This window comes from Phymastichus coffea, unplaced genomic scaffold (assembly GCF_024137745.1).
Source record: "Phymastichus coffea isolate CEN01 unplaced genomic scaffold, Cenicafe_Pcof_1.1 PCOF00102, whole genome shotgun sequence".
NCBI classification, from domain to species: domain Eukaryota; kingdom Metazoa; phylum Arthropoda; class Insecta; order Hymenoptera; family Eulophidae; genus Phymastichus; species Phymastichus coffea.
Genome location: NW_026706913.1, coordinates 507807 through 579895, shown reverse-complemented (window position 1 = coordinate 579895; position 72089 = coordinate 507807). Strand labels below are relative to the sequence as shown.

The window sequence follows — 72089 nt, the reverse complement described above, 5'->3', positions numbered from 1 at the left end:
GCCCAAATACCGCCGCTCCACAAATTATTTGAAAGGGGAAAGTCCGGAAGGCGTATTTGCTTTGTCGCGAAAGATGCCGATGGGCTTCCGTCACCTGACAATCCGAATAATCGCGATTAAGGTTAACTAGAGAGAAGAGAGGAATACGTAAAAGAATGTCCTTCCATTCTCATTTATACTTTTCTTTTATTAATCCTTACAATTTACATATACGATGCGATTTCAGCCCCCATCGAATGAAGGTCGGGCTTACCGACTTATCGGCGTCGTAGGACCTGTGAGCGTCCACTATTATCGCTCACTGTGTCGCATCTAATGATCGCTCGATGAATTTTAAAACGTATTCTTAAAGAAAAAATGTCAAGGAATTTAATAGAAAAAGAATTTTTTAAATAAAAATAACAGTTTTTGAGATATGGGCAATTGTTTAAAAGAATTGTTAACAATTTTTGGTAAAATTGATATTAAAGTATTGTTCGCTAAATATTTTCAAACTACATCCTTTTATGCGTAATTTAAAAAAAATTTGCTTCGATAACTTAAATGGTTGCGGAGATATAAACTTTTGAAAATTTTTCGTCAAAAATTTTCAATTATTTATAACTTTTGATATAACTATTACAATGATCTAATAATCCATACTTAAATACACTACCATACAAGCAATATATATACCAAGTTTCAAGAAAATCCGAAACTTACCCCTGCAAAGCTGATCGTCATAGTCTGGAATGTGCCATGTATAAAGAAAAAGAAAACTTGCGTTTGTCTCCACCAATTGCTGTTTCCCATGCAGTAGCTTTTGCTTCCTTACCGCCGACTTAATAAGTTTCGTGTAGAGAGCAAGAGGTGGGAGCGGGAGATCACACTTAACCCGACCGTATCCTATATATAGTCGGGGATGTACAAATCAAATATTGATCCCCCTAATGGCTGTTCTATAGAAGGAGGAAGCGGTGTCATCTCTTCCTGAATAGCTTTTATTATCTGGAAAGGAAAGAAAAAGGAGTTAAATTTATATTATACGTATATTTTTATATTATTCATATATTAAATATGTACTCATTTTATCTAAAATAAACTGGAATTGACAAGAGTAGCATGAATACAAGCAACAGCAACCCAGCAGCAGCAGACACAGAGGCAACAACCTAACAGCACACAGTATAGCAGCAGCTAGCAGCAGCAGAAGACACAACAAATATATAGACATACATATATAAACACAGAGGAAATAATAATAAATTAAAATATGACTTACCGTCATCACAGCAACTTACAGAATAATAGTAGCAACAAAAAACAATAAAAGCAACAAAACAGCAACAACAAGAAAACTCTAAAGAAAAAAAATCAGCCTAACAATGAACTTCGGCAACGATTTGGATCTAACTTATTTTTTTTTATAATAAATTTATAAAAAAGAAGTCATCGCACATGCACATACTACCGGCTTTAAAAAGCATACAAAAATAAACATAACTTGTGACTGAGGATGATACTAGATACGAGCCATAGCAGGTGTTGTAGACAGTCACCGTGGAACGTCGAAAGTCTATTTGAATAGAATCATCGAACATCTTCTTCAAGCTCCATCACTAGAAACGCGTAACGTAACGTATAGAGAACTAGATACTAGAAACAACCTCTCTACCTTAGTTAATAAAAATAACTCGCATGTTGATTCGCTCCTGAGAGCTTAATAGTAAGCGTAAGATAATCAAAGTTTCAAGTAAGTAGGTGTAGACGTTGGAGATGTATTTAGCAGGAGTAGCGATAGCAGAGACAATATAAAGTTAGCGAAAGGCTGGCTAACCAAAAAAATACAGGTGATCTGAGATTTTGTTAGAGAGACTAGTTAAGGAAATCTAGATCATCCGAGATTCTGATAGCTAGAGGCTGATTAAGAAAACATATAGATCATCTTAGATGCTTCTTTGAAAATTTGACCATTCCTGATTGAAGAGCATTTCTAAAATACAATTTTTTAAAACATCATTTGATTTTAGGTGCATGATTTGAAAAATTTATTTTAGAAATTATATTCGAGTTCGGGTGAGCAATTTGAAATTAGATTTTTTAAATAGAGTTTGATTATAGGCGCACGATTTGGAAATTCATTTAGACAGTGCGTTCGAATTTTTTTTATGGCAGAGCTTTAACACCGCTGCTATTTGTGAGGCACGGCCATGAATTTGTTTCTTGTTTTTTATTTATTATTATTTTTTTACAAAAATGTGTTAGTCGTCAGTTTCGTCGATTTCCGTGGAATCAATGCTAGGGGTATCGGTACAGCGTCGATCATGCAGAAGATCGTCACAGTAATAGCGCCTTTAGCTTGTTTCCTCTTCATCTTCCTTGTTTAATATCCATGCCTCGGCATTCTATTCAATAGATATAAATCGACATTGAGTTAACAACTATTATCGTTATGCGAACGATCGTAGATTAAAAGACATCAAATATCCTATACAACCTAAAGACCTTAAAGAGTTTGAGAGAACAAGCAGCATCTCCATTAATTTGTGCATACTCAAAAAATATGGTCAATAATACGAAGTTTCACCGTGTCATTTATCTTCTCCGAAAAGAAACAATCTTGTAAACTTGCTACTTGTACAAAACTTTTACATCGATGAGAGCCTTGAGAATCAACTAGACGATGACAGAGAATACGTTCTAAAGTTCTATTACGTGTGGATGAAGAATATGTCTTGATTAATCCGCAGTCAAGTTTCTACCCATAAACATATATATTCTACGTCTGCAATCGTTGTATGCATTACTTTAGAAACAATAAAAATTTTGAAGCTCATGAAAAAAATTGTTCGCAATTAAATATCTGCAAAATTGATCTTCCCACGTAGACGAACAAGATCTTACAGATTAAGAATCATGATCGCAGTGAATTGGTACCATTTGTTATTTATGCTAACTTGGAGAGTATCTTGAAACCAGTGAAAGATGATGAATGTCTCGTTGAAGAGCATGAGGCTTACAACATTGGTTCATACATGAAATGCAGCTTTGATGACAATCACTCCATTTATAAGATCTACACGAAGGTAACAGATGAGGAATTAGCTTGTGCAGAATGGCTCGTTCAGCATCTTCAGAGTCCAATGACTGATTTCGAGGTGAGATAAAAGAATGCTAAAGAGATGCGACTCTCAGATCAAGAGAAATTTTTATCGTTCGTGGTTATGACATGTCACATTTGTCACAAACCTTTCAAAGAGGATCAAAGAAAAGTCAGAGATCACTGTCACCTTACGGACCGGTAAGTAAATAAAAAAAAAACTTCTTACCTGATTGTTACTTACCTATCTCGTTTATTTCAGTTATAGGGAAGCTGGACACAATCCTTGCAATCTCAACTATCTAAACGCATCCTTTATCCTCATAGTACTCAACAATCTCACCGGATACATCTTTCACTTCATTATAAAAGAGATTGCGACTACAAATAATTTCAAGAGTCAAATTACACTTCTAGCAGAAAATAAGGAAAAGTAAATCTCATTCCCCAAATATATTGATGGTATGACGATTCACTTCCGATTCAATGATTCATGTCGATTCATGACATAATTATTAGATAAGTTATCGTCCTACTTGGATGAATTAGATATCGCTCAACGAGAGTTCGAGAATTATGGCTACTCTCTCGAGTAAATTCAACTACTGCGCAGTAAAGTTTTCCCTATGAGTTTGTGACCAGTCTCGACAAGGTGAAACAGGAACAGTTAACAGTTAAGAAAGCTTTTCACAGTCGACTCATCAACGGCGATATGAGCGATACGGACTAGACGCAGGTGCATAACGTATGGCAGTCGTTCAATATGAAGAATCTCGGACAGTATTCTGATCTACACTGCCGGTCACCTACTTTGAGCCCCCCCACCACAAAATTAGTCAAAACTTTAAAGTTCAATGTCTCTGGTAAAAATTAACGTACAGAGTCGCTCGGGGGAGCGTTTAAAAGGCCGTTCCAAGAACTTTCAAATAGTATGACTCATAGATACCATCGATTGTTTTTTAATTTTTTGCATATAATAATTTAACATTGAAAATTCGGAAAATTGTTTGCTAACTATGAAAATTTCTCAAATCTGGAAAAGAAATCTTACAATAATTTGAGTTAAAACATTTTTTATATTAGCTTTTATCAAGCTTTATCTAAATTAATGATCAAAAAATTATTTTTATCAAAACCGACGGGCGCACGGGCATTTCTTTCGGGAAGTTATAGTTTCTTAAACATTTTTTATCGCCGTAAATTCTAAAAATTCAAAAAAATGTTTTTGCAAGTGGAATACTGCATTATTTTTTATTCTTTTTTTTTGAAAAAAATTTTTTTTTTCACAGCTGGTACGTCCAAAAGATGTAAAACTACATAATATTTTTTTCACTTATTCAATATTATTTCATAATAAATATCATAAATTGTGGAAAAAAAAAGAAAAATTTTTCTAATACCAAGAAAAAAAGAAAATTCATTTTTTTGCAAAATTCATAACATTTATTATGGAATAATCTTGAATGAGTGAAAAAAAAATTTGATATAGCTTTTCATCTTTCTGGCGTACCAGCTATGAAAAAGATATTTTTTTAAATCGACAAAAATTTTATTTTGAAAAAGTTTAAAAAAAATAGTGCAATATTCTACTTGTAAAAACAAATATTTTTTCTCCTATACATTTTTTTGAATTTTTAGAATTTACGGTAATAAAAAATGTTTTAAAAAAAACTGTCACTTCCCGGAAGAAATGTCTGTGCGCGCGTCGGTTTTAACGAAAATAATTTTTTGATCAGTGATTCAGATAGAGCTTGATATGAGCTAAAAAATGTTCTAACTCAAATTTTTGTAAGATTTTTTTCCATATCTAGCAAATTTATAAAGTTAGCAAAAAATTTTCCGAATTTTCGATGTTGAATTATTGCTTGCAAAAAATTAAAAAAAACAATCGATGACATCCATCGAAAGCTCTTGGAAAGACTTTTAAAACGCGCCCCGGGCGACTCTATACGTTAATTTTTATCAGAGACATTGAACTTTAATGTTTTGTGGGGGGTCCAAAGTAGGTAACCGGTAGTGTATATCTGAAGACGGACGTGCTACTTCTCGCAGAAGTTTTTTGAGAGTTTCCACAAGATCAGTCTCGAGACTTATAACCTCCATCCTACACACCATTACACAACGTCTGAACTAATTTGAAATTGGAACTGCTAATAAATATCGATATGATGATGTTTATCGAAAAGAAAATTTGTGGATGAGTCAGACAGTGTTCCAACAAATACGCCAAAGATAATCCATATATAGGCAAAATCTACAACGAGAACGAACAGATGAAGTACCTGATGTACTACACCGTGAACAATCTCTACAGTTCGGAAATGATGCAATCTCTACTCTATACGAACTTTCAGTGGACTAAACATCCGAAGACTGTCAAGTCCAATGTGACAGACAATAGTCCCATTGATTACATCCTGGAAGTTAATTTGAAATATCCCGAAAAACTAGACGTTGCGCACAAGAATCTTTCTCACTGTCCAGAACATCGAGCTCTTCCAGGATCTATACAGAAGAAGCTTCTCACTAATCTCTATCACAAGAAGCGTTATGCCATCCACTACCAAGCGATAATATAAGCTCTTATCAATAGACTCAAGCTGCATAAAGTACATCGAGCGATCTGTCTCAAGCAAATTCGCTGGCTAAAGGGTTACGTTGATATTAATGCAAAGAAGAGAAAGCAATCTCAAAATGGATTCGAAAAATTAAAGAACGAATGTGCCATTAAGCTTATGCTCAAATTTATCGGCCTCCGCAGCAAAATGTATGCTATTAGCATACGAGTAGAAGGTCAGTATTCCATTAAGAAGGCCAATGGAGTCAAATTATGTACCGTAAAGAATAGCTATAACATCATGGATTACCGACGCTATATGGAGGAGGAAGAAATAATTAAAAGAGCAATTTACCATCCATAGTAAACTCTATCGGGTTCGGATGGAGTGGAAAGAAATGGTAGCGCTGAGTTTATATGATAACAAACGTCGCTTAATGTTCGGTTCTTCAGATACACTTCCCTGGGGATAGTACATGAGTGATGCTTTCTATTGTAAGCTGCTATGAAGTCAGGTAGTATTCCAACCACTTGTAGTTACTGCGGAGATTGAACTTTTTCGACATATTGTTCTTGAAGGAGTTGTAACGGTCCTATCTATGAGCTAGTTTATTATGTCACTGAATCACCGCAACCCGTCAAACGCATCTATCTGTTTAAACAAATTAACACCTTAAACGGCGCCACCTCACCAATTATTCGATTGTTTTAGTACGAGAGTCTAATTTCATAACCATATTAGGAGCGTGACATCACAGACTTATAGATATAGATATAATAGTTTTTGTTATTTTAATAAAATATGTTAATTAGACAATTTTGATGTAACAAAGCATTTCTTATATAGATTTTATTAGATAGATTTAGATTATAATAATATGAATTGCATTTAATTATTAAATAATAATGAAGTTTAATATGCAAAGTTAATTTGTTTATTACACTATGAATATTAATTATTAAAAAAATGTGAATACTCCATATTCAAAATGAATATCTAAGAAACATGAGTAAGAATTGATTTCATTAATAACAGTTTAATAATAACTGTTATTAATAAATAAATAATCCATAATTTATTTAAACATTAAGTTGGATATAGAACGAAAGAGTTAATTTTATACATAAAAATGATAGCTTTATAATTTAAAATCTTAAATAATTAATCTATTAATTGCGTTATAAGATTATAGAAAAAACCGTTACAAATATAAAAATTTCTTATAATTCAAATGTTATTAACTAATTTGAATATTTCTTTTTAGAAATTACTTTTAACATTAATAAACAATAACGCTATGTAAAAATTTAATAATTTTCTATTGTAAATATTGTAATATTGCATCAATCAACTTTATTACTTAATAACTTTTGACGATACTATTTGTGATAATTATAAATTACCCTACATCGACCAATAACTAATTTTGTAAAGTTTACATGTGTTGAAACTTTAATATTGATGTTTATTTATTTGTAAATTAAGAAAATTCATTTCTCAAAATTCGCGAATATTTCTCGAAGATTCGAAAAACTTCTCGAAGAGAACTCTCCTGCGAAAATAGGCGGGAAAATCTGTGTACAAATATGTCCATTATTGCACAGGCTGGTATTCACTCTTAGCCTTGCAAAGTGAGCGCAGGAGATTGAATAAACTTGGCTAATACCTAAGTTCTTTCTCTCATTGTGATTAACTGAGCAAGACCTTTCCTTTCCTATAATTTGTGCTCAACTTATAGAACGTCTCGCGCTATAAGAATCTTGGGCTGAATTATATTCTTTGTAAGGAAGACTTTAGCTCTGCTTATGAGACAATTCGCACCATGAGAAACTAGGGCAGAGTCTGACTTTCCTTGAAACTTTACTTATATTTGCATATACTTGATTAATCGATTTATTTCATATTTACAATTAGAGTAAATTTGAAAAGAAACGAATTCTTACTCATTAACGCGCCAAGACCATGAGAGTACGAACTATTAATTATATTTAAGTGATACGAACATCACAGAGCGTTTAAATCTTTCACGGATAGTTGTCTTGAGGTTGCTGAACATTGAATACAAAATAATATTTGTTGTTATTACGATATGTTTGCAAATTTTCAAAATTCGTGGTGGACCTGCAGGGATTCAAGTAAATATTCATGATAAGCAACTCAAAAAACATATGGTATACCAGTGGAAACACAAGTAAACTACGAAAAAAAATTTGTGGTCCTGTACAATTGATGTATAAAATAACTTATTTTCAAAGCAGAATCGCCAGAATACACAACCGCGTAAGCTTTTCACTTACATAATTAAACCATGTAGTTCCGCTGATTTTAACTGATTTCTTGTTTGATAATATCAAATTATTCTACGAGTTCTGTTTTTTTCTAGTTCAATTAACCAATTGGGCCATTTACCGAATTCCTTCTTATGTAATGTTTGATCCTAATCAATTTGATTATTTCATATTTCACGTACTCCTTGACATATTCTAAGATTATTTTATTCTTTACAATTTTCTTATAAAGTTAATTGTTTTCCAACAAAAAAATCTTGAATCTGTAGATAACGTATTTTTTTCCGCTTCCGCAATTTCGTCTCTTAGCGAGTTCCAAAGTTTGCAATTTTAGGATATTTTTTATTCAAAATTCTGGGACTATCGAGATTTCTACAATTGGATTGGCAATCTGTTTGTCTTATCGTGTCCGGGGACAGACACTCGACCGAGAAAATCATCGGCGCACTACTGTAAATAACACAGGCCCACAAAAAAACAAAAGTGTCTGTGCAATTGACCAGACCTATATATTCTTATGTATTTTTCAACGCTGAATCCGAATTTGCAATAAAAAAGTAGGGTCCAGCTGCTTTTTTATGGGGTTTTGCTTGAAAAACCTCATTTTTTATGGTTTTTTTTAAATAAAAAAGAAATAAAGAAAAATTTTATTTATTTGACTTGAGAATCGAATTCTACGGGAAAAAATACTTCGAAAACCATGTTTTTTGAATTTTGTTTTACAGAAATTTCAACCCACCATACTAGGATGAAAAGGCAGAAAATCACGAAAAGGGAAAATTTGCTTCAAATTTAATTAAAATGACACTAAAATCAAGTTTTACGATTGTAAACCGATATATAAACATTGAAAATACTTTACTGGGGGTTTTTGAGGTCGCTGATCAATCGTTTTTAGCTTTTGTTAGCGTGATGAACTTGAACTTTGCAATCATTAATTACTCTCTGCAATTTGGATATTTGAATGAAACTATCTAAAGTTTATAACTTATATTGCTACTCAATAGCAGTACTATCAAAAACCTGCTGCTACGAAGACGTTGGCCACGATGATAACTGCCCTAAAAATGGGATGTGTAGAATGATTCGTCGGTCCAACTCTTCGTAGTAACGAAACCAGCGAAGGCGCGCTGTCTTGCAGGGGAGCGCTAAGATGTGAGAATGATACCGTAGTATGTCTGACGACGAGTTGACATTGTCCCCGTCAAAGTCAGAATGCTCTCATACTTAGGCCTGGGGAGGTATGAGAGTTATCACCCCCAGGACGGCTGACTCACCTGCGATCTACACTAGTAATACTAGTCCTACAACTGTTGAGTTTCCAGAAATAATCCTTATTGAAGGTTTAGAAAATGAAGAATCACGAGATAGTTTTACAACAGGTTTAAATTCTCTGCATGTGGACGATCATTCGACAAATCAGATTAATGTGAAAGAAATTGAACCAAACGATAACCCATCCTCCGAAGATCTAAGCGAATCCGACGAAAGTGAAGAAAATCTCTCTTCGGATGATGATGAAGATATGTACCCAAAGGTGTGGAGAATTCTGTGAAAAAATATGATCAAAAGAGTCTGAATGATTTATTTAGAAAGGCTGGCCTATCTAAAGATCAATCTATTGTTATATTATAAATATGTTATATTATATTATTATCTATTCATAAAATATCAATTGATGGCTTCAGACTTTAAAAAGCGAAATATGCTGACAAAGGGAACTAAAGTAAGTGAATATCGTGACCGAGAGAAAACCTTTCGAAATTATTTTAAAGAAGATTCAGAGCTAGTTTACTGCATTGACGTAAAAGGACTTATTGACGAATTAAAACCAGGTATATACAAACCTGAGGATTGGCGCCTGTTCGTTGATTCGTCAAAGCGGAGCCTTAAAGCAGTCCTTCTTCATAACACAAATAAGTACGTTCCTACACCATTAGCGCATTCAACTGTGCTTAAAGAAGAGTATTCAAACATTGAATTGGTTTTGTCAAAAATAAAATACGAGGAACACAAATGGCAAATATGTGGTGACTTAAAAATTTTATCAATGATACTAGGACAACAATCTGGATTTACAAAATATCCTTGTTATTTGTGTATGTTTGATAGTAGAGATAGGGAAAACCACTACAAAAAGAAAATTTGGCTACTGAGAGAGTCATTTGAACCTGGAAAACAAAATATTGTGAAAGAGCCACTTGTGAATTCGTCCAAAATTTTGATACCATCCCTTCACATAAAGCTTGGTTTAATTAAACAATTTGTCAAGGCATTAGACCAAGATGGGAAATGCTACGAATATTTGAGCCAAGTATTTCACCGCAAAACAGATGGTAAACTAAGCGCAGGTATTTTTGATGGACCTGAAATTCGTACTCTATTTAGAGATGAAAACTTTGAAAGAACTATGAAAGATGATGAGAAAGCAGCATGGTGTAGTCTTAAAGATGTATCAACAAAATTTTTAGGTAGCACTAAAGAAGTAAATTACAAAACTATTGTAAAAAAAATGGTACGCAACTTTGAAAAACTGGGTTGCCTTATGAACTTGAAGCTTCATTTCCTCGATTCACATATTGATCAATTTCCTGAGAACAACGGGGACTTTAGTGAAGAGCCAGGAGAAAGGTTTCACCAAGACTTGAAGGAATTTGAACGCAGATTTCAAGGACGATGGGGTATAAATATGTTGGCAAATTACTGCTGAATGATGAAGAGAGAAAAATCTTCAAAAAGAGGTCAAAAGCATGTCAGAAATCCTTTACGCCGGTCATTTGACAAGAAACGTGTGCGTAAGCGTAAAACACTTTCAAACTTTATTTAAAATATTTTTTTGGAAGAGAAAAATAAAAATAGATATTGCCAATATCTAGTATCCAACATCTCACTATATAAGTTGCGAAGTATTAGCGAAAATTGTACAAACTCAATTGATTAACCCTGTGACGGTAAACGTCCAATTAGCGCTAATTACCTAACCTAGTAGCTGCCTGCGAGGGCAGCACTTACCGGGAGACAAAAAACGTAATGAGGGAATTCGGCACGCGACGAGACGGAACGCGCGCGATTGAAAACAAACCAGTGAAGAATCAGCTAACGACACGGAAGCCACGAAAGTTAAGGTTCGCGACCTAATTACCCGTATGTGTCCCAGAGTCCCGAGTAATTGTCATCGAGCTACACGGCGTGCAAACCTGAGCCAGCTGAAGAGCATCGTTACCTGCGGCATCGAGAGTGTGTGTGTATGAGGTTTCGCCATCGAGGGCGAAACCACGTCTGCGAGAATTCGCGATCCGCGACAAAAGGAACAGACAGACTTTCCCGCAGTGAGAATTGTTCTCTTCGTCTTCGTGCGTCTGCAAAATAAAGGTAAGCTGGCCAGCTTAATCTTGTGACCGCAATTGCATGCATGTTAATTAATTTTCCGTATTCGAAGCGAAGCGTGCATGTAATAGCTCTGCTAACAAAGAGCGGCGAGCGATCCGACACTGTATGTTGTCGTCGTGCGAGCGTTACCGTAAACATAAACACGCGGGCCAATGCTAGTGTAATATTCTGAGAGGACAATAAAGAGTTTCCGTTCTTGATGTTAACAAGTACTTTCGACGTGTTTATTCCGTATTGATTCCACTCCCGTAGATTCGTAGATCTGTTGGTTGACTGACATCCGTTCCCTCTTGCTCTCCGACTTTCTTATTTTATATAGATGATTACGAGCGTATTTACGCGATCGCCCGAATAAAAATAATTAAACGGTAAGCAACCCCGTTACAACCCATTAAAACTCTAAGGCACTTCTTAAAAGAAGCTAAAAATATTATAATGAAGTTCATGAATATCGCTATACATAAGTTCTAAGTCTTACTTTATGATCAAGAGTCGAAAAAAGTTCTAGTTTTGTGATTCGTGTAGTGGAAAACCTCCAGAACTGTATCCGAAACATCGATTTTTTTCAAAAATGATCAATTTATCACGTTTATTGTCCACTTACGCCGACTAGGAGTTATTTTTTTTAAAAAATGACTTGAAATTCGTGATTAGCGACCTCAAAAACCCCTAGTAAAGTATTTTCAATTTTTATAAATCGGTTTACAATCGTAAAACTTGATTTTAGTGTCATTTTAATTAAATTTGAAGCAAATTTTCACTTTTCGTGATTTTCTGCCTTTTCATCGCCGTATGGTAGGTTGAAATTTCTGTAAAAAAAAATTCAAAACATGGTTTTCGATGTATTTTCTCCCGTAGAATTCGATTCTGAAGTAAAAAAATAAAATTTTTTTTATTTCTTTTTTATTTAAACAAAACCATGAACAAACCATAAAAAATAAGGTTTTTCTAGCAAAACCCCATAAAAAAGCAGCTGGACCCTACTTTTTTATTGCCAATTCGGATTCAGCGTCGAAAAATACATAAGAATATATAGGTCTGGTCAATTGCACAGACACTTTTGTTTTTTTTGTGGGCCTGTGTTATCATCTACCGAATACAATTATAAAATATTCCAGTATCAATATCATGAAATTTATTCGTTTATACAGACAATAGTTGTAAAAATAGCAAACAATTGTCTTATTAAAGAAATCACCTCAACAAGTTTCACAAGACACGGTAAACCCGTTGCCCCAAAACTCTGTTGCGCTACTTGATTTTATATACGACGCCAGGTTATATTACAAAATAAATGCAGAGAGTCGAATTAGTCATGCGCAATTATTGATAAAAAGCAATTTGGTATTCGTAAATGTTTGACGGGTTTACATTCACGATATTAATAACAAACGAACACTAACTTTGGTTATTCTGTCTCAAAGAATAAAAAAGGTGTGTATTTCAAATTTGGATAGTAATTTATTGACGATTCAACTAAAACTCTTTTGTTTAATATATTGCTTCAATTAGTTGGTTAATAAAAAGAATTTGTAAAATTGTTACAGTATTTTTCACGTTATTTTGAGTAGAGATATATTCTGGTAAACCTGTTTTAGGCAAAAGGAAAGTGTCAATAATAAAAAAGTTAAATAACATAGATTTATGTTCCTTTAAAAATTTTTCATCAAAATAAACTTCCTTATTTTTCTTTTTACAATTAATGATTACATGATAAATATAACGAATTTTCTATCGAGTGAATTTTTTCGTTCCAAAGCTCATACTATATACATTGGAATTTCAGTGAAAAATTAATATTGCACAATTTCATAGTTTTTTTAGATCGCCTAAAATAAGGATATTGAAAATACTTCATTGGAAAAAAACATTAGTGGTTTATTGCATTAGTGCTAATTGACGATTTTGTCGTGAAAAGAAGGAAAATATCATCTAAAAGCTCGATTAATTTAGCTGTCGATAAACGACATACCAAAAGACAATTTAGTACTATTTACATAGAGTTACGTGCTTATGAGAATAATGAATTTATAATTGCTAACCTCGGACATCATTGGAATCCATGCTTCCAGTTTTCGTTTTCAAAATGTCGAAGGTGCTCTGTTTCAAACCGTATGCTCTTTTCATTCACTTCATGTAACGACTAAGTGTTGTTAATGATGGTAGTCTCTGACGTGATCTCAAGTGATTGTAAGTTTTCTTGCTTTTTATTCGAAGCATCAATCACTCATAGATCCACTGTGTCAAATATCTTATGCCTTTACTACCATTGACCTTCGATGCAGCTACGCATGCTTGTATATTTAATCGTTGATTTCCCGGAAACTTCTTGCTAATTTTTATAGCTGCCTCCTCTGAAGTCTTGGCACATTCACTTTTAATTTGCATAATTTTCCTTTTCAACTTAATAATCTAACATAATATTTATAATGATAAATTAATTTCAGTTATGTCCAAACACTATCGTATAACATCTTTCTGTTGTTACCGCATTTCACGGTCAATAAACAATAAGAACAAGACGAGAAACAAGATTGACTTTTCTATAGATACGATATATAATATACATTATCTTTTCACATTACCTGTTTCTGTTGTCTCTCATATTTGCGCCTCACATTTTTCAAAGACATGACTAATTGTTTCCTTTTTCTCTTTTCCTTAAGCTTTATTTCTTTCGCATTTACTTTCTTTCTCAACCTTAACCAAGTACTCTTTGCATTGCATTACTGGCGGACCTGGTGAACTAACCTTCTTGAGAATGAATCCATAACATTTTTCCGACCTGATTTCGAAACAACATTTGCATAAAACGTTCTTAATTCTATAAATTAAAATAATTGTATGTTAATATGATGAAGAATATGGTACTTTTTTATGCCGTCCATTTTGTGACATGGTATCACCGAATAAGTAACAAACTTTATAAGTTGTTCGATGTCCTTGCAACTATCAACTCTTTGTTTATCATCAATATTTACACGGTTTTCTTCAATGTAAATCTATAACAGAAGAGTGTTATGAATACTTCAGGCATTGCGTTACAGCGAGGGTTGTTATTGAATTCATTGCATATATTAGTAAATTTTTCCTGATTAGTCATAGTTTCAGCTGAGCGATCATTATTAGAAATAATTGTCGAGTCCAATACTTCAACTTCATTTTCAGATGAATCGAGATTTATGGCAGAATTACTTAAATTATTGAAATGCAAGCTCAAGCTTTTTTTCATTTTCGGAATCTTAGTTAATAATAGAGCATTTAACATTTCCCATTTATTTACGACTGTAACATTGGAAATAGTCTTGCTTGTAATAGCCTTATCGTCTGTAATATTTGCTGAATGTACATGTATAGTTGAGTCGACATTTTTATGAACAACAAGCAGGTCTATTGTTTCAATGTTATTTACAGAACACTGTACAGAATTAACATGATTATTTAAAATACCTGCGCTCACAATGCGCTCATGTGTAGTTGATACATTCAAATCTGTTGAGCTGCTTGCATTCGACGCTTCTAAAGCTTTTGCACAAGCATTAGTCGAAACATCTGTGAAACCGAAGACAGTATATATAGAAGCATGTAAACAGAAATTGTTATATATTATTAATTGTTAAAATCAGCTTGCTCGGCATTTCATATGTATGCGCATGCGCGCGCTTTGTGGGAACGTGTGTGTGCTGTGTCTTCAAGCTAAGGCCTGCGAGCCGCCGATTCTTTATACAAGCTAGGAGCTCACTTCTTCTGGAATCGCTTGGCAGTGCGCAGCAATAAAACACCTCTTTTCCTATTGCAACTCGTGTGTACTTTTAATATCCTCCGCCTATATTACAACAGGTTACGGGCCCCAGCACGCTTCCACTGCGCGAAGATTGACAAATAATCAAGTAAGTAGAAGTGAGTGATTTAGATGAAAAATGTAGATGAAAATTGACGAAATCGCGAGAGTTACAGAAGTGTGAGTTTTTTTTAAAAAAAAAAGGTTGCGATTTAGAAGTGTGAGTGTTATTAGAGGATTAATGAAAAATAAACTAGTTAAAAAAAGTAGCATCGCGAGCTCTCTTTTAGAGGCTGTCGTAATAAAATTTTGGAAGTTCGTTTGAAAGCAAGCGTTGCATGTCTCGACCGGCAAAGCAAAGGCGCGACGTCATGACGCCGAGCCGAGCACGTGTAGAAGGCATAAAGAACCGAGCAACAGGTCGGCGCGTGTCTGAAATTCCAGGAATAGAAAAATTAAAAGAAAGAATGTGAAACGAAAACAAAAGCATTTGGGATATAATTTCAAATCATCAAATGAAGAGATATAATAAAATAGATGTATTTCGAAAGTAAAAATTGATGTGATTATGAAATTAAATAGAATTAACTAGAAGAATAAATTAGAATAATTGTTGTTAAAAATTAGAAGTATTCGAAGAATAAACTAGACGTATTCTATTGATGAAAAATTAGAAAGTTGTTGAAATTATAAAATGTTATAATGTACTAAATTAAAGTGAAACTAATCATAACATAAAGTTAAATTGTAAAGTCGAGAAATTTCGGGCGATGTTCGAACGTTTTTCTCTCAATAGACTAGCATAAGCTTGGAACACATTCCTGGTGCTTTGCATATATGCGATCGCCCCCTGCTTAAAGGACTTTGTCGTTGTACGACCCTTTAGTGGGGTAGACGTGTTGAGTATTAGTGTGTGCTAAGAGCAAACGTCGTTTCCAACCCGAACTATCAAACGTTTTGATGGGAAGGAAAAGAAACTGCTATATATCCATGAGAAACTAATTGAAATGTTTGGTATTTATCTAGAGGTCTACTACTCATCGAAATGGGAGACATCTCAAAATATGGTGATGCCGAAAGTGGCACTCCTCCGTGAACGCCACCCACCTTAAGACAGGGTCATGTTTCTCATGGTAAGTATAAAAAAATGATAACAATCAAAATAAAATTATATGCATATAAATTACACGAGAAAAAAACTTAATTAGAAGCCATATTAGAAGTAGATGTGCGGATCCGCCACTAGAAGTTCATTATAGAAGTTATAAACAAAATCCAAACATTAATTAAATTTTCGTTTCATCTAGATGACGCAAATAGCAACAACTCTGCTGAGGAGGCTCTAAGAAGCTCCGGTTCTGTTGAGGAAAATGTTGTAGCTCAGGAAGGTGTTGATGACTTCCCAGCACAACCTTTGATGAACCCTGCTCCAGATGTTCAAACAACATCTAGAGGAAGTGTGGACTCTGCCAGAATAGCTGATGCCGTTCTCGACAGTCACTTTAGAAGTAATCAACAGACTAAATCAAAAGTTCCCTGGTTTGCTTGAACCAAGCACACCAGCTGCTTTTCTTTTGCCGTCCGACAGAGGAGCAAACAGCATGCTCAGACAGAGACTAGATCAAGTGGAAGAGATGCTGAGATCTAATGAAACAGCGATTGCAACTCTGAAGTCAGCTATGGCAGCAGCAGAGGGGGTGCTTCAAAAGAACTTAGATTTAGAAAATGCTACTATTAGACGTCTAGAGGTAACTCACTCACAGCCCAACAATTCATTAACTCCGAATAGCTCGACTCCTTTGAATAATACTAATTTAGCAACCCGAATACAAAATAATTCTGATATATTAGATGACGCAGACATTAATTTTCAAAATGTAGTACAACCAGTTTCAATTAACACTGTGAGAGAATCCGTCACTGAAAATTCTTTTGACGTTAATAAAGAATTATCTGAATCTATAGGCGCGTTAGCACACTCTATTGCGAAAAACAATAATGTAGCCAAAGATAATTTTAAACGTGAATACAAATTGACTAGAAGCATGAACCTAAACATTTGACTATTTGAATTTTGAATTAAAAGCCAGAGATCTTTTAGATGTAATAGATCCTCCAATATCTTGTACTAAGCCATATGATACATTGGAAAAGTCTAGAAGAAACAAAATAGTAAGAGACATAATAATTAATCATTTAGAAGAAGATTATCATAAGAAAATTTTAGATGTTAAAGATCCTATTACTATTTTGTTAATAATAAAAGATGCAAAGAAACTTGAGAATAACGTCTCTGAAGTAACAGTAAGAGCTAAACTCTATTCCATGAAAATAGGTAGAAGCGAAAAGGTCGATAAATTTTGTGACAGGTTTAATGCTATAATAAAAGAGTCAGAACTTTGTGGAAGGAAATTACCTCTTACCGAGGCTGAAAAGAAATGTGCATTTTATCAAGCTGTAAAAGACGAATTCCCAGAACTTAGCATTCCATATTCGATCAAAAAGGCTAATCCAGAAAACAGCAACATGACTTTAGATGAAATAAAATCTATCGTGTTGTAGTTAGAAGCAGATGCCCATAGAAGACAACTAGAAGCTAGAGGTCAGGCAAACGTAGCAGACGCAACTCAGACTGCCTTTGGTCACCGTGGTGGCACTGATGCCTGTTGGCGTTGTAATAAGCATGGGCATGCAAAAGATGACTGCCCACTCATTGCAACAAATAAGTGGTTCTGTTATGTTTGCCGCTGGATAGCTTCTCACAACGGACGAAACTGTCCTAACAATGGACGAGGCAATTATGGATCTAGAGGGTACGTAAATAATATTTATAGAGGTAATTACAAAAGGGGTCAAAGTTCAGAGGGAGTCGGCTACAACGGAGGTTTTAGAGGAAGAGGCAATAATAACACAGGCCAACAAAATTTGACAAAGGTTCAGAACCAGAGACCAGACATAATATATTCCAAGGATTTTGAGGCGCTGAATCCAAATCCGAGCTCAGAATTACGTCAGCACGTCAGGATTTTGAGATATCCTAACCTAAAAGTGCGAAAATCACGCATTTTGGCTATATTCGGTACTTTATAACATTGCGAATAAATTTTTTCATGCAAAACTGACAACGGCATCTCAAAGAGCAACTCTTGGCCTACAAAATGCACTACCGATTTTTGTTTTTATGTCTCTTGGTAATGTAGATATCGTCGTTTGAAATTTAACACCTATGAATTTGTTTATACTGCGACACACCAGAACGAGTGACCAGACATAATACACCCGAAGGATTTTGGTGCGCTGAATCTAAATCCGAGCTCAGAATTGCGCTAGTACGTCAGGATTTTGAGATATTCTAACCTAAAATGCGAAAATCAAGTTTTTTTGGCTATATACGGTACCTTATAACATTGCGAATAATTTTTTTCGTGCAAAATGGACAACGGCATCTAAAAAGCAATTCTTATCGTACAAAAGCACTAACAATCTTTAGTTTATGTCTTCTTTTATCGTCATATGAAATGTACTACTTATCAATTGGTTTATACGGCAACGCAATGAATTTCGACTATTATAACTCAAATCCCTGATCTTGGAGCTTTGTAACCTGCGGGGCAATAAACCTTGCCCACTTAACCCTAAGTCCCTTAACACCCGAGCTCTGTGAGCTTCAATGCAATAATCCCCGTCCCCTTAACCCCAAATATTTTAACCCAACGAGGTTATAACAAGCGCGGCAATAAAACCTACCAACTTAACCCCGAATTTCTTCACCTCGGAATCCTGTAACCTGCGATATAATAGCCCTAGATTCCTTGTGGCGCAAATTACTGGGCTCAGGCATTAAGGGATTTGCCTAACGGCATCGAGGGTTATAACATCACAGGTTTTAGGGATACAGGGTTAACGGATTTAAGGTTAAGGGGGCAGTTAAAGGTTAAGGGGTCTCGGGTTTTTGGGTTAACGGATTTAGGGTTATGGACACGCAGATTATAGCCTTCTAGAATATCTCGGAAAACTGACGTGCTGGCGCAATTCTAAGCTGGGATTTGGTTTTAGCGCATCGAAATTCTTCGGGTGCGTTATGTATAGTTTTTGGTTCTCAAGTTTGTCGGCCTGTGCCAGACAGAAAAATATTAGAATTAAAAATTTAAATAATTTGTTTAAATAAATTTAAATGTACAAATCTGACATCAAACTCGTAATCAGTGACCCGTAAAACCATGGGAATGAGGTGCAACTTGCAAAAATATTCAATTGTGCAAAAATTTGTTTAAACAAATTGCTTGAATAAAATAAGTATTGAAAATCTGATATCCGATACGATTAGCGGAATCAAAAACCGTGAAATCTTTCATTCGTTTTTGAAATTCTGTGGATAAATGATGTAGAATATTACGTAACTTGAAATGTATGATTGTATGCTGAAGCTGAGATAGGTGAAAGCTGAGATAACTGATTTTGTGATATGCTAATCCTTCCGTGTTAGAGATCACGTTTGAGTGGCGGGCTAACGGTTGAATTTCCTGTAAATGTTCTTATCTTATTTTCATCTACTTTATTTATTATAAGAATATTTATCATAAGAACATTTTTTATCCTCTTTGTTATTTATTATAAGAAAAATGAGTTCCAGAAGCTCTTGTGCAAGAAAACTTGATATATTTTGTTATGTTTGTGGGAAGTTTGAAACAACTTCTTATCGACGATCGATTAATGATTCAATCAAAACTCTATATATGAAATGTTATAAGGTTCCGATCGACAATTTAGATAAGACATGGGTACCATCTTCAATTTGTAATTCTTGCAGACTTGCTATGTTGAAGTGGAATGATAATAGCAGCAATATGACTGTTATTGAACCGACCATCTGGCGTGAGCCCAAGATTGTTAGCTTCTTAGTGTAAACTCTCTAACTACATTGGAGCTTAGGTTGAAATGCTATGGATTACAGTCCACTTAAATTAATTTGTCCTGTGCTTGACCCTCACTGTTCACTGCATTTAGTTTAATCTGTTGTAAGTTTAGCGCTCGCCGATCATAGCGAACGTAAATTTACCTGTAGTGGTCTAGAGCTCGAAGTTTACTGCGTATATAGGTTATACTGTCGTGGATTCTAGTTTGCAAGCTATATCGTACTCAATATACCTGTTGCGGATTATAGCGCGCTTAAATTAACCTGTAGCAGGTTATAGCGAATTTAGGTTAACTTGCCGTAATTTTGAGCTTACAGGTTATAGCGCACTTGAGTCTTGAGATTATAACGCACTTAGCTTAACCTCTCGCGAGTCATAGAGCACTTAGGTTAACTTGTCGTGATTTTAAGCTGAGTGTAGGTTATAGCGCACTTAGGCAATCCTGTCATGGTTTTGAGCTTGCAGGTTATAGCGCACTTAAGTTAATGTGTCGTTGGTTCTAGAGTTATAGGATTTTCAGTGCATTTAGGTCATAACCATCTGCCTTAGCCTGCCCTAAATTTATAGCTGCCATTTTAGAGTGCATCTAATAAATGCAGCTAGATTCGCCGTAAATTAATACAATGGTAGACCTTTATATGCCAGTGTAAGTTTTTCCTACTACTGAAGATTGCAAAAAAAATCAAGATTTTTCATTCTCCAGTATAAATCAATTAATGAATGGCACATTTCAATTGACGGTATCTCTGCTGGAAAAAGACATAAAAAAATCGGTAATGCATTTTGTCGGCCAAGAGTTTCTCTTTCAGATGTCGTTGTCAGTTTTGCATGAAAAAATTTTTTCACAATTATAAGGTGTTATAAGGTACCGAATATAGCCAAAAAAACGTGATTTTCGCACTTTTAGGTTAGGATATCTCAAAATCCTGATGTGCTGATGCAATTCTGAGCTCGGATTTGGATTCAGTGCACAAAATCCTTCAGGTGTACTATGTCTGGTCACTCGTTCTGTAGTGTCGCAGTATAAACAAATTCATAGGTGATAAATTTCAAACAATAAAATCTCCATTACCAAAAGACATAAAAACAAAAATCGGTAATGCATTTTGTAGACCAAGAGTTGCTCTTTCAGATGCCGTTGTCAGTTTTGCATGAAAAAATTTATTCACAATGTTATAAGGTACCGAATATAGCCAAAAAACGTGATTTTCGTACATTTAGGTTAGGATATCTCAAAATCCTGACGTGCTGGCGCAATTCTGAGCTCGGATTTGGATTCAGCGCACCAATATCCTTCGGGTGTACTATGTCTGGTCTCTGGTTCTGAAACCTTGTTTGCCTGTGTAATTATAATAATAGAGGTAGAAGTAATAATAATCGAGGTAAAAATAATAAAGGAAACAGAGGCGGGAGTATATTTAGAGGTAAAAGTCGATCTTTTAAATCCAACGCTAGACCATACACCCCACACAATCAGCATCAGAATAACGCCAAAACTGCAGCAGCACATGCAGCGGTTCAAGGTAAGAGTAATACTCATACCTCAATTCATAATATATAGTAAGTTTCCTGGCTGATTCCAGTGCAACAGAACATATAATAAATAAAGACTTTATTCTATCCAACTTTAAAGAATGTCCTGGGGCGGTTATTAGAAGTGCGAATAAAAATAGTACTGCTGATATTAAAATAGATGGAAAAGGGGACCTTGTTCTAGAAAAACTTGATAGTCAGGGTAAAATTATTGTACTGCCAAACGTTCTAGCTGCGGAAAATATTAGTGAAAATCTAATGTCGCTTAGAAAGTTTGTTGATGCAGGTTTTAGTATATATTTAGATGATCGAATTTTGAAAGTTTTTGACAAAGAAACAAATCATGTGTATTTATCAGGCGTTTATAATAAACCAAATTGGATTATTTCACTGAGTATTAAGAGTCCTGTTGATGTTCTAGAGGAAAAATATCATAGTTATAGATGTAACGCGAGAATGATCACTCTTGATGAAGCCCCTGATGAAACTCCTATTAAATCATCTAACGAGTTAGACGAAAATAACCAAAATAAAAATATAGATGCTGAACTTGTGAGGAAATGCATTGTGGAAGAAATCAATTCTAGTTCAATACTTAACAATAATCCCTCACTCAAACATTTAAATTATAAATTGGTAGACGTAGATAGTTTAGAAGATGCAGATAAAATAGAAGACCTGTTCACGTCATTTGAATTAGAAAAATTACACACCGAAAAATTAAACGAAGGTATGTTATGGCATGTTAGATTAGGTCACCCTTCGTTAGCTTATCTCAAAGAATTACAGAAATTAGATGTAAATTTGAAAGGAATAAAATTCGACGAAAATATAATGAACTGTGAGACCTGTATCCTTGCAAAATTGACGAAACTACCATTCAAAGAAACAAGAACCAGAGCTACGAAGCCGCTTTATATGATTCATGCAGATACCGTTGGTCCAATTAAACCAACTTCATTCCCAGATCAATGTCGATATATAATAGTTTTTGTGGATGACTACACCAAATTTGCATTGGCCTATTCGGTAAAACACAAGTCTGAATCAGGTGATTGTTTAGAGGTTTTCCTGATTAGTGCACGAAATCTACTAGGTAGAAATGAAAAGGTCAGTTTTATCCGAGCTGATAATGGTACTGAATTCACAGGAGGAAAGTTTTTGGAAGTAATGAAAAGGGAGGGCATAGAACCAAATTTTTCTAGCCCGCACACTCCACCACATAATGGTACCGCAGAAAGATTTAATAGAACCCTTATTGAGAAAAGTAGGTCACTAATGATTGATTCCGATTTGCCCAAGAGTATGTGGCCGTTTGCTGTGGATGTATCTATAAACTTATATAATAGAACTCCTAATAAATCAATTGATTTCAAAATCCCTTTGAAGTTAATAAATCCTGAAGGAAAATGCCACATAGATAAAATTAGAAGGTTTGGAAATATTGCTTATGCTGCGAAACACGCCCTTGAAACAAAATTCTCAGCCAAGGATATTAAAGGTGTGCTAGTAGGTCAGACATCAAATGGTTATATACTTTGGCACCCCAGCTCGGGCAAATTTGTTTACTCAAAGCATGTTAAAATCAAGGAAAAACTTACATACAAAAATATTGAGAACAAAAGAATTTTTGGAAAAGACAGTGAAAGAAATCAAGATAGTGAACTAGAAGATGGAAAAGAAAAGACAGTGCATTTATATGGAGATAATTTAGAAGTATTAGAAGTCGAAGAAAACAATTTTAAAAACATACAACAGACATCAAACCAAAACATGGGAGTTGATAGTTCAGTAATACCTAAATCTAAAGAGAGTAAGAAGACCCGATCTAAGGAAAAAACTATAGATGTAGAGCCCGTTAGAAAGCAACCGAAAAGAAATGTAAAAACTGCCAAAGACTATAAGGCCAGCAATATATTTCTGTATTTTCTAAAGGGTTGAAGAGAAAGCGGCTTAGTAAATATATCAGCAATATTATCATGAGTAGATACCCCTCTAATACTGACTTTACCTTCTAAAGCACACTGCTTCACATAATCTCCATGAGTATCGGACAATTTTCTTTTAACACCTATTCTTTCTCTTTCAACCAGACGTTTCTTAATCTCTTCTAAAGTATCATCAAAATCTTTAAGTTTATGGCTACCCTCCTTTTGGGTACAAAGACTAAAGGAATCTCTGATGCTCGAATGATAGTAGATACCAGCTTTGCGTTTTTAAGTAAAATAATAGGCATTGGCTTAGAAGATAAAGATGTGTCAGTATTTGCTCTTTTGGCTGTCATAAATCATGATCCCATTAGTTTTAAAGAAGCAATGAGTATGGAAGACAAAGGTAAATGGCTTATAGCAGTTAAAGAAGAGTTCAAATCAATGGAAATAAACAAAGTTGTAACGATTGTTTCGGAGTTTGAATTAAGCGCTCGAGGCACTCGTTGTGCGCGTGTGAATTGCGAGTATCTGCGCACGATCAAGGATTCAATAAAAATCGGAACGCACGCCGAGCTCGATCTCTTTCCCGTCCTGCCGTGCCACCGGTCGCCTAGCAGCGATGGTCAACTGACACCCGTGACTTCGCTGATCAAGGCATTGCTATACTAAAAGAGATCTCAGCCATTAACTCTTGAATCGAAACAGAATATCTGACGCTTCCGAGCTTACGTACTATCTTATTCTGCGGCCGGAGCGTTAGAAGAAGAATTAGTCATTTTGGCGTACATCAAGAAATAACGGTGGTACACAAGTGGCAGCAAAGGGGCGTGCTGACGTTTGTCATCCGAACGAGATCGTAAGCATTTGTATAATTTTAATCACGACATTGTTCGAGCGTAACATGGTATGAACGAGAATAACAATTGTTTGAATTTATGCTTTGACGTAAAGATAAATAATGGGGATGTCGACATAGCGAAATATTATAGAGTGTGCGTGTGTGTGTGTGCGATTGAGTGAAGACGTGATCACGTAGATGACTTTTATAATAATACATGGCAATGAATAAAAATGAATGTTTCTTATTATAGTGAACCTTCCAATTTATTACGTATCTCGAATTGGCTTTTGCTAACTTGTTTGTTCGAGCCAATCTCTTTTATTCGTGTGTAAATACCCTGTTGACCGGACATTAATTTAGAATTTACAAAGTTTGGAGTCTGGTGGACAGGCCAACAGTCTTGAAGAATGGTAAACGAGCAAATGTTATTGACTCTAGATGGGTATTTAAGAAGAAATTAGATAAATTACATATACTGAACAGAAAAGGTAGGCTCGTTATTAGAGGATTTATGGATAAAAATAATTATGAGCTCAGAGAAACATATGCACCAGTTTCTAGACTGCCGGTTATAAGAGCAGCTCTAGCCATTATAAATAAGATGGATTTAGAAGTCCGCCAGTTAGATGTAAAAACATCTTTCTTAAACGGTACTTTAGATAAAGATGAAGAAATCTATATGGAAATACCAGAGGGTTTAGAAGTAGATGAATTCACTAGAAAGACTAAAGTTTGTAGATTACATAAGGCACTGTATGGTTTAAAAATAAGTCCCAAGAAGTGGAATGAACGTTTCACAGAAGAAGTACTAAAACTGGGTTTGCAAAAAGATATTAATGAGCCCTGCTTGTTTACTTATAGATATCAAGGGATTGTTGTTTTTCTAGTCTAGTTTTCTAGTCGGCGAGCAATTGTTCTAAGAAATTAAAAGAAATAATAGATCATTTGAGCGGCGTCTTCCAAATGAAAAACTTGGGCGAACCAAAACAATTTTTAGGCATGACTATAAAGAGAGATAGAAGTAGCAAAATATTAACAATCAATCAATCAGAATATGTTTACAAGGTGTTAGAAAGGTTTGGAATGACTGATTGTAATCCACACGAAACACCTATGATTACTCGACAAGCTAGAAGCAAGGAAATCAATTAAGATCAAGATAAGACTAGAAGAAAATTAGATGTTCCATATAGAGAGGTCATTGGATGTATTTCTTACCTGGCAAATGCCTCACGACCGGATATTTCCTTCGCGGTAAATTTCCTCTCGCGTAAGCAATCTAATCCCACCGAAGAAGATTGGTTAGATGTCAAAAGAGTACTTAGGTATTTAAAGGGAACAGCTGAGTTAGGACTTACATTTAGAGGTGATGGTGATACTTTAGAAGCCTACTTTGATTCAAGTTTTAAAGATTCGCCAGATTCCACTTCCACTAGTGGCATGGTCATTTCATTATATAAAGACACTGTTGCATGGAGAAGTCATAAGCAAACTTTGGTGACTTCTTCAACTTGTGGGTCAGAGTATTTGGCGATGAGTGAAGCATGCAAAGATATCGTTTCGTTAGATAAGGCATTAAGAGATATATTAGGCTACACCATGTATCCAGTTACTCTCTACTGTGATAATCAGTCTGCCAGAGATTGTACCCAAAAGGAGGGTAGCCATAAACTTAAAGATTTTGATGATACTTTAGAAGAGATTAAGAAACGTCTGGTTGAAAGAGGAAGAATAGGTGTTAAAAGAAAATTGTCCGATACTCATGGAGATTATGTGAAGCAGTGTGCTTTAGAAGGTAAAGTCAGTATTAGAGGGGTATCTACTCATGATAATATTGCTGATATATTTACTAAGCCGCTTTCTCTTCAACCCTTTAGAAAATACAGAAATATATTGCTGAACTAGAGTTTATATTGAGACTTGGATGAGTGTGGACGTGTCTTGTGTGAGTGCTGAGTATAACGCAATTTTAGAGAGAAGGAGAGCGGGAAGTGAAGAGAGAAAGGGAGAAAAGGTACAGGAGGAGTCGAAAGGGGTTTGGAGAAGAGAAAAAGTGAGGGAAACAAAGGGCGAAGGAAGTAAGATGAGAAAAAAATAAAGGGAGAAAGGATAGGTTAGGTTAGATAAGACAGAAGGCGGGAAAAGAGGAGCGTAGGAGAGGGATATAAAGGCGAAGACAAAGGGAATAAGAGAGAGAGTTAAGGCGGGAGCAAGGTGGGGAATTGGAATAGGAAACAGGAACGAGATGTTCATAACGCCAGGAACAGCGAAAGAGAGGGATGGTAAAGGGGATAAGAGGAAGGCAAAGGGGGTGAGAGGTAGAGAGAGCGAAGAGGGCCTGAGGGGAGGAAACAAGGAAGAAGTGAGGCAGATGAAAAGGTACAAAAGTGAAAGCGAGGGGAGTGGAACAGATGGGGATGAAGGAAATGAAATGGACAGAACATTGATAGGGGTGGGTGAGAGTAACGGAGAAGGTAATGCAATTGAAAGAGTACTAGCAGAAATGAGAGAACTGAGAAGAGAGGGGAAGAGAGAAAAAGAGGAACTGCTAAATAAAATGATGAGGCGAATGGAGGAGGCGGAGAAAAAAAGGGAGGCAAAATGGGAGAGAGGGTTAGAAAAACTTAGAGAAGAATTAGAGAAAGATAGAGAGGAAAGGAAAAAAAGAGAAAGAGAAGAAAAAAGAAGACAAGAGAAGTGGGAAGAAAGAAAGAATGGATTGGAAGAAGAGATGAATAAGATGAAAAAATGCATGGAAGGAATAGAGACAAGGGCAGAAGAAAAAGGAGTAGATAGTAGGGATGAAATGGATCACATGAAGGAGAGGATGGATAGAGAAAGTAGGGTAAATAATATAATTGTAACGGATCTGGAGAGAGAACTGAAATGGGAAAAAAAGGGAATGCAGAGGAATGGTTAAAGGACAGAATGGAAATTAAGGGGGAAATAATAAGCCTAAGGAGTATAGGAGGACCAGAAATAAAACAGAGACAGGAAGGGACAGAGTATAGAAGGAAGAGGATGTGGCAAATAAAGTGTGCCTCATGGGAACAAAAGGAGGGAATAATGAAGAAAAACAGTAAACTAGGGGAGAAAAAAATATATATAGATCACGACTGGACGTGGAAACAGAGGAAAATAAGAGAGGAGGTAAGAAGAAAAGCAAGAGAATTGAAAAATAAGGGCAAGGAAGTTAAAATATGTCACAACGGGTTAAGAGCAGGGGAGGAAGAGTGGAGGTGGAATGAGAGAGAAGAAAGAATGATAAAGAAAGGAATGGAAGGGTTTCGGAAATAAAAGTGGGAGAGGAGAGAAGAGAGAAGAGGTGAAGGGAAGAAAAACAGTAAAAATGTTATTCTGGAATGTGGCGGAAATAAAGAGCTTGGAAGAAGAGGACTGGAAATACATTAGAAATTTTGATATAGTAGGACTTACGGAGACATGGGTGAAAAGAGAAGAAGCAGAAATAGGAATAGGAAGAAATTTGAATGAGTATAACATTGAATGGAGGGACTCGAGAAGGGAAGGAAAAAGGGGTAGGGAGATAGGGGGTGGACTGATGGCAGTTAGAGAAAGACAAGGGAGATTAAAGGTAAAATGGAAGAAAGAAAGGACAGAAGAAGTCATAGTAGGGGAAATAGAGATAGAGAGAGAGAAATGCACGGTTGCATCAGTCTACATGCAGCACAAGAAAAAAGAAAATTATGAATACCTAACCAAAGAAATAGAGGAAAATAGAGGTAAAATATTAATAAGGAGGAGACTTTAACGCTAGAACAGGAGGCGAAGGAAGAGAATGGGATAGCGAAGGACAGACAGAAGAAATAAAAACAAAGGATGCTATGATAAATGCAGAAGGGGAAGAGATGGTTAAATGGCTAGGAGAGACGGGATTAGTGATTATGAATGGGAAAAAAGAGGGAGATGAATGGGGAGAAATTACATATATAGGAGCGAGAGGGATGTCGACGATTGACTACGTAATAGGAAATATAGGAGGGGAAAAGAGAGTGAAGAAAATGCAAATGGGAGAGAGAATCAAATCGGATCACCTACCAGTAGAAGTGGAGCTAGAAAACAGGCTTGAAGAAGAAGAAAACAGAAAAGAAGAAAGGTTAAGAGAAGACTGGAGCGAAGAAGGAATAAAAGAGTATCACAGATGGATAGGAGCAGTAGAAGGAACGGAAAAATGGGAAGAGATAAAAATTAGAGTGCAGAACGCTATAACAAAAAAGAAAATAAGAAGTAAAAAAGGAACAAGAAAAAGCTGGTGGAGAGAAGAATGTAAGGTAAAAAGAGACAAGGTAATGAATGCTCTGAAAGAACTAAGAAGAGGAATTGGGGACAGAAGCAGATACCTGGAAGCAAAGAGGGAATACAGAGAGGAAATAAGAAAGGCAAAAGAAGAGGAAGGAAGGAAAGTGGCGGAGGAAATAAGCAAAGATAGAACGAGAAGGAAATTTTGGGAAAAAGTGAGCGGAGGAAAGAAAAAAAGAGCAAAAATAGACGAAAAAATAAGCAATGAGGAATGGCTAAAACACTTCAAGAAGCAGCTAGGAGAAAAAGAAAAGGACTACAATAAAAAAGAAGAAAGAGAAGAATGGGAAAGGGGCGAAAAAGAAGAAAGAGGGGAAATAAAAGTAAAAGAGGTAGTAGAGGTGATAAAGAGAATGAAAAAGAAAAAAGCAATAGGAGAAGATGGGATTGCAAATGAAGCGTGGATGGCTGGGACTGAAAGCCTAATAAATGACCTGACAAAATGTCTAAATAGAGTATGGAACGGAGAAGGATACCCGAAGGAATGGAGAAAGGGAATAATAATACCAGTATACAAGAAAGGAAAAAAAGAAGAAGTAAGCAATTAGAGGGGTATAACGCTGATGGACACAGGATATAAGATATATGCAGAAATAGTAAGGAAAAGACTAGATAGAGAGATAGAAGAAAAAGGAATACTAAGCGATACGCAAATGGGATTCAGACTAAAAAGAGGAACAACAGATGCAATATATGTGCTAAAAACGGCAATAGGAAAAGAAATCAGGGAAAAAGGTGGGAAATTGTTTGTCTTCTTCGCTGATATGAAAGCAGCGTTTGACAGGATAAGAAGAAAGAAGATATGGGAAATAATGAAGGAAAAAGAAATAGATAAAAGGATCAGAAGAAGCATAGAAGAAATATACAAGGAAACAGGATGCAGAATAAAAATTAGAGGAGAGATAATAGGGGAATTCGACACAGAAAAGGGAGTAAGGCAAGGGTGCCCGCTGAGCACCACGCTATTTAATCTTGCCTTTGCGGAGTTAGAAGAGAAAATGAGTAAAATTCAGGAAGGAGGAGTGGTAATAGGAAGAAAGAAAATTTGGACGATAGGATACGCGGATGATATAGTAATGATGGCAAAAAATGAAAATGGGATGAAAGAGATGCTGAAAAAACTAAGGATATTCTTAGAGGAAAGAGGGTTGGAATTAAACGTAGAAAAGTTAAAAATGATGAAATGTAAGAAAGGAGGAGGAAGAGGAAAGGAAGAAAGTTTTGAGTGGATAGGAAAGAAAATTGAAATGGTAAAAGAATATAACTATCTGGGATACATAATAAACAATAATAATGGGAATAAGAGACATATAAAGAAAACAGAAGGTAAAATAAATATGGGACTAGGAAAAGTATGGGGGTTGGGAGAAAGATTATTCAAAGAAAATTGGAAGCTAAGGATGATGTTATTTGACGCGTTAGTGAAAAGCGTGATAATGTATGGAGCAGAAATATGGGGGTGGAAAAGATACGAGGAAATAGAAAGACTACAAATGAAATATATAAAATGGGTACTGGGTTTGGACAGAAACACACCGAGTTATCTGATAAAATGGGAAACAGGAAGAAAAGAAATAAAAGAAAAAGCAATGGAGAGAGCGATGAGATATGAAAATAAAATTAAAGAAGAGGGGGATGGAACAATAAAGAAAGAAGCATGGAGAGAAATGAAGAGAAACGAAAGGAAAAGAGAAGAAAGAAATGAAAAAAAAGGAGAGAGAGAAGAAAGACTAGGGGAAAGTAAAAAATACAGAGAGAGAGAAGAAGGAGACGATGAGAGAGAAGAGTTCTGGGAAGAAGTAAGAGAAGAATTGAGGAAAAAAGAAGAAAAAAAAATGGAAGATAAGTTGGAAGAATCAAGATATATAAGAGAGTGGAAGGGGATAAAGGAAGAAATGAAGAAGTGTAGACTAAAAGAAATACAAAATGAAGGGAAAATAAGAGGCCTACAAATAAGAGAAAGGTTTAGGTTAGGGAACGAGACAAGAGGGAGTAGATACTGGGAAAAAGAAGAAAATAAGAAATGTAGAATGTGCCAAAAAGAAGAGGAAAATTGGAAACACATAGTAGAAAAATGCGAAATGACAAGAAAAGAAGGAGAAAAGTGGGAAGAAATAATAGTTGGGAGCAAAGAAAAAATAGCATGGATGAAGGAACTAAAGTGGAAAAGAAGAAGAAAAGAAGAAGAAAAAGAGAAAGAAAAAGAAAAGTGAAAAGAGAGAAGAAAGAAATTGGTAAGAGAGAATGGTAGTAAGCATGAGTGAAAGCAGAGGGAGCGGAGGATATCGCAGAAAAGGTGTAAAAGCTCTAATACGGACAGGTGAGAAGACCGGCTAGATAAGAAAGAAATTAAAAGAAAATTCATAGAGTAAAGAAGGCAAAAGAAAAGATTAACGAAAATGGATGAAATTGAAAGGAAAATAACGAAGATAGAAAGAGACGGAAGAGTAGAAAAAGAAGACCTGGAAGAATGGATGGAAATAGAAAGAAAAAGAAGAAGGGATGTGAAAAACAAGGTAAAAGAGTTGGAAAGAGAGGCTAGGAACCAGGAAATAAGACTAAGAACAATTGAGGAAAACCTAAAAGAAAGCGGAAAAGAAAGAGATGAGAAAGGAGCAGAAGAGGAAGTAGAGAGAAAAAAAGAGAAAAACAAAAGAAAAAAAAGGAAAATGGAAAGTGAGAGTGACGAATCACCAGGAGAAGAATGGGACGAGTGGAAAAAAAGAATACTGGTAGTGAAAAAGGGACCAAAATGGGAAGAAGGTGCAAAAATAGAAGAATGGTTTGAAAATGTTCATAAAGTGAAAGTGAATCACGTAATGGAATTGGGAGAAAGGCTGAAAGTAGAGTTTAATAGCAGAGAACACAGAGACAAGATATGGGACTTGGAAAGAGAAATATATAGAGAAGGAAAAATGAGCTTAGACGAGTGGCTGTCCTTTGAAGAAAGAAAAGAGAGGGACAAAATGGTAAGGGTAGCAAAGAAGGTCCTCAGTGCTTGCCAGGAAGCAGGAGTAGTAATGGACATCGTGGTAGAAAACAGAAGGATGATTATAAATGGGAGGACTTACAGAAAGAGGGGAGGTAAGTATAGGAGGGAAAGAGAAAGAAAGAGGATGGGATAGAAGATGGAATGAAAGAGTGAGAAGAAGACGAAAAAGGGAAGGCAAATGGAAAAGAAGATGAGAAGGAAATACAAAATACACTAACACAAACAAAAACACAATCACACACATATACAACATAATCACACAAAACACAAGAAAAAAAAAAAAAGAAACAAGGCACGTCACACAATAATAATGAAATGTACTTTGTAAGAAACTAAAGTTGTAACATTTAAGTTGAATAAATTTATATATATATATTGCTGAACTATCGTAACTGATATATATGTATAAAAAAATTCCTTTTGAATTTTTCAGAGGCGGCTGTTATTAATAATGCTGATTGAAAGACGTTGATGATCGAGGTAGATGAATTTAGAAGTATTTAATTTAGAAGAAAAAGTTAAGTTAATTATAAGAAAAAGCTAGTTCCTATTTTTATTTTTGTATTTAGATTTTTTGTATTTAGAAGTTTTTCGTTTGTATTTAAAAGTTTTTCTTTGTATTTAGAAGTTTTTCGTTTGTATTTAAAAGTTTTTCTTTGTATTTAGAAGTTTTTCGTTTGTATTTAAAAGTTCTTCTTTGTATTTGGAAGTTTTTGTATTTGGACATATGGAATGCAAAGCAAGAGAGGGAGTGTTAAAATCAGCTTGCTCGGCATTTCATATGTATGCGCATGCGCGCGCTTTGTGGGAACGTGTGTGTGCTGTGTCTTCAAGCTAAGGCCTGCGAGCCGCCGATTCTTTATACAAGCTAGGAGCTCACTTCTTCTGAAATCGCTTGGCAGTGCGTAGCAATAAAACACCTCTTTTCCTATTGCAACTCATGTGTACTTTTAATATCCTCCGCCTATATTACAACATTAATTGAAATATAATTTTTCAAATACAAATCTTTTAATAATTTTAAATAAATCTAGTTTATGCAAACTTTTTTTTTAATTTCGACTAAATTGTAGATAAGTCGTTAAATCGCAAATATATAATACCATTGTATATGTATATTTAATATAGAGATCTGACTTGATTGTTTTTCGTATACCTATAAAACATGAAAAATTGTAGAAATACAATAATTTAATGGAAATTCAATTACATGAAATGAATGACAATAATATCATATAGTACAATTTTTTAAGCCTACAATAGTTAAAAATAAATTTTACTGCGTCTTCGGACGTTTTTCGATTATTATTTTTGGTATATATAGTGATAGAAAATGATAAAGAATATTTGACAAATTAGCATTAATATCTTTTTCAACCCTTTCATTCGACATTATTTTGGATTATAATTTTTACCATTTCAAATAGGCGAAAGTTTTTCGCTCAAACAAGCTTTCAGATGTTTCTCTTTAAACACACACACATGTTCATATACCATTTCCATTGTTTTAAATATATTTTTCTTATACAACATCACTGCAACATTCGTTTATCTATACATATACGAATAATATCATCATATCGTATAACAAAAAAGTACATCTCAAATAAACGTCACATTATTAAAAATAATTTTTAGTAGCTCTAGAAAAATATAAAAATAAAGTGATTTTTTGTATCGATCAAAGGGACTGTCAACACAGCTTGTTGATGCGTTAGTTTTACTTACTTTAATTTCAAATGCAATGAACTTATATTTTGAAGAATGTGATATATGTTTCTAACAGGCGATATTTTTCATTTTTTCGAATAATACCATAGTGTTATTATTTTTTTCAGCATTCATGTAAAAAGAGCTAAAGGTTAATTTTTGTGGCACGCATTTCAGTTAAGGATAAGTATATCAAATTGATGATAAAAATGCCCCGGTAAACTCTTCAAATGTTCACGGACGTTTTCCATCATTTTATAATTTAAATAGGTATAGGAAAAAATGGTGGAAGTCTATGCTAACTTTTTAAAAAATATTATCTTCAAAAAATTTTATTTGTATGTGCTTCATAATTTAAACACAGAATTAATAAATATGTGTTATTTGCATTTTCAATTTAGTTTTACGTATATATATGCTTCCAATATTCTGCATCAAGACAATCGTATGCGATCTATGTGATACCTAAATTGATTGAAAACAAATACCTTCTGAAAGGCATTATAACACTTCTCTTATGTCTATATATTTTATTTACACTTATCTGATAAAATATATAAATTTTACGGTCAGATAATAATTAGCTAAGTGGTAGTTATCGATATGTAAATAATTTTAGGCTAGAGTGCTTGCAATAAATTGGAGAATTTTTTGCTATTTCAAATAAATTCTAATTCCATTTCAATGACAATTCTAATTATTGTAACATAATTAACGTTTATAAACTAGTATTGTAACGGGGTGGTTATCCTACAAAATGAGAAATTCATTAACGCAGAAACTCCCACGATGTAGAGCTAACCGCCGCTCCGTTAAACACGTATAGTTATACGTATATTCGCCTTTACGTTTGATGATTTCGTTTCAGTATCTTCTCTCCAACCGAGTTAAACTCACCATAAGTCACTTGACTTGTGACACTCAATCTATCTTCAGTATGAATGACTAATCCGCCTAATCCCCTAGACGAAATCGGATTAAGACTTAAGCCTTTATAGATCTATTAAGCTAATAGAAAACGAATGGACGTAAGCCACAAATAAAATTAACAAAGTTTAATTAATAAAAAATACAGTCATTTATGGGCCGAAAGACTAACGCACGCAAATAGGATTCATAATTATTAATTATAATTGGGTGAGAAAAAGAGAGAGAGAGAGAGAGAGAATTCGAAAATTGCCGAAAAATCTAACGCTCGGCGCGAATACAAAAATTACGCTCGCGATTAATAAAATACTTTCGAAAGTATTTTGTCGCGAAATAATAAAGGAAGGTGCACCTACCCTGCGGTGCATTTACGGTGATCAGCCGTAATTGTTGAAAATCAACGGTCGATGCTTCTCGAATTGATCAGCTGCGCTGCCTCGCTCTTAAATTTACTGCTATTTGCTGCTGCTGCAATGCTGCTGCTGCTGCTTCCTCGTACACTAACGCACGTATCAAATTCCCAAGGAAACATTCGTTAAAACACAACGAAACACAGTGGAAAATATTCGGCGGTACTTTCGCGAAAGCAGCAGAGGCTTAACTGAATATTCAAACGTTCGAACGCCCTTTCTCTCTGTCTTACTAGGGAACCACTCCAACCCCCGCCACCGATTTTTCTGCAATTGAGATATGATATAGTTCGTCAAAAAATCAAAGACCCGTAATTTTTTTTATCGGCGGAAAAAGCTATCTAAGGGATGAAACCCACCCCCCAAAAAACAGCCCCAAAAGCAGCTCTATAACAATATCTTTAGTTGTAATGAATATTTTTTTATGAAACAAAAAAACACAAGATACTTATAAAAAAAGTAAAAGACACACATTAATTTGATCCCGGGCGTTGCAACCCCTACGTTATATATAGGAAAAACTGTATTTTTAAATGTGTTTTTACCTTACAAAATCAAAAATTTATGTTAGAAAAATTTAAAAAATGATATTCTAGTGAAAAATGATAAAAAAAAATTTACGTGTTTCGGGGTTTTCCTATTATCTATTATTTCGAGGACGAACTACCACTTAATGTTATGACGCTCTATGACGCTCAAAAACGACAAACACATGTATACTTTTGTTCTGCCGAAGAAACTATTTAGAGGCTGAAAGCTACCCCCGAAAGTTACCCCTCAACACCATTTTATAGCGAAATTATCCTATTTTATGCACAATTTTCGACGAAACAAACTCTAAAAAATTCTTTTAAAAATTTCAGCTAAACATATAGATTTCGTCTACAGGATTTGCAATCCCCTAAGTTGCCTCAAAGAAAAGCTGTGTTTTCAAATATTTTCTTGCAAAATTTTTTCAAAAGAAATGAAGTTTATGAAATTCCGTTTAAAATCTAACACAAAAGTATACAGTATCCGACACGAAGGGCTGTTACCCCTTCATTGGAGAGTAAACTGAGCATTCATATGTTGCCCTGATCTCCTACCACGCCGAACACAATTTCCTTAACCCTCCAGCTGGTTACCTTGCCACGCTATAACCCGTAATCCCTACACCTCAATTTCATCAATACTCGAGACATTACCCTGCCACGATGTAACTCCAAACCCTTAACACTAAGTTCCTTAACCCTCGAGCTTGTTGCCGTGCCAAATTGGAACCCGTAACTCCTACACCCGAATTTCATCAATCCTCGAGCTGGTTACCCTGCCACGCTGTTACCACGAACTCCTACGTTACAATTTCATCAATTCTCGAGCTAGTTACCCTGCCACGCTTTATCCCCAAACTCCTACACCCGAATTTCATCAATCCTCGAGCTGGTTACCCTGCCAAGCTGTAACCCCAAATTCTCAACCCCAATTTCCTTAACTCTTGACCAGGTTATCCTGAAACGCTGTAATCCCGAACACCTACACCCTAATTTCATCAACCCTCGACTTGGTTACCCTGCCACGCTCTAACTCCGAAGTCCTACTCCCAATTTTCATCAACTCTCGAGCTGGTAACCGTGCCACACTCTAACCCCGAACTCCGACAACTAAATTTCATCAATTCTCAAGCTGGTTAACCTGCCACGCTGTAACGCCAAACTCTTATCCCCATTTTCCTCAACCCTAGACCTGGTTACCCTGCCACGCTCTAACCACAAACTCCTACACCCGAATCTCACCAATCCTCGAGCTGGTTACCCTGCCAGGCTGTAACCCTAAATTACCAACCCCAATTTCCTTAACTCTTGACCAGGTTATTCTGACACGCTGTAATCCCGAACACCTATACCCGAATGTCATCAAGCCTCGAACTACTACAAACGAATTTCATCATTCCTCGAGCTGGTACACCTGCCACCACTGTAATCTCAATATCAGATGAAATGACGAATTGATATAACGTAAATATAACATAAAAATAAAATAAATTTAACGTTATCTTCTACAATTATTTCGCCTATGTCCTTTTCTTCAGAGATATTACAAATATGTCGAAATTGGGATTATGAATAACAAAGAACCGGGTTTCGGTCTAGAAAATTGGAAAGGGCAGGGTAATCAGCTCGAGGGTTGATGAAATTCGGGCGTACGAGTTCAGAGTTAGAGCGTGGCAGGGTAACCAGCTCGAGGGTTAAGGAAATTGGGGTGTAGGAGTTCAGGGTTAGAGCGTGGCAGGGTAATCATATCAAGGGTTGATGAAATTCGGGCGTACGAGTTCAGAGTTAGAGCGTGGCAGGGTAACCAGCTCGAGGGTTAAGGAAATTGGGGTGTAGGAGTTCAGGGTTAGAGCGTGGCAGGGTAATCATATCAAGGGTTGATGAAATTGGGGTGTAGGTGTTCAGGGTTAGAGCGTGGTAGGGAAACCAGCTCGAGGGTTAAGGAAATTGGGGTGTAGGAGTTACGGGATATAGCGTGTCAGGGTAACTAGTTCAAGGTTTAAGGAAATTGGGTTCAGGGTGGTAGGGGATCAGGGTAACGAATGAATGCTCTGTTCACTCTCCAATGAAGGGGTAGCAGTACCTGGTGACGGATACTGTATACTTTTGTGTTAGATTTAAAACGGAATTTCATAAACTTCATTTCTTCTCTAAAAATTTTGCAAGAAAATATTTGAAAACATAGCTTTTTCATTCAGACGACTTGGGGGGTTGCAACCCCTGTAGACGAAATCCATATATTTATTTGAAATTAAAAAAAAAAATTTTTTAGAGTTTGTTTCGTGGAAAACTGTGCATAAAATACGAAAATTTCGCTATAAAATGGTGTTGAGGGGTAACTTTCAGGGGTAGCTTTCACCCTCTAAATAGTTTATTCGGCAGAACAAAAATATACATGTGTTTGGCTTTTTTGAGCGTTATAGAACATGAAATAACCAGCATAATCTGCGATTTGCAACTGCGTATATTGTATTAATAACATTAAGGGGTAGTTTACCCTCGCAATAAAAGATAATAGGAAATCTCCGAATCACGTCAATTTTGTTTTATCATTTTCTACTAGAATATCATTTTTTAAATTTTTTTAACATAACTTTTTGATTTTGTAAGGTAAAAATACACTGAAAAATATAGTTTTTCTTCTATACAACGTAGGGGTTGCAACGCCCGGGGATCAAATTAATGTGTGTCTGTTACTTTTTGTATAAGTATCTTCTGTTTTTTTGTTTCATAAAAAAATATTCATTACAACTAAAGATATTGCTATAGAACTGCTTTTGGAGCTGTTTTTTTAGGGCGGGTTTCATCCGTTAGATAGCTTTTTCCGCCGATAAAAGAAAATACGGGTCTTTTATTTTTTTAACAACTATAACAAATCTCAATTGCAGAAAAATCGGAGGCGGAGGGTTGGGGTGGCTCCCTAATTTGTCGTTCGAACTAACATCGCGAGTAGACGAATCGCGAACGGATCGATTAATCGAATCAACTAGCGTTGCAGTATATAATGAGTGAATTTATCTAAGACAAACTCTTTCTGAAATGTATTCTACGCATTTCTTAACTTCACTTTTTTTTGTCACAGATCATATGTCATTTGGAATATTAAAATAATTAATTGAATTGACGAAGTCGAAAATAAATAAATAACCTCTTGTATAAGTGCATTATAAATTTGTATTTTACGAAGATAGATCATTGTTGTGACAACATTAAAATGCATAACATTATCATGCAATTATATACTAACAGGTGTTAAAGTGTCTATTTTGAACGCTCAAATAATATAGAACGTTAGGTTTATTCTATATAAAAAAGTAAGAGATCGAAGTTACGAGATACATAAAATCTAAAGATACAATAAAAATAAAGTAATAATGAAAAAAAATTCATCTCTAGGATTCAAACCGGCGATCCTAACAATTCAAAGCAGAAACCTTAGCCTCTCGGCTAACGTGCTTACATCACTGTATAAATCTCAAAAGTTATATTTAAGTTGTCGAGAGGGGCTTGTAAATAAGTTTATTGTTATAATATTTGGGGTTTGAGTCTCTTGATAGCTAGCTCATCATTTATGTCAACTCAAATCATATCGTAATCATAATTAAGCCCAGTTTTGAAATATAATTTCATATACGTGGTTGCATGTCAGTTAACAGAGAACGGTAGATAAAATCAACCTGCTACGCAGTACGAATGGCTTTCGCTAGAGGAGTCTGACGCTAGCTAGTGTCAGCTTTTCCGATGAGCGAGTCTGGTGATCTTCATCGGTAGAAACGCGTCCCAGTTTTCTGTTGGCCGGCCATATCAGTTGGGTCTCCTTTTCTCTTACTCCCTGTTATTTTTGAAAGTATCTTGAAGGACTGTTTCGTATTGTTAAGTTTTTTGAAATACTATATTGTTTAATTTTTTTCTTGATCGTAAGTTTTTTAAGAGTTATGATTATTTGTGTAATATCATTTATTATTGAAGATGTTGATTGCTTTGTATCGATACATAACGTGAATAGTAATTTTTTTGAGTCTAGTTACTTGACTTCTATTTCATTTGGTCCTAAATTATTATTAACAGATATAGTTTTATTAGATACTATGTCATTAGTTTTTTCGTTAAGTAGTTTCAAATCAGTGTGTAGATTGTCGATAAAAATGACGTCTTTCCTGGATTCAACAGGCATTTGTAAAAATAATGTTATTGTTTTCATGTAGTACATTTGTCTTTATTGTTTCCTACTGTTTTACGAGTATTATCTTTAACAATTTTTTTAAATTTTGTGTTGTCCTTTAGTTTTTCTGTATCTGTTTGTTCTTTGATTTTTTTGCTTTCTGAGCTCTACGAGTAGTTAGGATATTCACTTTGCCATTTGGTATTCGGTTTCTTGATAGAGTGTCTACATTAGTATTACTATTTCCTGGTTTATATATTATATTGTGACGGTCCAGTCTGATTTGCCTTTTCTCCCACTACAAAATAGTAACTCGTCCTACACAAGAAAACTGATGAAAAGCGGTACTTGAGCGAAGGCGCTCTTCTCATATACATGTAAATGTGTTAGGGCAATTCGGCGAAAACAAGACCATATAAGGAGCATGACGTCACCAGCGTGGGAAAATTATTGTTTACAATGCAAAATCGACAATTGCAAAGTTTTTTCTAATGAACAAAAGCATTTTTCAGTCAATTTTTATGCGCTAATCTCGAACATTAAGTTATTATAGTCATTAAATATGTATTTGTTAGTTTTAAACAAAATAAAGACTCAGCTATTTGCTGAGACTGATTTCATTATTCAGTGGTTAGTCTGCTAATTCCTTTTCCTTACGATAATTTAAGCGCTCAACTCATAAGACCTTCTCTCTTATGAGAAAAAAGTGGCCTCAGACTATCTCCTCTCTGAAATTAATAATTGCCTAGAAATTAAATTGAATATTTGTTGCGGCGCTGTCGGGCTTCTTCTCGATAGATGCAATAATACTCAATGGTATTTTAAATGGCTCATCAAAACAGCGAATACTGTGTTCACTATTCGGTGCTTGTAGAAATATCAATACTTATAAAGCATTCACGTGTTAACTTTTTGCTTACTCTCGGAAAGACGATTATAAATAAAACAATTAGAGTCCGAACTATTTACTTTAGTAACGTAAGATAGAATAAAACGTTACAATATTATAATCATAATTTAGCAATTTTAGTCTCCACTTTTGTACTCTTGTGTTGTTATTGGCTGATCTAAATGATAGCAGTGGTTTATGATCACAAACAATTGTAAATTTATTTCAAATTTACTTCTTTCTCATAGGTATAGTATTGTTTTTCTACTGGTTTTAGCACTCTTGAAGTAAACGTGATTGTTTTATTTTCTCCTATTTCATCTTGAGATAGTATGCATTCTAACGCTAAATTTCATGCGTCTATAGTAATTATAAACGGTTTTTTTATATCTGGGAATTATAAAATTGGGGCTGTAAAGAGTGCCTTTTTCTAGTTGTCAAATGCTGTTTTTCTTTCATTATTCCAGATGAGTTTGTTATATTTATGAAGCAATTCTATTAAAGGTTTAGCTTTCTATGTGAAATTAATTATAAAATGTCTATAGTAGCCCGTTAGTCCTAAAAATTCTCTGATATATTTTATGTTACGAGGTGTTGGGAATTCTTCAATCACTTCTATTTTCTTAGGGTCTATTTTAATGTCTTTTTCATTTATAATGTGACCTGTGAATTCTACTTCTCTTTGGAAGAATTTACATTTGCTCGTTTCTAATTTTAATCCGGCTTTTATAAGGTTTTCAGCAACCATTTTAAATCTTTCATTATGTTCTTTAACTGAGTTGGAGACTATAATTTGTAATGCGGTACATTACAAGGCTTTGCCTGAGAGTGCTGCATTATTTGCAACACCTCAGGAAATTCAATCCCGTCCCTTGCCGTCCAGTAACCAGCCGTATAATGGGAACCTAGACGCGCCCTAATACAAGCACTCATTGTTTTCTATATCCGTACACCGACACCGGAGAAATCAACAAAACAAGTTAACGAACGTGATCCGACGGATGCTCGAAAAATGGAGTGCACTACATGAAATAAGAGGGCGCACGCACACACACACTCACGACCACGTGTTGCCGACCGGAGAGAAAACACGGAAAACTTAACTGGGAAAAGCAGCGGAAATTCATGTTGATGACACATGCAGGTCCGTTACACTGCCAGACACTAGCACTGACACCCGGAGAACGCTGGCACACCTGGGGCGAGCAGAAAATCGCCGATGAAGCGGCAGCCGGCAATCAGCTGTGTCAGGCTGCTGCACACTATTGGCGACATCCTGAACGTCACACTCACATAACTGCTGCTGACCACTAGTGCCACCCGGAGACACACACACACCACAAAAATTGAAAAGGGAGCGTCCCAGGAGGCACTCCAAAGACCGGTACCGAAACACGAGGTGCACGTGTGAGAGAGCGGGCGGCCATTTTGAAGCGCCGAGTTAGACTAAACATGAGCGAGCGAGACAGACTGAGCGAGAGTGAGCGAGACAGACTGAGCGAGAGCGAGCGAGACAGACTAAGCGAGAGCGAGCGAGACAGAATAAACGAGAGCGAGCGAGATTGACCATATGAAGCGAGCGAACTGATAAGTACTATAGAATTAAATGTAAATGCGATGATGAGGGCGTTACGAATAAAACGACTTTAATTTTTTTATTATTCACAATTAATTTAAAGTTGTAATTTAATTATGAAAAATGGAAAATACATAAGTAGGGAAATTTGTATGCGATCAACACAACCCTTTTTATGTAATGATAAACGACAACCATTCCGACAAATTAAATTGATAAATTGACTGACAAAATTCGAACTTCTGATGAAACTCGCTGGTGACGTCACGATCAATGAGCGAATTAGAATAAAATTTGATTTCCGTCCGCATCGAAAAATAAATAAGAGTAGGGATAGATCTTTCCCATCGATCAATGCTAACCGACTTAGTGGAGGGTGAGAGAGGGTAAATAGCGACGAAAGTAGGAGATAAAATAAGGGCACTGTATATATTTACATACACTTTCTATATTTACATACTGACCAATGATGAAATATTTGGAGGGCGCTACCGATATCCGAATTAGCATATCGGCCAATAATAGGTTTTCTTCTCGGAAAGAGGAGAGGAAGAGATCGCGAAAAGCCGATTCTCGTCCATTTTGCCGCTATTCTTCAAGCTGGAAAGAGTAATCTGTGCCAGACTTCTTCCGTTCCAATTTTCGTTCACAGAATCTTCAGTAGAAAATCGTAAGTAGGTAAAGTGCCACTCAGTAGTAGTAATTGCGGAGTGCGGGCGTGAATTTCTCGGTCTAATAGGTTGTCGTGACGCGTGGATACGTCGACGCTGATATACTTTAGTGCTTCAAGTGATTCGCGCTGACCATTCCGCCATTTCTCTGAATTGACGGGAGTAGCAAAGAGTGACTGAAAGAAAATCAGTGATTTAGATAATTTGTGCTAACCTTTCGTTATCTCCCCGAAAAAACGTGAGTGTTAGAATTGAGTGTACAGAAAATCAATGTTTAGATAATTCGCGCTGACCATTCGCCGTTATTCTAATTTAACGTGAGAGTTAGAGTTAGGCGAAAAGAAGATTAGTACTTAAATTCATTCGCGCTGACCATTCGCTTTTATTCAGATTAAACGTGAGTGATTAGATTAATCGGAAGAAAGTTAGTGCTTGAGTTAGGTCGCGTTGACCATTTGCCCGTTTATTAGAATTTAACCTGAGTGATAAATCTAATCGGAAAGTATATTAGTGCTTCAACTACGTCGCGCTGACCATTTCGCCATTTTCTTTTAGTTGAAGATCAAACAAACAGAATTTTAGTCTTAGTTAAGTCGCGCTGACCTTTGCCGTTTCTTTCAAATTTGTCGAAATTGTTAGGAGGGAGTAATAGGATTTAGATAGTGGACTAGGGGATCACGGTTTCTAAGGCAGGAATCAACAGTATAGACCGTCACAGATATAACTCGCTGGGACGTGTGGATCCGTATCACTGCGTATAGGGTCGTGTCGAGCTATACTGATCATTCGCTTATTAGACCACTTATATATACTATATATAGTATGTAGGTTGAAATGAATACAATTAAGAGTGATCAATTTTTGATAATTTTGCGCCTTGTTACCCTCCCTTCCTTGCATGCTGATTATTTTCAGCCGCGGACGGTTATAATCGAGAAACACTGGTTCGCAAGTTTCGGTCCCAACGATAGGTAACATACGCGCGAATTCGAACGTATCTCCGACCCGAGGTAAAGCGTCACAACCTGAGCTGCCGGCATTTTACGGACGAGAGAACGACAGGAAACCAAATTGTTGGACATTAACGGCCTGAATTAGAAGAAATCGCGGGTCAACGTATACCTGCCCACACTGCGCAGTCCCATTGAGAACAAACGGGAATACGTCGCTATACCTAGGTCCCATCCCCGACAATCGCGCTAATCACACACGGCGGTCTGACGCCCTAATAAATAATCGGGGATAAAGAGCCAATCAGGCCTTGTGGCGGAAGAGCTTCGAGAGTGCGGCTAAGACCCCCCCAAATTCCCCGCCACAAGTAGCGCCCAACATTAGATTTTGTGTATAGTTACTGACCGGAAATTTGCGAATTAGTTCTGACTACCCTATTATTATCGCTATATATATTGATAATTATTTTATATACATGTTTATTATATGTAATTAATTATTTATTATATGCATGTTTATATGTTATTTCGGAATAACTATTTAATAAGATTATTTTTAGCATATTTTCTGACCATCAGTATAATATTACTGATAATTAGTAATTTTTCTGACCATCAGTACAAGATACTGATAATTAGTATTTCTGACCAGAAGTATTGAAGATAACCAGTATATTATTATAAATAAATTCGGATATTATATAAGCTCTGACCGATCCTGCATAATTTTTTGAAAGTCAGATCCGAGAATCCAAAACCCTGGCTATAAATTGCAAACTTACAACGGATTAAAGATTCGACTGTTTCAAGTGCTGACAGTTCAGACTTTGACAGTGCGAATACGTCGCCGCAGACTCTGACAGTTTGGGGTCTGACGTGAAATTTTATTTCAAATTGCGACGGTTCAAGTTTATTTGGGTTTGTGTATAGCTCGGATTTCGACACCAAATTCTGACAGTTCAGATTTTGGGGAGGTGTCGGATTTTGACTGCTTCCAGATTGTGACGGTATACGTCTTATTAGCGCTAACGGCCCAACCGTGCGGCTGTCAGCGAGGGCAGCACCTACCGGTTGGGGAAAATGTGACGAGGTAATTCGGCACGCGACGGGACAGAACGCGCGCGTATGAAAATGAGGCAGTCGAGTATCAGCTATTGATTTCGCCTGAGAGGAGTCGAAGATGAGCACCCGGTTGCTAAGCTGTGCAAGATGGGATAGTTGATAGTTCCCGAGCTTTCCCGAGTACCGAGACGAGCTGATCCAAGTGGAGAATTAGCTACCGATACACAAGCCGCAAAAATCGAAGCCCGCAGTCTGATTGTCCGAACGCAGCGCAGATATTAGTTGATTGTTGTTGCCGAGCTGTCCGGAGTGTCGACCTGAGCCAGCAAAAGCAGTGCCATCTCATGCGGAGTCAAGTGTGTGTGTGAGGTGTTTCGCCATCGAGGGCGAAACCGTGTGCGCGCGAATTCGCGATCCGCGACAAAGAACTGAAAGACTTTGCCTGAACACGCTGTGTGCTACGTTTCTCTTGCTGCCGAACAATCGTCATTAAGGTAAGCTGGCCAGCTTAATTTCGCGACCGCGATAGCAATACTAGTAACTAATTTGCCGTGCTCGACGAAAAGTGTGCATGTAATAGCTCTGCGGACAAAGAGCGGCGAGCGATCCGACACTGCATGTTGTTGTCGTGCGCGCCACTGTAAACATAAACACGCGGGCCTAATGCGCTGTATAGTTAGAGGAAATAAAAGATTCCGTCTATGATATTAACCTTATTTACGCCGTACTGATTTCATTTTCGTAGATAGTTGGTTGACTGACACTCGTTCCCTCCTGCTCTCCGGCTTTTGTGCTTGAATATTCGAATAATCCCGCGCGCTCTTATATGCGATCGTGCGCATTAAATAAAAGACGATAGCAACCCCGTTACAATATTGATATCTATTAATTTAACACTTTGAACTTAGCTTTGGAAACTGGAAAACTCAGATTTTTGGTAGGAGCGGACAGACAATAAATAAATTTATAAAGCACACTGACACTAGATAAATCAAGTTAGTCCAAATGGTTATTGTTAATGATGACATTCCAGCCAGTGCCACAATTAAACTGCCATTATCAAATGCTGACCTACTACACATATTAAAGAAAATTAAAACAGTCCGAGAAGTAGCAAATAGAATAGCTGACAACACTGAGGAGGAAATTCGTAATGAATTACGTTAAGGAGGATGGCGAATATCGAATGACGATAATATAGACCGATTAGAGCTACTGAGATGGGTAATTCGAGAACAAAGACTCTCAGCTAATCCATCCGTGACTTGCAGCCAAAGAATAGAAACTTTTCCACCGTTTACAAGAACGTTATGGAATGAAGAGCATAAAACTGACTTTAACAAAACCGCCAACCAGTCTCCAAAAACAAATACGACAGATGCAACGTCAACAGCAGATGAAGAGTTAGAAACATACGAGTGACACACAACAGATACAAATCAATTAATTGATTTACCACTCGACGTAGATATTGTTCGTCGACAAGCTACGCCATCAAAATAACTCCACACAACTTCGCCGACATTAACATGGAATCAGACCAATGAAGCGGAACAAGGTAATACCAATAGATAAAAAACCAGGAATAGAGAAACGGAAATAGCACAAATCATTTCAGATGACAACTATTCCCGAGCTCAGGCACCACGTTCGCCGTCATACAACAGACCTAGCAAAACGCGTACTAGACAGTCAAATTGGTTCGACAGCAACTTTGAATCACCGTCATAAATTGAACGAAAGACACACAGGCGATCGAAACCACTACTAAAGAAGCGAGTAACCTGGGCGTAACCAGGAAAATTCGCGGTCCGTCAAATATTGACCAGAACGGATACAGACCAGACTTCGCCACAGTCAAGCCGACCAGAGCTAAGCTTGCGGCGATAGATGAGCCTGTAAAAAGGAACAGATGAGACAATATAAACAAGACGAGTTTAGACAAGAATTACACTCTTGCTGCAAAATCCTCAAAGGACACTACAGAGATAAACAGAGCTCAACCAGTTCGACATACGAGTATGAAACAGTATTTGAACGAAAAAGAATTTCTCGACGACGTTGAGAAAGACATGGGAACCCATAATCAACAAAGGAAAATAGAACTACCAGACAGAATGAGTGAGGAACATAAAGTAAAAAGAAATACAAGAGTAAGAGAACCTCACAGAAGTTATTCTCGTCGACCATCTAGCTCCTTCAGCTCATCAAGGGAAACTCATAGTGATAAGGATAACCACAGACGAGCTAAACAATCAGAAAGGAGAAGACGCGTAAATAAATATTCAGACTCGTACAGTGAAGACGATATATCTGACGACAGGTTACTCTAGAGCGTCACAACGATCAGACCACTTAGACGGTAGTCAGTCACGAAATATCCGTCGACATAGAAAAAACAAAAGATATCATCTTTATCATCGGAAAGCGAATCTGACATTGAACAATGGAATAGACGTCCAAAACACCGAGTAAACTATCGCTCTCGATCACGGTCACGGTCGCCATCCAGATACAGAAATAAACATACAGGCTACCATTATTCTCGTGAACAATGGCAAGAACCGACCCGATACTACTCTGACACTGAAAGCTCGGACTCATCAATAGTTGGGCTTCCCACCAGTTAAACAAGAACGAACCTGGACAAATCAAGACAAAATACCGAAAATAAATAACAATCAGACTAATGTCAGAAATAATAACCGGGACCAACAGACCCATGGGTACAGGCAAGATCAACGAGTACCAGTATCAAATAGCGTGGAAACAAGATGGAATTTACCTTCACTGATACCGTTTCAGAACAATCAGACAGAAACAAATAATACAGTGAATAGTAATAATCAGAAGACAGACAAAACAGAGAGCCATGCAAATGCTGCCAAGGTGATCATAATTACAGACAATGCCCAAAGAATCCTTGTTTCTTCTGTTACCAGTCAGGTCATTATGCAGCATCTTGCCCGAAAAAGGAAACTTTATTTCCAAGAATAGGACCGAAAATAAGACAGACGCACTGTCAAGTTTGTAAAAATACACTGCCGGTCAGTCACTTTTACCCCCCCCCCCCTCGAGCAAAATTGCTTGAACTTGAAAGTTTCATATTTTTGATCAGAATCAACGCACAGAGACGAGCGGGAGCTCATTTGGAAGCTCTTTTCAAGAGTTTTCGAATAGTATGCATCGCAAAATTTATGAAATCGGGTTTCTAATTTTTTCAATCGAATATTCATCAATGAAAATTCTGAAATTTTCAGTCTTTGATAACTTGCCAATTCTAGGGAAAAAATCCCACAAAAATTTTGAGCATAGCATTTTCTTCGTTTTTCCAAACCCTATCCAAATCACTTGTCAAAAAATGTTGTCCATCAAATATGACCCTTGTGTGAGAAATTTTCTTGAAAATTGACACGTTTTTTCAACTTTTTATAACTTTGTAAATAAAAATCCTAGAAAAAAGTGTACATAAAAAAAAATATATCTTTTTTCACGTAGAATACTGTAAAATTTTTTAGATTAAAAAAAAATATTTTTGTTATTCATCTTTCTATGGTCGTTCCAAAAAAAAAAATAAAGTAAAATATTCATCTGCAACGTGAAATTGTATTCTTGTAAAATAAAAATTGTAGATTTCAAAAACTTGTTGTTCCCATTTTTTTTCCTCATAAGAACACTGTTTTTCAATAACAATAATGATATGTCATGATTCAAATGAAAATACATGCTTAATCTGGAAAGTTATTTATTTGAAATAATAACTTTACATAAGTTTCATTGAGCCTAAAACTTGAAGATTATCTGCTATTTCACTCTGGATTTGATTCTAGCGTGTTTTTAGTAGAATGCCATAACAGAAATAGACAACAAAAAATAGATAACAAAAAATAGACAAAAGTAACCAAACGCGATTGGACGATGAACCAAATTTTTTGCTAAATATCATTCGAAATAAATAAAATTAGAATAAATAAATGCACCGTCTTATAACAATAACACGTAACAATAATGTCTTTGTAATTAACAAACATAAATTTGCGATAAATAGAACTTGTATCACACAAATTAAACTTTTTTTTCATCAAAGTGCCCTCCTTTATGCTTGATAACATTGCATAACCTTTAATTTTTTTTTGTTTTCTAAATTTGAGAGATAATTTTTACATAATTTGGATGTATGTTTTGGATCGTTATCTTGCTGAAACACAAATTGTGCTCCCACTAGTCGAATTCCTGATGTTACAGCGTGCCTTTGTAGAATGTGTTTGTAACTTTCTTTCTTTAAGATTCCATCAATTTTCACAATATCACCTACTTTTGATCCAACAAAACAACCCCATACCATAACTAAACCACCACCATGCTTCACACTTGGAACTAAACAATCACATTTATATTCTTCACCAACCCGTCTTCTTACATACACTCTCCTTCTACTTCCAAAAATTTCAAATTTTGACTCGTCAGACCACAGAACATTTTTCCAATCAGAAATAGTCCAATTTTTATGACTTTTTACCCACTGTAAGCGTTTCTTTTTATTTACACATCGTAGAAGTGGCTTCTTAACGGCAACTCGACCAAAAAGTCCTTTCTCTCGCAAACGTCTCTTTACTGTACTCACTCACAGGTTTTTCTAAATGTTTGTTGGCATCTGCGGTAAGTTCAGAGGCAGTGGCTTTTCGATTACGCAAACTTGTTCGACAAATGTAGTCATCTTCTTTGGCAGTAGTTTTTCTTCTTGATTTGGGTTGCCTATTTTCGACACTTCCAGATGTACAGAACTTTTTAATATTATAAGCCACTGTGCGCCTGTCTCTTTTCAGCTGCTTTGAAATAGCGTGAGTACACATTTGCAGTTCATGAAGGGCAATGATCTTATTACGTTCACGCACGAACAAATTTTTCGATTTTGCCATGTTCACTACACATTACACAAACAGTTGTTCACACTTGAAACGCTCGCGATCGACTAGTTTGTTCATAATCGTAGACACAGAAATATTTAAGAAGATACCACATTTCATATGGTGAGTGTTCGTATATAACTTTATTTGTAAACACCAGAGTATACAGTGTGTTGGGTAGCTACTAAATAAGCTTGTGATTACTGGGTGTGAATACACACACGTATACTCACTATCGTTTCCTGTACAATATATATATTTATTTGGAACGGCTATAAAAACAGCGATGAAAAATAATTGAAAAATAACGTTCTTGTGAGGAAAAAAATGGGAACAACAAGTTTTTGAAATCTACAATTTTTATTTTACAAGAAGACAATTTCACGTTGCAGATGAATATTTTACTTTTTTTTTTGAACGACCATAGAAAGATGGATAAAAAAAATTATTTTTTTATAATCTAAAAAAATTTTACAGTATTCTACGTGAAAAAAAACATTTTTTTTCATGTAGACTTTTTTCTAGGATTTTTATTTACAAAGTTATAAAAAGTTGAAAAAACGTGTCAATTTTCAAGAAAATTTCTCATACAAGGGTCATATTTGACGGACAAAATTTTTTGACAAGTGATTTGGATAGGGTTTGGAAAAACGAAGAAAATGCTATGCTCAAAATTTTTGTGGGATTTTTTCCCTAGAATTGGCAAGTTATCAAAGATAGATTGAAAATTTCGGAATTTTCATTGATGGATATTTGATTGAAAGAATTAGAAAACCGATTTCATAAATTTTGCGATGCATACTATTCAAAATCTCTTGTAAATAGCTTTTAAATGCGTTCCCGCTCGTCTCTGTACGTTGATTCTGACCAAAAATATAAAACTTCCAAGTTCAAGCTATTTTGCTGGGGGGGGGGGGGGGTAAAAGTGACTGACCAACAGTATATAGGAGCGCCCTTTGACTTTTGCAAAATATGCCAGCATATTCGCTCTGAATTGTTGGGAAATGCGTTAGGTGGGAGGCAGACGAGCCCACTGCTTCCTCCCGATTCCCAATAATGGGCCAAAATAACCAAATAGAGGAAATCGCCATGAAAATGGCCTCCCACATAAAAATAGACACAAACTCGGAAGAAAATACTTGCCCAATATGGGAAATATCATCAGGTGATGATAAAAGTATAGATGACCATTCATCAGACGAGGATGAAGACATTATCGAAGGAAATACCGCTAAAATAAATGGACAGGAACTGTCTTGGATTGATGAAGAACCACTTACTAAGTTGCTAAAACGTCTTAAGAATCAGAAAACGTTACTGTTTGACATTAATGGCAAGATACAAAATAGTGAACAGTTAGTGGAAAATCTAGCATTTCCACCGGCCGAACAAATGATATTAACAGACAAAACTGACCATCAAATCCCAGCAATGGCAGATAAAATAATAAAAGTTCCGGACAGTAAAGTAGATACTGGCATACCTGAAATAAAACCTGAAGGTGCGTGTATAGGAATGCCAAAAGGAATATTAAAAACTGTTAAATTCTTAAACAATGAAGAAATGAAAAAAAACAAGAAATGGAGTACTGACAATACCTTCAGAATTAGACCTGCAAACAACTAATGTACCTGATAAGGGACTTCAGGAAGCTGTAGATGATGATAAAGTCAAAAACATGACAATTGTATTGACCGCACCCCCATAGTTGATAGGTTGGTTGCCTGTGACCTCACGAATTGTTTTTCCAAAGTTCCGGAAGTTTTTTACGTATTGCCTCTCGCAAATGACCCATAACTTCAACATAATACTCCTTATTGACCGTATGACCTTAAGGTCAGAATGTCTGATGAACTATGCCACGGTAACCAAAGAAAACAGTGAGCAAAACTTTGACATTTGATCGAACTTGTCGTGCTTTTTTGGGTATTGGTTCTTCTGGGATGTTCTATTGGGACGATTGTTACGACGATCCTTTTGATCAAAATTAAGTAATTTTGGAAGGAATTTCGCTGACAAACGTCTCATGCCCAAAACATCTAAAAGAATATCATGACATAAGCCAACCAATATTCCAACATCTTGTACAACTTCTCTGATGGTGATTCAACGGTTTTTTTAACATGATTTTTTTCATTGCTTCAATGTTTTCATCTGTTGTTGATGTGCTGGGACGTCCAGGGCGAGGTTCGTCTTCAACAATCTCTTGGCCTTCTTAAAACAGCTTATACCACTTATACACATTTTTCTTACTCAAAGTAGACTCACCGTATGCAACTATTGACATTTCACGAGCTTTAGAGCACTGAATTCCATTTTTTACACAAAATTTAATGCAAACTTTATGCTCTATTCTTTTCGATAAAAGAAAATCGCTAAGCACGCCGAACACTTCTAACCTCTCACGCCTCTGCCAGGAAAACAACACATGCTATATAGTCAAAACTATGAATATGTGATCATAACGAGGGTACTAACGCAACAACAACAAATATTTAAAACTTGAATGTACGTAGCCCGTGAAAATTGAAAGTCACCTTACTTTTTGAACACCTCTCGTATGTCTTGAATCTCTTCTCGAATTGCTGTGTGTGTTTGTATACTTATTGTAGTGGTTCGTTTCATTTATTCTTCATTTTATGAAGTCATTTGCTAAATTGACTATGGTTTCGAATTCTTTTTTAGTCTTTGATTAAATTTCTTTGTAATTGTATATTGGTATTCTAGAATACGATTTTTTGTAATTCAGTTTGCAGTTTCCATGTGCTTAAATACAAGTTCTTACATCTAATATTTTTTTTTCGATATGTACAATACCAATGTCCATACCACTTTTCTAGTGTTCGATTCAAATTTTTACAGTTAATTTTTACTTCCATAATTTTTTTTCATTATATTAGTATGTGCATTTTTCATTTGTTTTTTATATTTTTTTTGCTCTCCTTCATATTCTTCAGCTCTGTTGGTAATTTCTTGAACATTTTGATTGCTTTTAGGTAGCTATTTTTATCGCTAATTCTTTTGCTGAATTTAGGTAGATGTATGGATTTATTTCTCGTTATACTTTTTGTTTTCATGTAATTATTATGTAGGCTATCGTAATGGTAATTTATTGCTTCTAGTTGGAACAATTGCATGAATGTAAGTATACGAGGTCTGTCCGGAAAGTATCGGTCCTACGTTTATATCTTCGCGCCATAGTGTTCGAGCGACCTCTACCAGACAGAAACGTCAACAGTAAAGCCTCACGAATCTATTGGTTACTTACTGACACCTGCCGGACGTATAGTTTATGCGCAGCGTGTCTTTGTTTACAGTGCCTTTTTCGCGTTCGTCGGATTTTGATATTGTCAAAAATGACTGAAAAACAAGATCAACGAATTTGCATCAAATTTTGCTTTCAACTCGGAAAAACGAGTTCGGAAACTATTGAAATGATGCAAAAGGCCTTCGGAAGCGAGTGTATGAGCAAAACACGAATAAAAGAGTGGTATAAACGGTTCAAGGATGGTCGCACTTCTGTCGATAGTGATTCTCGTTCCGGCCGACCTTCGACGACAAAAACCGCAGATAATATTGAGCGGGTGCGACTTACAATCGAACAAGATCGTCGTATGACTGTGCGAGAACTAGAAGAAGACCTTGGGATACCAAAAACTATCATTTCAGAAATTTTAACCGAAAATTTAGGAATGAAACGCGTGTGTGTGAAATTCATCCCAAAATTGCTCACAGCAGAGCAGAAGAATATTCGCTTAGAAATCGCTCTGGACAATCTGGAAATGGTCAATAATTATGATAATGTGCTTAGAAAAGTTATTACAGGTGATGAATCATGGGTTTATGGTTATGATCCTGAAACAAAACAACAATCTTCACAGTGGAAGCATTCTGAATCGCCAAGACCAAAAAAAGCACGTCAAAGTCGGAGCAATGTTAAGTCAATGTTGATTGTTTTTTTCGATTGTGACGGTGTTGTACCTCACAAATATGTACCAACAGGTCAGACAATCAATAAAGAATACTACGTTCAAATTTTAAAACGTTTGCGTGATGCAGTAAGAAGAAAACGACCGTAGTTTAGGGAAAGTGGTGACTGTCTTCTCCATCACGATAATGCGCCAGCGCATCCATCCAATCTTGTGCAACAGTTTTTGAGCAAATACAATATCGCATTGCTTCGACAACCTCCATAAAGTCCCGACATAGCTCCTTGTGACTTTTGGCTGTTTCCAAAACTAAAAAAACCACTCAAAGGACACCGATTCGATGACAAAACAACGGTTGAAAACAATGTGACGAGTGTACTTAAAGCTATCCCTAAAAGTGAGTTCCAGGACTGTTTTGAAAAGTGAAAACATCGATGGAACTGTGTTATTCAATCAAGTGGGGATTATTTTGAAGGATGCCACCCACCAGATGATAAAGAATAATGCTAGCACGAAAATATAAAGGAAGACTCGATACTTTCCGGACAGACCTCGTATAGGCTCTGTGGCATTAACCCCCTCGGTTAAAATTTTCTTGACAAGTGATCCACGCCAGTTTAGGCAAGACATCGCAGTTCTGGCGACATCGAAACACCGAGACTGCGCTAGATTTCAGGCGCACCTGAGCTGTGTCGTTGCCACGATGTCACATAACCATTAATTAATTACCAAATTCCTATAAGAAATACTGGAAAATCGGAATTAATTATTATGAATATAATCATCAACTTTCGTTTAAGACATTTTTAAATTTTTTAACGCAAAGTTGAGTGTATTCAACGATTAAACACACAAAATTCATAATAAAAATCTTGATTAATACGGAAATATATAATGAATTATTATATATTTCTATATTTATATTTATATATAAAACTAAAGCTATTCGAGCAATAAATAAAAACTATTAATCAAAATAGTCTTTGTTAATTACTTGAATACTACTTGAAACAGACAAGTCTCGCATATTTTTGAGAGATCTGCAAGCAAGTGAGCTTCCTTTAATTTAAAAGAAATTAATTAAAATAAAATAATTGTATTATGGATAGGATGCACATGTGCGCTGCTGCTCTCCATTTTCCTGAAATGTTCGCAATCTGGTTATTCCGGATGGAGCGGTTGCAAACTCGCTCTGATTATTATGATACACTTCCAAACATCCGAAAATTGCCAGATGCGCGAGAAGAAAACTGTCGTTCTCTCTTAACCTTGCAAATTGAGCGCTCAAGATTGAATAAACTTGACTGATACCTAAGTTATATTTCTCTAGTGATTAACTATAAAATTCTTTTCTTTTCTATTGTGATTTACGCTCGACTCATAGAACATTTTTCGCTATGAGAAACTTGGACTAAATGACATCCTTTTTTCAAGAGAGACTTAAGTTCTGCTTATGGGATACTTCGCAACATAAGAAACTAGGGTAAAGTCTATCTTTTCTTAAGTCCAATCCTAACAATTATAGATATTTCATTATATAATTTGTAACGGGGGAGGTTATCTGAAAAAATGGGAAATTTATTATAGCACAAACTCCCACGATGCAGAGCTAACTGCCGCTCCGTTAAACACGTATAGTTGTACGTGTATTCGCCTTTACGTCAGATGATTTCGCTTAAGTCTCTTCTATCCAACGGAGTTGAACTCACCTTAAGTCACGTGACTTGTGACACTCGAAGAATCTTAGGTGTGTGCGACTTTACGCCTAATCCGCTCAATCCCCTAGATGTAATCGGATAAAAACCTAAGCCTTTTACAAATCGCTTAAGCTAATGGGAAAATTAAATGAAGTAATCGGCGAATGAATTTGACTAACTTTAATTAGTAAAAATAACTACAGTCCTTTATTGGCCGAAAGACTAACGCACGCGAACAGGATTTCACAATGAAATATTATTCGGTGAGAGAGAGAGAGAAAGAGAGAGAGAGAGAAGATTCGAAATTTACCGCGAACTAACGCTCGGCGCGAATACAAAAAATCGCTATCACGGTTGACAAAATATCGAATACTCTATTCTCTGGTATATATATATATGTGTGTGTGCATATATATATATCGGTAATTTATGATTCTCTTTGGGCTGACTCTTTTTTACTTTTTCTTCTAACTAAATTTCTAGACTTCTGCACCTCGAAACCTCTACACTTCCGAAATCTGAACTTTTGAACGAAAAGACTTGATGCGCGACTTGCAAAGAGCTTTTTATAGACAGGAGTGGTTGGGTGGAAATCCCTTTCCTCAGGCCCATGAAGCGATAACGGCCAAGTTTTTTATTGGTGGAAAATTTTCTAATCATATCTAGGATTTCTTTATTGGTCTGTGGGCGTAAATTTTCAGAAAGACAGGGAGGTCCTTTTCAAAATTGGGCCCTTTCCTCCAGAGATGGCTCTTGGAGTGTCATTTTCGTAAGCAAGAGTGACGAAATTATTATTATATAGGTGTTAGTTGTAATTTTACACTGTTACTTAAAACTTTTGGAATGACGGATATCCACCAGCGTGAGCGGGGATGACCGAAACGCAATGGGGAGACGTGCCACGGTACGTCGAAGCGATGGACCTGTGAGTCGTGGGAGCAATCCTTTAATACAGGTATGCAGGGTGGGATGTTTTTGAACGGGAGCCCGGGAGGGGAGGCTTAGCTGGTTGATCGTCTTAGGAATTTCCTCTGGCTGTCCTAGCTGAGTCTCTCTTCTGACATCCCAATTTGGGTTGGCCTCTGCGGGGTAATGGTACCAGGTCAAGTAAATCTCGTAAGATTTGTATGCTGCATGCTTCCGACGTGGTAGACGTTGGGGCAACTAGAGTCCCGTCGCGCCCAAACCGAGCGTCAAGCCTTTAGTTCCGCTCTTCTTGAGTGTCGAACTTTGAAAAGATCGGTACTCCTTTCGAGGAGGTCGGCGCCTTAGATTAACAAGGCTCCGACTCACTGTGAGCATCAGGGATGTCGTAGCAAACTTGACTTCCGGATCTCCAAACTATTTGAAAGCGAAGGAGTGAAAGACCGTGGGCTATGCCAACCTATTGGCGCCCAGAGAGAGGGGTGGTAATGTTTGATTACGCTGTGCCTCCCTTAAAACGGAAAAGTGTGAAAAACGCATACACTAACTGTTACTTAAAACTGAGGAATCTACTATAAATTTAAATGACGCAAAAATGCAGAAATCTTATGATTATTTATTATAAATTACCTTCGTAAATTTACAAACTCGTTCGATTAATTATGAAACTATAATGGCTGTTAAAACAATATTTAGTTTTCTTTTCTAATATTAATTACAATATTTTTGTAGTCTTAAATTCTATGGTTTTATTTGGAGGTAAACTAAAAATTAGGTAAAAAAATGGGGAGAGCCATAAGTGTTTATAATCTAACATGGAAAATTAAATTCTGCGATTCGGAAAATTTGATTTTATTCATTCAAAAAAAATTTTGTTTAATTTCTTATAAAGAGAAAATTCGGTGGGAAAAAGAAAGGATAGATTGTATTTTTATGGCTCCCTCCTCTTATCGGCGCGATAACACTTGAAGATAAATACGCGATAATTGTAGGCTCCTGTCAATACATGCGTGTGAGACAAAGTAGGATAGAGCGTCGATTGTAAGGCTGAGTAAGCAGGCTCGGGCCACTATCAAGTTATATATAAACACCTTATCTCAGATGCGTTTTCATTGTGGGAAATCTTGAAGGTTCCCCTCCGTTCTTAATACTTATTTCTATTAATTAAAAACTAAGTTACGACCGTCACAGCAGTATCAAGGTTCGTGGTCGAGAGCCGTAGGTGAGCAGGCACGAAGTGGCTACGACGACTGCTGACCGGCCGCAACACTCTATTCAGTGAAATAGAGAAAAGTTAGATTTTTTGAACAGAATATACCTATTTTTTATGCTTTGACGTATCGATAACCTAATGTGGTATATAGCTTAAAAAGTCTAGATTCTCTTCTATTATCCGAAAAAAGATTTACTTCTATAGCATTGAATTTGAGAAAGTTATTTGAGTTTGAAGTTTTGAGTAATGTTGTTTTTCCGCAATTTTAAGATTCTTCTAATGCTTAGTTTTACTTTTATACGTCTTTATGTCTTTTACGTATTATACGTCTACTACTCACGTACAAAAATAATTGATGATGTGGTCAATAAATAACGACGAATAACGACACAACAAACACTTATAGTTGATAATATAATAATTCTTTCTAATTTGGTACGTTATTTACGTTAGCATTTTTCTCTAAAACTAAATTAACTATTTTTTAATATACCTGTGATGAAAAACTAGATAATATGTGGAAACCGTTGTTGAAAAATCAAATTATGATCAAGAGGACGGACGAACGGCTGACATACGTAATATTTTATGGCTCCATGGATTTCCATAGTGTTTTATGGTGTTTCACGGATTTCGATAGATTCATGGATCTTCATGGTTTCTCATATACTCTATACGGGTCCACGATGTTAATGGTGTTCTCTATGGTGTTCCACGAATCTTGAAGAATTCCTGATTCTCCATGATTCCCTATGAAATTGCATGGTATTTTATGGCGTTTCATTGTGTTCTACGGACCATGATGGATTAATAGTTCTCCATTATTCCTTATAGTACCCCATGGTGTTTTATAATGTTCTATGGTGTTCCACAAATCTCGATGGATTTGTGGTTCTCTATGGTTCTCTTTTTGATACACTTGATGAGTAGGCGTTTGCTGTTTTTAAGTTTGCTATTTTTGAGTTGAATTTTGTTAAAAGTACGGTGTATATTTTTATGAGCTATCAGACTAGAATTAGACATTGCTTTATTAATGTAGTTGTTACAGAGATAAATAGAGCGATCTTCTAAGTATGTGAGTTTAGATTCTGAGAGTAGCACATTGGTGGGCGTACTTTTACGGTAGCTAAGAGCAAGTCTAATGGCAGTATATTGAATTTTTTCAATAATTTCGGAGTATTGCATAGTAGTGGGGTGGTAAACAAAGCAACCATAGTCGAGTATAAAACGAGCGTAGCTTTTATATAAAAGTAAAAGAGTTTCCGGGCTGGAACCCCAAGTTTTTTTGCTAAGCGCACCAATGTGTGGTTTGAACGAAAGACGATAATCAAAAATCACACCGAGAAATTTAGCAGATTCACTGGATGGAATAATATTGTCTTTGACTGTGATGGAATTTTCACCTGGTTTGATGTTCGATTGGTTGAAGTGGAGAAAAACAGTTTTGAGTGGAGCGAGATTAAGTTCAATTAATTGGAGTTTATTGTAGATAGAATTTATGGCTTTTGCAAGAAGCCTTTTAGAAGATGATAACGGGCGCCTGTTACAATAAACTACAATGTCATCAGCGAACTTGGCCACTTTAACAGATTTAGAGATCTCATTACAAATGGAAGCTATGCATATGCAAAACAGTAAAGGGCTCAAAACGCCACCTTGTGGAACGCCCTTGCTAGTAGTTCTTGGATTTTCGTCTATTGTTTCGGTGTAAATGAGTCTTTTCCAGGTAATATGCTGAATAAACTTGATAAAGATAAGGGGACAACCGACTTCAGCAAGTTTTTCAAGTAGGATTTCAACGTTGATATTATCAAATGCACCTTCGATGTCAAGAAATGCAGCAAGGACACTCTTTTTCTCATGAAAAGCCTCTTCAACCTCAAGTGTCAGACCGATCAGATTGTCGATAGTTGATTGTCCTTTCCTAAAACCTGTTTAAAAATCAGGATGTATGTTCTCTGTTTCAATCCACCATTGTAATTTGTTTTTAAGCATAGTTTCGAAAACTTTACACAGGCAAGAATTTAAGGCGATGGGTCTGACCCCTTTGTTATCGGGTTTGTTTATGAAGTGAATGTATGATTTCTTCTAATTAGTTGGGAAGGAGCTATGTTGGTACATTTCGTTGAATATATCTACTAAAAGTAACTTATAGTTGATTGGTAATCGCTGAATGGTTTCATAATCAATGCCGTCAATTCCACAGGATGATTTCATGCTTTTACTTGTTGAACTACATTGAACTTTGTAAAATTAAATAGAGCCTTAATAAGAGGATTAGTTTGGCACGTGGGAATGTGGTCAGGATTATTTTGACACCAGTCAGGACTAATACGATTGAGACAGTTATTGATGCGATTGAAGTTTTGGTGGTTATCGAAAGGTACTAGAGGGAGTAAAATTTGTCCATTTGTTTTTTAATAATTTGCTTTTATTCCAGACATACGATGGATTAGTACCAAAATTGATTGTTTCGGCAAAGTTACCAAAGTTGGATCTTTTTTTGTTTTTAAAATTTCTGCGTGCGGTCGTGACAGCTTTTTTATACTCAATATAATCTTTAGAATTTTTAGTAAATCTCCATTTTTTAAAAGTAGCTCTTCTGAGTCTCTTAAATCTATCACATTCCGAATCCCACCAAGGCACTGGGTTTCAATGAACATTATTATTTACATTGCGTTTAATTGGAGTATTTGCCTTACTAGCACTGGCAATAGTGTCGGTGAACAGAGCGTATTTATCGCAAGGTGTTCCGCAATCAAAATCAACAGTCAAGAAATTGTTAAAACTATTAACGAGGGTTTGACTAACATCGTGCCAGTTAGTTCTTGTAGATTTGAGATTGAATGTTTTTTTTCGATATAAAGATTTATTAACATTGATATCAATAAAAATTAGAAAGTGATCCGATCCCCAGGTTTTAGCATTCACAGTTATATTTATTTTATCAGCAATATTGTTAGTAGAGAATACTAAGTCGAGATACGAGTAGTAATTTGATCTTTCACGATAAAAAGTCAATGAGTCAGGGTTGTGCAAATACGTATCAGAGCTATTATGGGCTAGAAGGAGTCTTTCGCCGTTGTTGTCGAAATCATGACAGTTCCAGGCCGTGTGGTGAGCATTAAAATCGCCTATGATAGGTGTGTGAGTATCTTTTTCAATATTATCAAAAACAGAGTTTCAATTAGATTGTGAAAGATCGAGACCTGGGGATCGGTAATGAGCTTGACATATGATGTTCGGGGTGACATTAGTAATTTTAAACGCTAAAGTCTCAAATTCGATATTGGGTGAGAGTAAGTCCGTAATTTCAACGTAGGCTATATTATTTTTAATAAAAGTAACTATACCTCCACCTTGCTTGTGGAGACGATCGATCCGCAGAGTTTTGAAGCCTGAAAAATGCACACTACGATCTTGATCAGGATGAAGCCAGGATTCAACACATACTAAGATGTCAACTTTCTTGAATATCTTCGGTATTTCTTCAATTCTAGCTTTGATACTTCGACAGTTCCATAAAATAACTTTTAATTCAGTTGGAAGAACTTCAGATTTGTTATACTTATTGGAATAATCCATTTCTATCCGTCAGACGAATCACCCTCTCTACCAGTTTCGGATCCGGATTTATCATGGTTTTGTAATTTAGTTACCAGTCTCATACATCTTGCCTTTAGTTTCGATTCAAATATGAGACATTTCAGCTCTCTAATCATATTGGAGAGCCCACTGAGATCTTTGTGAATTCAAGAGTGATTTCACAGGCGTTGGTTTTACCGTACGCTTTTATATGGAACTGCTTGAAATTTTCGTAGTTCAGTACGTATGAAGAGTTGTTGATCTCGATTTCACCTTTGACCGATGCTAAAATGTCGTCCATGTCGTTGAAGTCGTTTGTATTAGAAGCATTGTCAGGCTGCTCATCAGCGTCCTTTTTGGATTTTTTCTTTAGGGGAGGTTTGAAAGCAGGTTAAGATAACTTAATGTTACGAGTGGTTCTTCCTTTGACATCAGAAAAACTGTAGGTTGAAGAGTTACTAGAGCTCTTTAAAAAGCTCTTATAAAGAAAAGTTTACTTTAGTGGGTGTACAATCCAAAACGGGTACTACATAGGGAGCGTTCATCGGAATAGCTTCTTGAATAAGAGGTGATGATGTTTTTTTTATTTCATTATTATCAATGGATTCGAGTGAGGGCATAACAGACGGGGGAGTGTTGTTATTAATGGGACACTGCCTAGAAATATGCCCAGCTTTATGACACGTGAAACAGCAAGTATAGTGGGTACTGAAGAATATCCAATAACTTGTGTTGTTGTGATTGATTTGTAACGATTCGGGCAGTAATGACTCATCACCTTCCTTGATGTAGACTTGGCGTCGGAACGAAAGAATGTGAGAGCGACCAGGTTTGCTGGTGCTAGCACGAATATGATGAATATTAGAAACTAAATGGACTCCATGTTCACTCAAAGCACTGACCAAGACTTGATTTGGAATTACGGGGTTAACATTGGAGATAACTACACGTTTGTTTTTTTCGATGAGGGGTCGTATATTGAGTTGATGATCGAGCACTTGAATACTTATATTTTCGAGATCTTGTACGGTAGTTTGGTTTGAGAGAAAGATACAAACACGCCCTCCGGAGATTTTGGAGATGAACTTGATTTCGTTAACATTGATCAATTTTTCAAGCCCGTCGATATTATCATCAAATGTCAAACCTTCTAAGCTTCGATAATAATAGCATGTTCGCTTTTAGGCTGGTATGTAGCTTGTGCGTGTGTAAATGGAACTTGAGAGATTCGAGCACTTTGTTTAACCTGGATTTTAGCAGGGCCCTCCGCTAGAAAAACCATAGCTGGTTGATTTTACAGTTAAAAAAACTGCGAGAAATTATCGTCAAATCGTGGCAAGCTGCGATATACCTCAGATCGCGATGAAGGCGTGGTGCTTACATATTAATATGTTATAAGCACAAACGTGAACAAAGCGACTATACACGGGGACGTCGATACACGTCTGCTCGCTACAACTGCTCTAGGAGTACTGTTCGATGCATTTTGATGGATTCATAGTCCTCCTTGTCCCTCGTACTCCATGGTAATTTAAGGTATTTCACGAATCTTGATGGATTCCTGATTCTCCATAGTTCCTCATGAGTTTCCATGGGTTTTACTGTCTTTTAGAGTATTCCACGAATCTTGACGGATTCATAGTCTTCCATTATTTCTTTTAGTACCTATAAAGTTTTATAGTATTTTATGATGTTCTACTGCCCTTGGTGAATTCATGGTCCTGCATTGTTCATTATAGAAATCCATAGTGTTTATATAGTATTTTATGGTGTTTTACGGATATCGATGAATTCGTGCTTTTCCATGATTCCTCATCGTACTCCATGGGTTTCCATGGTATTTCATGATGTTTTCTGGTATTTTATGGTGTATCACGAATCTTGATAGATCCATGGTTATCCATTGTTCCTTTTGTCACAAAATGGGTTTCATAGTGTTTTAAGATGTTCCACGAATCTCGATGGATTCATGTTTCTTCATGGTTCCTCGTAATACTTCATAGAATCTCGATGAGTTCATGGTTCATCATTGTTTCTTATATTACTCAATGGAATCACAGGGTCTTTTATGTTGTTTCACGAAAATTGGTGAATCCGTGGTTTTCGATTTATACTCATGGTACTCCATTGGTGTACTATGAATAATAATGAAAACCATAAATATGCGATTCAACTTAATATACTAACCAGATTTATTCGTCAATTCATTTAATTTCGACAATTCTACGTTAATATGCTGCCTGTTACATAGATAAAATTTATTTTATTAATGTACGAGATCTGTTCAAAAAGTACCCGGAATTATCGTTTTTCCAAAAAAATATTTATTTATTCGTTTATATCAATGTGGTCCCCTTCAAAGTAATCCCCCGCAGATATAATACACTTATACCAGCGTTTTTTCCAATCTTCGAAGCACTCTTGATATTCACTTTTTGGTATGTCCTTGAGCACTCTTAGCGATTCGGCCTTTATTTCTTCAATCGAGGAAAAACGCCGTCCTTTCATGGGTCTCTTCAACTTTGGGAACAGGAAAAAGTCACACGGAGCCATATCTGATGAATATGGAGGTTGGGGCACGACTACGGTATTGTTTTTGGCCAAAAAATTACGAACAAGCAACGACGAGTGAGCAGGTGCGTTACCGTGATGCAAAAGCCATAAATTGTTTTTCCATAAATCGGGGCGTTTTTTCCGGATTGCTTCACGCAAACGTCACATAACTTCAAGGTAATACTCCTTATTAACCGTACGACCTTGTGATAAGAACTCATGATGTACCATGCCCCTGCAGTCAAAGAAAACTGTAAGCAAAACCTTCACATTTGATCGAACTTGATGTGCTTTTTTCACTCTTGGTGACGTTGAATGCTTCCAGGTGGATGATTGTGCTTTGGTTTCGACATCATAACCGTACACCCATGTTTCATCACCAGTTATGACCCTTTCAAGCAAACTTGGATCGTCGTTGACGATGTTTAACAGCTCCTGAGCGATGTTCATGCGATTGTTTTTTTGGTCAAAGTTCAGCAGTTTTGGAATGAATTTTGCTGCCACCCGTTTCATGCCCAAAACATTTGAAAAAATGTTATGACATGAGCCAATTGATATGCCAACTTCATCAGCAACTTCTCTAATTGTGATTCGGTGATCATTCAGAACAATTTTTTCCACTTTTTTCACATTTTCATCGATTGTTGACGTGCTGGCTCGACCGGAGCGTTCGTCATCTTCAACGTCTTCGCGGCCATCTTGGAAACGCTTATACCACTCGTAAACACTTGTTTTTTTCATAGCAGACTCGCCATAGGCTTTTGTAACATTTCACACACTTTGTTACACTTTATTTCATTTTTTACGCAAAATTTAATACAAATTCTTTGATCCATTTCTTTTAAAAAACGAAAATCGCCGAGCTCATAAAAAGACGTGAAACCTTAGCGACTGCCGCAGACAAAGTAAACAGTGAATATAGCTGAAAATTTTATCATACTTCAGGGGCATGTATACCAACACAATAAAAAAAAAATTTGACAATCAGACTCTCCAGACCCGCGAAATTTAAAAATTCCGGGTATTTTTTGAACACACCTCGTAAAGAGGAGTACGAAATAGTTTTTTGTATTTATGACTCAAATTTAGTTGTCTATTATTTCTTACGATCAAGGGTCTCGGTCGACAGCCACAGGAGCGTAGGCACGAATTTAGCTGAAGCTCCATTCGACAAACACTACTTATGCAGTAACATGGCTGTTCTCGAGCCATCTAAAATTTTTTTATTTTTTTTTCTATTTCCCTGTAAATCTTCTAATTTCCTATTAGTCAAAGTAAAAGTTGATGATAACATCTATGCCTCAAAAAAATTTAATTTTAATTATTGCTATTTCTAAGTTATTCAAGAATAAGTTCTCTTGGCTTTTGGTCAAACTATAATAATTAATATATATAATAATTCTTCCCAGGTGTATATTAAAATACCGCTTATATCACGTCACATTTTACGTTACTTACGTCAAACTCTGAAATCAAATGAAAGAAAATAGCACTGTTACCATAACACTATGAATTTTTTTATATCAAGTTTATAAAATTACGATATTCATTACACAGGCCCACAAAAAAAACAAAAGTGACTGTGCAATTGACCAGACCTATATATTCTTATGTATTTTTCGACACTGAATCCGATTTTGCAATAAAAAAGTAGGGTCCAGCTGCTTTTTTATGAGGTTTTGCTCGAAAAACCTCATTTTTTATGGTTTTTTCATGGTTTTTTTTTAAATAAAAAAGAAATAAAGAAAAATTTTATTTTTTTGACTTCAGAATCGAATTCTACGGGAAAAAATACTTCGAAAACCATGTTTTGAATTGTTTTTTACAGAAATTTCAACCTACCATACGGCGATGAAAAGGCAGAAAATCAAGAAAAGTGAAAATTATTCAAATTTAATTAAAATGACACTAAAATCAAGTTTTACGATTGTAAACCGATTTATAAACATTGAAAATACTTTACTGGGGGTTTTTGAGATCGCTGATCAATCGTTTTTAGCTTTTGTTAGCGTGATGAACTTGAACTTTGCAATCATTACATACTCTCTGCAATTTGGATATTTGAATGAAACTATCTAAAGTTTATAACTTATAGTGCTACTCAATAGCAATACTATCAAAAACCTGCTGCTACGAAGACGTTAGCCACGATGATACCTGCCCTAAAAATGGGATGTCTAGAATGATTCGTCGGTCCAACTCTTCGTAGTAACGAAACCAGCGAAGGCGCGCTGTCTTGCAGGGAAGCGCTAAGATGTGAGAATGATACCGTAGTATGTCTGACGACGAGTTGACATTGTCCTCGTCAAAGTCAGAAAGCTCTCAAACTTAGGCCTGGGGAGGTATGAGAGTTATCACCCCCAGGACGGCTGACTCACCTGCGATCAGGACAGGATTCTTAGCGTGTGGGTTTTAGATATAATTTATGGAACATCACAATTCCTCATCTTCATTTACCTCCGCTGGAACTTCTGGTAGTAGATGCAATCATGAATGCACTGGTAATCCTGATAACTTTTGTTATGTATGTGCAAAATTTGTTGGGTCAAAAAACAAAAGCAAAATAACAGAAACAATAAATGATTTGTAGAAAGTATGTTTTGACATTGAGATTTCACAGCAAGAGAAAAGCTGGGTACCACAATTTTTCTGTAACTCGTGTTATATAATGATGAGTCGAGTTACTAAAAATCAGGACAAGACGTCCCTGAAATTCATTACACCAACAAAATGGAAAGAACCAGAAAATGAAAACGATTGCTACTTTTGTACAATAAAAGTAGGGGGTATAGCTTATATAAAAAAAAAAGAAGTACATTACTCTAGTCCTACAACTGTTGAGTTTCCAGAAAAAATCCTTATTGAAGGTTTTGAAAATGAAGAATCACGAGATAGTTTTATAACAGGTTTAGATTCTCTGCATGTGGACGATCATTCGACAAATCAGATTAATGTGAAAGAAATTGAACCAAGCGATAACCCATCCTCCGAAAATCTAAGTGAATCCGACGAAAGTGAAGAAAATCTCTCTTCGGATGATGATGAAGAATATGTACCCAAAGGTGTGGAGAATTCTGTGAAAAAATATGATCAAAAGAGTCTGAATGATTTATTTAGAAAGGCTGGCCTATCTAAAGAGCAATTTGAATTGATGGCTTCAGACTTTAAAAAGCGAAATATGCTGACAAAGGGAACTAAAGTAAGTGAATATCGTGACCGAGAAAAAACCTTTTGAAAATATTTTAAAGAAGATTCAGAGCTAGTTTACTGCATTGACGTAAAAGGTCTTATTGACGAATTAAAACCAGGTATATACAAACCTGAGGATTGTCGCCTGTTCATTGATTCGTTGAAGTGGAGCCTTAAAGCAGTCCTTCTTTACGGATTACAAGGATAGAAAGGATTACAAAAGAAGCAATGGCTCAAAAAAATTATTCCTGAAAAGTAGGTTCAAATAATATACAATAGTACAAAATTCTAAATTCGAATTTAATTATTTTTTTTTTTTTAATTACAGAAATATTTTAGACATCGAAACTGAAATGAGATGTCCGCAATTGGAAGATTTAAGTCTTAAATTTAAACCATCATGCATATATCATAGTCAAAATCGCGAGAATATAGTATGTGCTGCGATAAATACACAAAAGATACACGATTGGATGATGGAAATACAAAAACAAGCAAAATCAAAAGGGATCGATACAGTCGAAAGATTTACAGATGACTATAATTCATATAACAATTCAACTAAATATTTAAAAATAGCTATGTCAGACATTGAACATAAAGATTATAGACAAAGTGTACTCTACTCAATGTATAATTAAAAATAATAAATATTAAATAAATAATAAAATGTGTACTTATTTAAATAATAAAATAATCATAACGATTGCAAGAAAGGGCGAACGGATGGGAATAAGCTTCTCTCCTAGCAGAGATGTTTAGGTGGAACATCTCAAGGAGGTGTCAGTCGAGCGACTGGACTCGTAGTCTCTAGCATTCTCACGAAAACAGTTCCCTTCGTGGAGAGAGCACGCATTGACTATAGACAGCATACGCTCCCCTCCGCGCACCGTGATCCACGCTTAGCTAGAGCGTAGGAGAGAGAGAGAGAAAGAGAGAGAAAGCGCATACGTTTACTACTACTATAGTAGCGCATTCCCATCAAGCTAGAACTATAGACAGCATGCGCTCCCCCCTCCTCCGCACGCTGTGGTGCACGCTCAGTTAGAGCTAGAGAGAGAGAGATAGAGAGCACGCATCCTCAAGTTAGAACTATAGACAGCATGCGCTTCCCCCTTCCTCTGCACGCTCAGGTCCTATACTAAATGTATGCGCGTGTAGTTAATATACACAATATGCATCCTCTAAGGTACATGTGGCATTGGCTCTAGTGGTAGAGCGCTAGCCTGCCAACCCAGAGGACTCCGGTTCGATTCTCCGGTCTGTCTCTTCATTTTTTTCAAAAATCGTCACTATTTTCTATTCGTTTCATTTTTAATGTAGCAAGTAAATTGTGAGTAATATATATTTATAAGTTTCTAAAAAATACATTTAAATTTAATGAGATAGAAAGCACTAGGTCCCTAGGGATTAGGAGCCCTAGAGACTAGGAACCCTAGAAACCTTCCTCAAAAAATTATAAACAATTATTAACATTAATAATAATTAACATGGAAGGGTTAGGCCAGGGAACCCAAGGGTTAAATCAGGGAACCCCCCACGAATATTGTTAATAATAATTGTTAACATTAACAATTATTATGAACATGAAAGAGTTAAGCCAGGGGGGGCCAAAGGGTTACGGACCCCCCCAGGTGTTCTGGAACATACATTGCTATACTACTCATAACTTTATTGCTTATTAATTTTAGAAGTAATTTCTAAAAAGTAGTATTCAAATTAGTTAATAACATTTGAATTATAACAAATTTTCATATTTATAACGGTTTTTTCTATAATCTTGTAACGCAATTACTAGATTAATTATGTAAGATTTATAAATTACAAAGCTATCACTATTAAGTATAAAATTAACGCTTCCGTTCAATATACAACTTATTATTTAAATAAATTATGAATTATTTCTCTATTAATAACAGTTATTATTAAGCTGTTATTAATGAAACCAATTCTTACTTATGTTCTTTAGATATTCATTTTGAATATGGACTATTTACATTTTTCTAATAATTCATATTTATAGTGTAATAAATAAATTAATTTTGCATATTAAAATTCCTTATTATTTAATAATTAACCGCAATTCGTATAACTATATTCTAAATATACTTACTAAAATATATATAAGAAATACTTTGTTATATCAAAATTACATTTAATTAACATATTTTTCTCAAATAACAAAAATCATTATATCTATATCAATTACTTTTTGACGTCACGCTCCTTATTTGGTTATGAAATTATACTCTTGTACTAAGTCAATCGAATAATCGGTGAGGTGGCGCCGTTTAAGGTGTTAATTTGTGTAAACAGATAGATGCGTTTGAAGGGTTGCGGTGATTCAGTGACATAATAAACTAGCTCATAGATAGGACCGTTATATTACACTAGATTTTACTTCAAGATTTTCAGTAAACATTTCTGATTTATCAAAATTTGCATTGAAACTTCTAATATTTATATATCTGAGTAGGCTTTTGTCAGTCGAGACATTTTCATTGAAAGATTTCAGATCTTTATATAGATTATCGTTATTTATTAAATCGTTAAAATTAAAGTACTTATCCATTAAGTGGTGCTTAAAACACTTACTTTGTTTGATGTAACACTAGATGTTCTCAGATGCATGAATTTTGATAATGCACTTCTTTTCATTACTTGTTGATTTTTACTGTTAATTCTAATTGATATTTTTTTGTATCTGTCTGACATACCAATATATCTTGGTTGCGTAAGTTTTATTTCGTAGTTGGTAAAATCAATCACTTTATCAATTTTTTATTTCAGTATTTCGTACATATGGTTATCTGTTGCCATATAGTTTGTTTTGTATGTCGTTCCATATTTATTGTTGATAAAAGTACTGTGACGGGGTTGATTAGCTGGTACACATTGGATTTATTAAAGAACAAACTTCCACGATGCAGAGCTAACCGCCGCTCCGTTAATCACGTATGAGTATACGTGTATTCGCCTTTACGTTTGATACTTTCGTTTCAATGTCTCCTTTTCCAACAGAGTTGAACTCACCTTAAGTCACCTGACTCGTTACACTTGATTTATCTTAGGTATGAGTGACCTAATGTTTACTCCAACTATTCCTTAGATGAAATCAGTTTAAAAAAATAACTGGTGACAGATCTGTTAAAATAAAAGGGAACAAAATAACGTAATGTTGCGGATAAAGTCAAGATCGTTTATCACTAAAAACTATAGTCTTTATTGGTCCGAAAGACTTGCGCAGGCGTATAGGATTTACAATTTTACAATAATACGGGGAGAGACAGAGAGAAGGAATTCCAAATTTTACCGCAAAAACTAACGCTCGGCGCAAATGTACAAACGGTCGGAATTGCCAAAATACTTTCGCAAGTATTTTGTTGCGCAGATAAAGGGAGGTGCACTTACCCTGCCGTGCGGTTACGGTTATCAGCCATAACCGTTAATCAGCAAACGAATTCTTCCCCTAGAAAGGCTGCACTAGTTCTCCTCTCTACTAAATTAGCTGTTGCTACTCTATGCTGCTGTTTCGCTGCTGCTGTGACTCACTGCGGCTTTTATAGTACCTAGCTATCACTCACGCACGAATCAAAGCCAGAAAAACTTTTGATCGGCATACGGTGAAAGCACAATAAAAAACTTTTGGCGGTATTTTAATCAACAGCTGAGGTTTAACTGAAAATTGAACTCTCGCGCGCCCCCTCTCTCTCTTAGACGTTTGCTATAGCATTGCGAGTGCTACCGAATTGCGAACGTATCGATTGATCTAATCGACTACTGTTGCAATACTTAGGCTTTTATATTCATTATTTTGTTCTTTGCAGACTATTGTTAGATGTTTACCAGAGCATTTCAGACATGCTGATTCAATTCTATATTTTTTTAAATTTATTGTACGGGATATAATCTCTTATAAATATAAATAATAATACATAATAATATAATATAAAGTAAATACAAAAAAATAGTAACAATTTAACTAGAAGTACAAAATTAACCGATTAATAAGATTTTCGGAGAAGACAAACTACCTTTCATTCATTTTGCCATTGTTTGCTAGAAGTAATAGTGCATATAAGAGGTGTGTTCAAAAAGTGAGATGAATTTTGAAATTGGGCGGACTATGTAGATTCGATCATCGATATTTTTTTTTATTATTTTGGTATACATGTCCCTCACATATGCTGACATATTCAGTTAGTTTGTATGTTTACTATTTTTTGCGAGACAAAAACGTTAGACGTATTTTTTATGCTCGGCGATTTTCTGCTGTCGAAAACAAATGAAGTCAAAAAAATAGTATTAAAAAATCGTCGAATCACTATTAGAAAAGTGGCTGAAGACGTCGGCATCTCTGTTAGCTCGTGCCATGCAATTTTTTCCGAAATTTTGGGCAACAAAATTTGTTCCGAAACTGCTTAATTTTGAACAAAAGACCGTCGAAGGAGCATCGCTCAAGAGCTGTTAAACGACGTCAATGATGATCCTAATATGCTCAAAAGTGTTATAACTCGTGATGAATCATGAGTTTATGGTTATGATGTCAAAACTAAAGCTCAATCGTCTCAATGGAAGACTTCAGAAGAGCCAGGTATTCAGGTATTATTATCAATATTATAAAACTTACTATATTGAATTAAAGCATTAGAATCTTTTCTAATATAATTGATATGAATATATAAATGATTGATTTCCAGTTTTAACCATTTTTCTTTAGATCATTCATGATTGAATCATGCCTTCTACTAAAATTCTTGCTATTAAAATTAAATTGGTGTTTATAACTGTTAAAAATCAACGCTGAAAAAACTACTTTACGTTGATATTGATTTAAAAAATTCAATCTATCATTAGCCTGTGTTAAATCTTATCTAAATGATAACCACTTTTTTAACAATTTCACTATTTTATCACCATATTAAAGTAAAATCTATTGATAAAAACTCATTCTTCTTTAAGTCTGGCACTTATATTTTTGTAGGCCGTATCTTGAATAATTAACCATGTCTGGTCGACAATCACTCTATAATCGTCATTTATATACGATTTAATATAGACTCAATACATGCGTACAGTTATACTATTATCAGACAAGAGGGTAATCAATATCTCAGTAAGCAATACAATAGTATTTTTAAACTTCTTAAATAGATTCATTGTCATTGGTTAACTATTAACATATTATTCCATAAGCTATTGTTCCATGAAATATTTTCGTATTCTTGGTTTATTAAATTAAGTTTTGTTGATAATTCCATATATTAATATGATCATCTTTGTAATCTGCTCGTCTTTTTCTCATTCTTTCTTAGTTTCACCTGTGACATGTCACTTCTCACTCCTATTTTATATTGCGTTTTATGATTGCTGTGTATTATATTATAACTAGTAATATGATTATATTGTTTATTTTATTCAACAAAATGTACAATAAATTTTTTGTTGACTTATAGAAATCGAATATGTAATCTTGAAAAAATTCTTTCTTTGCATTGGTATGGTTTTTGTAATTTGATTTGATACCATATTTATTGTCATCATGTTTGTAAAACTGATTGATTGTTTTTTGAATAAAG

General features: G+C 35.7%; 1 protein-coding gene across 1 annotated transcript; it reads left to right on the top strand.

The window, feature by feature from the left end:
• Nucleotides 1-31033: 31033 nt before the first annotated feature.
• On the top strand, nucleotides 31034-47510 carry LOC131670156 (uncharacterized). The gene is made up of 4 exons (XM_058945543.1): nucleotides 31034-31718; nucleotides 46257-46411; nucleotides 46490-46786; nucleotides 47124-47510. Exons 1-4 carry the CDS (start codon nucleotides 31034-31036, stop codon nucleotides 47508-47510), a joined length of 1524 nt encoding a protein of 507 aa, XP_058801526.1.
• The last annotated feature ends 24579 nt before the right edge of the window (nucleotides 47511-72089 follow it).

Bases quoted from the DNA above. Each gene is read 5' to 3' on its own strand.
- LOC131670156 (XM_058945543.1), top strand. From the start codon at position 31,034: ATGGATGAAATTGAAAGGAAAATAACGAAGATAGAAAGAGACGGAAGA. The intron at 31,719-46,256 runs GTAAGTATAGGA...ATTGAACGAAAG, and splicing joins GACTTACAGAAAGAGGGGAG to ACACACAGGCGATCGAAACC. The intron at 46,412-46,489 runs GTAAAAAGGAAC...AAATCCTCAAAG, and splicing joins TTGCGGCGATAGATGAGCCT to GACACTACAGAGATAAACAG.